The 69949-nt window shown below is 34.9% G+C and overlaps 10 protein-coding genes and 1 long non-coding RNA gene across 18 annotated transcripts in view; 5 read left to right on the top strand and 6 right to left on the bottom strand.

Moving 5' to 3' along the window:
- The first annotated feature begins 12017 nt into the window (after positions 1 to 12017).
- On the top strand, positions 12018 to 15413 carry LOC148935095 (uncharacterized). Its single transcript, XM_089082834.1, has 2 exons — positions 12018 to 12172; positions 13328 to 15413. Exons 1-2 carry the CDS (start codon positions 12155 to 12157, stop codon positions 13868 to 13870), a joined length of 561 nt encoding a protein of 186 aa, XP_088938960.1. The 5' UTR covers positions 12018 to 12154; the 3' UTR covers positions 13871 to 15413.
- A 51-nt stretch (positions 15414 to 15464) lies between these two features.
- Positions 15465 to 21959, top strand: LOC148935094 (uncharacterized). Its single transcript, XR_016140746.1, has 2 exons — positions 15465 to 16228; positions 16570 to 21959. It is a non-coding gene; the product is annotated as an uncharacterized LOC148935094 (long non-coding RNA).
- A 2131-nt stretch (positions 21960 to 24090) lies between these two features.
- LOC105427941 (immediate early response 3-interacting protein 1) lies at positions 24091 to 25119 on the bottom strand. The gene is made up of 4 exons (XM_089082835.1): positions 24990 to 25119; positions 24643 to 24747; positions 24326 to 24427; positions 24091 to 24249 (listed from the first exon to the last, which is right to left on the bottom strand). The coding sequence occupies exons 2-4, from the start codon at positions 24731 to 24733 to the stop codon at positions 24194 to 24196; spliced, it is 249 nt and encodes an 82-aa protein (XP_088938961.1). The 5' UTR covers positions 24734 to 24747; positions 24990 to 25119; the 3' UTR covers positions 24091 to 24193.
- Positions 25107 to 28780, bottom strand: LOC105427940 (small ribosomal subunit protein eS7). Of its 2 annotated transcripts, XM_089082833.1 has the most exons (6): positions 28618 to 28780; positions 28223 to 28390; positions 27165 to 27346; positions 26853 to 27003; positions 26681 to 26763; positions 25107 to 25245 (listed from the first exon to the last, which is right to left on the bottom strand). In XM_089082833.1, the coding sequence occupies exons 1-5, from the start codon at positions 28630 to 28632 to the stop codon at positions 26686 to 26688; spliced, it is 594 nt and encodes a 197-aa protein (XP_088938959.1). In that variant the 5' UTR covers positions 28633 to 28780; the 3' UTR covers positions 25107 to 25245; positions 26681 to 26685. The 2 variants fall into 2 exon arrangements, with proteins under 2 accessions (XP_088938959.1, XP_011638237.1); XM_011639935.3 differs by lacking the exon at positions 25107 to 25245 and having other exon boundaries at positions 26652 to 26763.
- Positions 28781 to 29246: 466 nt separating this feature from the next.
- On the top strand, positions 29247 to 31789 carry Naxd (NAD(P)HX dehydratase). 5 transcript variants are annotated; one of them, XM_011639934.3, is made up of 3 exons: positions 29247 to 29380; positions 30388 to 31371; positions 31517 to 31789. In XM_011639934.3, the coding sequence occupies exons 2-3, from the start codon at positions 30419 to 30421 to the stop codon at positions 31563 to 31565; spliced, it is 1002 nt and encodes a 333-aa protein (XP_011638236.1). In that variant the 5' UTR covers positions 29247 to 29380; positions 30388 to 30418; the 3' UTR covers positions 31566 to 31789. The 5 variants fall into 5 exon arrangements, with proteins under 5 accessions (XP_011638236.1, XP_011638235.1, XP_011638234.1 ...); XM_011639933.2 differs by lacking the exon at positions 29247 to 29380 and adding an exon at positions 29387 to 29752; XM_011639932.2 differs by lacking the exon at positions 29247 to 29380 and adding an exon at positions 29387 to 30202.
- Positions 31790 to 32017: 228 nt separating this feature from the next.
- Positions 32018 to 34453, bottom strand: Syx7 (syntaxin 7). The gene is made up of 6 exons (XM_011639931.3): positions 33974 to 34453; positions 33688 to 33823; positions 33530 to 33599; positions 33293 to 33467; positions 32996 to 33217; positions 32018 to 32912 (listed from the first exon to the last, which is right to left on the bottom strand). The coding sequence occupies exons 2-6, from the start codon at positions 33794 to 33796 to the stop codon at positions 32664 to 32666; spliced, it is 825 nt and encodes a 274-aa protein (XP_011638233.2). The 5' UTR covers positions 33797 to 33823; positions 33974 to 34453; the 3' UTR covers positions 32018 to 32663.
- A 930-nt stretch (positions 34454 to 35383) lies between these two features.
- Positions 35384 to 37055, top strand: LOC105427936 (ribosome biogenesis regulatory protein homolog). Its single transcript, XM_011639930.3, has 5 exons — positions 35384 to 35738; positions 35843 to 36095; positions 36223 to 36524; positions 36594 to 36773; positions 36852 to 37055. The coding sequence occupies exons 1-5, from the start codon at positions 35590 to 35592 to the stop codon at positions 36997 to 36999; spliced, it is 1032 nt and encodes a 343-aa protein (XP_011638232.3). The 5' UTR covers positions 35384 to 35589; the 3' UTR covers positions 37000 to 37055.
- A 444-nt stretch (positions 37056 to 37499) lies between these two features.
- Positions 37500 to 41879, top strand: LOC105427935 (coiled-coil domain-containing protein 102B). Of its 2 annotated transcripts, XM_011639929.3 has the most exons (7): positions 37500 to 37875; positions 39312 to 40045; positions 40173 to 40401; positions 40574 to 40783; positions 40865 to 41139; positions 41218 to 41309; positions 41378 to 41879. In XM_011639929.3, exons 1-7 carry the CDS (start codon positions 37771 to 37773, stop codon positions 41398 to 41400), a joined length of 1668 nt encoding a protein of 555 aa, XP_011638231.2. In that variant the 5' UTR covers positions 37500 to 37770; the 3' UTR covers positions 41401 to 41879. The 2 variants fall into 2 exon arrangements, with proteins under 2 accessions (XP_011638231.2, XP_088938954.1); XM_089082828.1 differs by having other exon boundaries at positions 37501 to 37875; positions 41218 to 41879.
- On the bottom strand, positions 41300 to 49703 carry LOC105427932 (uncharacterized). 2 transcript variants are annotated; one of them, XM_011639926.2, is made up of 6 exons: positions 49428 to 49703; positions 47684 to 47776; positions 47384 to 47509; positions 46613 to 47000; positions 45020 to 46282; positions 41300 to 44956 (listed from the first exon to the last, which is right to left on the bottom strand). In XM_011639926.2, exons 1-6 carry the CDS (start codon positions 49485 to 49487, stop codon positions 42900 to 42902), a joined length of 3987 nt encoding a protein of 1328 aa, XP_011638228.2. In that variant the 5' UTR covers positions 49488 to 49703; the 3' UTR covers positions 41300 to 42899. The 2 variants fall into 2 exon arrangements, with proteins under 2 accessions (XP_011638228.2, XP_011638227.2); XM_011639925.2 differs by having other exon boundaries at positions 41300 to 46282.
- A 1203-nt stretch (positions 49704 to 50906) lies between these two features.
- On the bottom strand, positions 50907 to 57777 carry LOC105427933 (uncharacterized). The gene is made up of 3 exons (XM_011639928.3): positions 57449 to 57777; positions 54962 to 55759; positions 50907 to 53923 (listed from the first exon to the last, which is right to left on the bottom strand). Exons 1-3 carry the CDS (start codon positions 57519 to 57521, stop codon positions 53232 to 53234), a joined length of 1563 nt encoding a protein of 520 aa, XP_011638230.2. The 5' UTR covers positions 57522 to 57777; the 3' UTR covers positions 50907 to 53231.
- Positions 57778 to 65640: 7863 nt separating this feature from the next.
- The window catches only part of LOC105427934 (uncharacterized), an 8591-nt gene continuing 4282 nt past the window's right edge, over positions 65641 to 69949 (bottom strand). The window contains exons 2-5 of the mRNA XM_089082854.1: positions 68991 to 69949; positions 68446 to 68600; positions 67713 to 67810; positions 65641 to 66874 (exon numbers count right to left, since the gene is read on the bottom strand). The exon at positions 68991 to 69949 is cut by the window's right edge and continues 1232 nt beyond it. Of these exons, the coding sequence (XP_088938980.1) occupies positions 66821 to 66874; positions 67713 to 67810; positions 68446 to 68600; positions 68991 to 69067 (384 nt within the window). The 5' untranslated portion in view covers positions 69068 to 69949 and the 3' untranslated portion in view covers positions 65641 to 66820. The remainder of the gene's footprint in view (positions 66875 to 67712; positions 67811 to 68445; positions 68601 to 68990) is intronic.

The raw sequence follows: 69949 nt of genomic DNA, 5'->3' as shown, positions 1-69949 counted from the left end.
TGCAAAACAACAGGTTTTATCATAAATTATATGTTTGCGGTATTTCATAAATTAAAATACTAATATGTATAAAATATGACCGGCATATACATAATTTGCGGAAAAAAAGAGCAAAGTCCGCGCTTATATTATTGCGACGACGGTGACGGGCTGACAATACGGGAAAAAAAAAAAAGAAAAGAACCGGGAACGTTTCACTGCTTTTCACACACCACACAGTGGTAATTACTCACATAGGAAAATATTCACAATGTTCTTTTAGGACTAGTCTGACTTAGTACCACCTGATCATGCCTGCGAATGCTGTGCAATCGTTCACACGTCGTGTCTGGCTTGCAACCGGGCGTATTCGCCGCACAATGCGATTTATCGTACTGCATAAGTAAAGTGTACTACATTAGATAGCTACTTCAGATACAGACTTTGTATATTACAATATATGAGATAATCTCATATATTATTTCTCATTACTAGAGCTGCTTGATTGTATGCTTCCTTCAGGTGTTAAAAAGAAGAAGAAGGAAGAAGAATAAAAATTGTTTAGTTTGTATTGCGATTTTTAATTTATTAGCGTCATTATAACGATACTTGTGTGTCGAAGATTTAAAAATTCTTTTCTTCTCTCTTATTTTTTATAAAGACATTGAGTAATATAATTTTTCTCAATCGGTTTCAGAGTTGTCAAAAATCTCAATCTCTTAAATGTGAAAATATCTAAGCGCTATAATTTCAAATTTAACTTTAACATCAATCTTAAAAAGTCTGTTTTAAAAAGTCTACTTTAATATATATTTCTATGGTATTTATGGAATGAGCGATGGACATAAATTTCACGACACGAATTTAGGAAACCACTTTGAAATTGAATAACAAATGGGATACGCGTCGGCGAGTTAGTCCACTGGAATCTGAGAAATTTCACTGAATATTTATTAATTCTCGGCATGCGGTACTAAAGCATACTTGTAATTATGTTATGTTGCCATTTCTCTTATTCACGCTGATTAACACCTACTCATCTGTCACACAAGCACAAAGAATTTTTACAAATTTGCTACATATACATATAAATTTTTTTGACAAAACTCACATATTTCTCGAGATAAAAAAGACTTCCTGACATGGATATATCCAGGAAAGGAAAAAAGACAGGTTCAAAAAATGTTAAATTTATGATTTACAAAATCTAACATTTTGCTCATTCAAATCAAGAACAACATGGAAAGAACACTTTTGCTGGCAAATCTAAAAATTTGATCAAATACAGATCTGAAAATAATTTTGTTGGCTCATTAAAATTATTTTGTAGAACACTTAAATATGATGATTAATACTGCAAAAATATTTGATCTTCTAATAATTTGAACATCGTATATAATAATTTTGAAGGCCCAACAAAATTATTTTCAGATCTGTATGTAGCCAAATTTTTAGATTTGCCAGCAAAAGTGTTCTTTCCGTAAAGGAGATATTATAGATTCTAAAATATCCAAAAAAAGCAATTTATTAAGGCAAAAAATGTTTGTTGTTGTTTGTTTAACAGAATTAATAAAACTCCTTAAAAAATTCTAAGTATACCCATACTTTCTGAATTATAACAGTATTGTGTCTTAATACGTGCTGTATAAAAAGGATATATATCGTAAAAACGGATTAAAATAAAAGATTATTTATTGCAGACCCATTTCAAGCTTAATTTTCATCGTAAAATCGTGCTAGTGTGATGTAACTTATCAGAATCATAACAGCCTCGTTGTTTTTCCGCGCACATTTTCAAAAAAAAAATCATCGACAGGAACGTCGTAAATTATCGAAGAAGTCTCGCGTCTTTTGTAACGTGCACATTATAATTCCTGTAATCTGGATTACCGTTGCGCAGAGGGAAGAACATCCTCGCTTGTGCAAGAGAGTCCAGTTAAACGCGTGCAAACCTGCTTCGCTTCCCGTGAGCAATTTTGCGTAATCGTGGCGAGTACCTGCCGTAGAACCGTCTCGAACCGTCGCTAACGACTGCTCTATTCTAATAAACGAGTCTTGCCACAGAGCGATCGCCTTCCACGTAATTACCACAGCGAGAGAGCATTATTCTCCTCGAAAACTCCTCGTCGGGAATAAGTTTTGCCATGAAAATCGCGTAGTTAAATAACGACGCAACGATGTAACAAAATGCAAGAAAAGCATTAATAATCGAAGTATTATTGTATTTAAATCGCCGCTTAAATAAAGAAAATGATTGGATAACAAGGTTGTAGTAATACGTCAGTCGCGTGTGCGATTGATTTAAATACAATTAATGTCGAGGATCTCACGCGAGTTACGTGCCGCGGCTATTAAACGACGTGCTTACATAAAATGTGTGTTCTTTTTTCCTCGTATCTACATCTTCCGTAGTATTTTCCGTGGTATTTTCATTTAATATTTTTTACGGAGGCAAATTTCGCAGGACAAATCTCGAGAACGCAGCGGGTTGAGGCAGGGATTGAGGCAATAAGAGCCGAGATTGCAGCGTTGCCTCGGAAGCGAACAGTCGATTACGTAAAGCTGGACGGTGGAATTATGTCGGGATAATCCGAAGCGGAAGAGCACCGATTTTACTGACGACGCTAATTGTCGGAAGGAAAAGCGTCCGAAGGAAAAGCCCGTCGCGTCGCGATTCGCGCCGCGAGAAAGGGAGGATTATCCAACGATTTCACGGTACAAATATTTGCCCGGTGCAAACGCATTCGCGCCGATACGCTAATATGACAAGCGCCGTGTTACACGGTACAGTTTACATACGAGTTTCGTATCGCCACGACTGTGTAAACCAGGTGAGGACGGGAGCGGCCGCCGGCTTCGAACCAGATTTCAAACAGGCCGTCGACGCGCGAGATCGCATTGCGGCCGGAAATGCCGGTTGCCGGTCCGCGGATGATTCACGCTAATATCGCGAGGAGCAATTATTTACCCGAGCTCGGAGTGTGCAAGCACCACGGTGTGCTCCGGTGATTTATTTTTCCTCTCGCCTTTCACTGCCGGACTCAACCTTTCACCTTACGGGAACACGCGGGATTTCGACGCTTCTTTTCGGTCCCGCGGCGCGCACATATCTCACGCGTTAGAAATTAGAATATTCAAATAAGGAGATTACATTCGCAAGCACGGCAGATTATATAAAATCGCGTATCGTGACTCTCCAGGCGCTGCCCATTAATCTTGTAAACATCGCGTCCCCGCGTAGACGATTACGCTTTCTAAATCGCGTTACGACGTAGTACTTTTATTCAAGTAACCATCCTTCGACGGACAATTACAACCTCGAAATTCAACCGACGTTCAATTCTCATTTATTTTCAATTTTCATTAATTTTCCTAAATTATACAGCGACTCAAACCGCGTATTATCTGTCACAATGCAAGACGTGTAATCCGCATTCTCGATCTGTCTCCAAATTTCCATAATTTCTGACACAACGCGTCTGTACAAACTTTTTCTTTTAAACTTTTTTTAGACAATTGCTATTTCTGTGCTTTTTTTTACTTTTTTTCTTTTTTTAACTTAAAGTTAAACCTATATTTGCGCACTGTTTACAGCGCTAATTCTCATTGGCCTTATTACTGCACTTTTTTTTTCTTTTCTCTAAAGCGTTGCGCGCGTAAGTGTCGGTCCACAATAAGTGATTTAAGCTTTAAGACGTAAGAAATTGACCAATTATAATCGAATATGAAAAGAATAATCGACTATGATTGGTCAATTTTTTACGGCTTAAAGATTAAATACTTATTGTGGACCGACACTAATAAGACATACAGTTATGACTTTCGTTTTTTGGTGCGCGCGTGAATTTTACACAAAAGGCACCGGCGAAATTCTCCCCGATGTAAAAAGTTGTGAAAGTTTGAACTGTAACCTACGCGGCAGTCGTGGTCAGTCAGGGTGATAGTCACATAGCAGTTGTATAGTAATTGCGATAACAAGCGGCTAATCAAGCTCTCACGGTGCAGTTAATTACCTGATCGTTTAATGTGTATTCGAGGGAGGGGAATCGCGCGCGGCAAAAGTGTGTAATCCGGTAACGATTATGGGAGACGTGATATAATATTTTTAATGGAGGGCTAATCCAAGCCTCGCGAAGAAAAGACTGGGAGATTCTCCTCGCGACTTTCTTTCTTACGAGATCAAAATCTATTAAAAGGAAAAATTACGAATTAAATTAAAATATTAAAAGAAAGATAAAAAAATTCTCAATTGAGCATATTAAAAAGCATTGTATTAGAAATCGTTTTTGTTCTCTTTATCAGACTTTATATTAAATCGAGTCAAAATTAGTTTTTAATTCTTTAAAATTCTTTAAAAAAAAAACTAAAAAAAAAATATTTTCAAACGAGAAAAGGATCTGTCGTAACTTCCTAATTTTGTTTTAATTTTGTTAATTTTGTTAATTTTTTTTAGAATTTTAACTGACATTTACGACAAATTTTTCGCACTAGCTATTGCACTATCGATAATTACGGTAATATAACAAAGGCAATCTCGAAGTGCAATCGAATTACACGTTCCAAATTCTTTTCACTAATATCGCCCATTGTTTCATCATCATTCCTATCGATTGCAAATAGCGCCTATTTCTCTCTGATGTATATCGATCAAAGATCGACATCCGATATTCGGGCGAGTAAATCGGAGCAAGTTTAGATTTCGAAACCGGCAGGCAGCCATGAAATGGAAACGTAGGACTGCCTCGGGCGATCGTATTTCCGTATCCCCGATCGTCGTGAATTTGGAAAAGAATAAAAATAGTAAGTGCCCGAAATTAAAACGGGTTTTTAATTCCCGTTGCAAGGCACGATCGATAATGCAGATATGCAGAGCGGCTCGAGAGGCTCCTTCCGCTTGCAACGCGATAAGCGAAACCGGAGATAAGAAACGTGCCGGTGCAAATAATGGGCAAAGCCGATTCAACTGTTCGTCGCGACTGTTCGGGAGGAAGTTCCTCGGCGGCGCGAACGAGAGGGAAAACGGCGACGTCGCCTCGAGAGGAGAAGCGGCGCGTGAGAGGAGGAGGAGGAGGAGGAGGAGGAGGCACGAGAAGCGACTTCGTCGAGCGAAAGCGTCAAGCCCGGGCTCGGCACGACGCGCGAGCCCCCTTCGTTCCGCGCGACCCTGCAACATTAATATCCGAGAAACCGCGGATACGACGTACGTCGGGACGTGACTCAGGGGGGACCTCGGGAATGTTACCCGAGCCATCGAGATCAAGGAAGTCGAAATCGTGGACGCGACGGACCGGTGAGAGGCCTCGCGGTATCGAAATCGTCGATAGTGACGACACGAGGAAGATCGATGGATGGATCATACATTCGCCGATCCATCATTTGTATATTGTATTATCCTCTTTGAGAGACAACGTAAAAATGATTCAATGATTCGTCAATCAAAAATAAACGTCGGAATAGATATATTGATATTAATAATAAATGTAGAAGATAAATATTCCTTTTATCAATAGAAAATATTCAAATGAAAAGACATCAACTTACAATTAAACATATATAATTTTGTTTATGGAGTAATTTCTTTCTTTATATAGCTCTGTCTGAGAATCTCACGTATCTATATTTTTAAAAATCTAAAATTAATAAAATTTTTCTATATCAAATGCATCGATTTTCCTTTAGACGTTTTTCAAATTTATTTATTTATCAGAGATGCATTTATAATGTATTTCAACAAAATTATACAATAAATGTTGTATAATTAACGTCTTCGAATGCATATAATATAAATTAATATTATATAAATTTTGCATTTTGTTTGTCGAATGTCGGAACTGTGAGAGCTCATCAGATATATTTGGATCAGATAGACAAATACAAGAGTGAGAAACGAGGATCATCCCAAGATTTTATGGATGTATCGAAATTAGCTACAACTTCCGTAAATCTATAAATCATTCTTAGTCATCACGATTTGCCATTAAATTGCCGTAAAAATTTCGAAAAGGAATTAATCACTTTGGAAACAATGGTACGGTCGAATATGTACAACGAAAGTAGTAAATTAGGCAATACATCTTTGTTTTCTTTGTGCTGTGCTTTTTTATTTTCCGTAAAATATTATCTTGAAAAGGAGAGCGATAGAAACGCAAAGTTTTTAAGGAGCGAAAATTAGAATGTCGAAATATGAAATAAACATTTTAGAAATATAAATTCTTTTCTACACATATTCTTTAATTTTTTTTTTTAATTCTTCTTTCATTTTGATATTCCAATTTACGTTTCCTAAAAATTTTGTTCATGCTTCTATCATTATACTCTACACTTATTTTATAATCTTTATTTTTCCATCTTTTGACGATAAAATTTCATGTATGTATTTTTTTATATGTATATATTTATTATTAATTTTTCACATTTAATATCCGAGATGAGCCACACGTATATATTTGCTTTCTCTCGATCCATGACGAAATTCGTAAGAATAAATTACGTCAAATAAATACAAGTCTTCCGTATATTTTACCATGATAACATGGACCATACATTACGCAGATTTTACAGTTGTCATTGACACCGATGATTTAAGATCATTCTCTCCAACATTAAAGCATTCTCGTTAGCATCCGAAAAGGAAACGTGCTTCTGAGCGACAGCGTTGATAGAAGCAATTCAATATTAATCTGTATAATTATGTATTAAAATCTACTAATATTCAGTCAGTAAACAGCAGAAAATGGAAATATTATTTACCAAAATTATTCTGAAAACATATATATTTAATAAAATATTTAAGAATTAAAATAATTTAACTTTTTCCGTCTATTTCATTAATTTTTTTAAAACTTTTGTATCTAATTTCTGTGACTATATAGAAAATTTGAATATATTTTCGTTCTTACATTACTACTTAATGATGTTCTACATAAATATGTTTTCTAATATGTATTCTAAATTCGGAATATAAAGTAGCGAATTATTTAATTGAGATATGTTTAATATATAGATTGATTGATTAAATAATCAGATTGTAAGTTATTTGAATAAAATTTTTAGTGTATTACAATAAATAATTTACATAGTTTAACTATCTTTAATCTCTTTTTCCTTCTCTTTCTCTTTGTATAATAAAATATTTATAATAATTATACAAAACTGAACTTTTTTTATTTTATTCCATAAACTTATGTGCACACGTACATAAATCCTTATAAAAATCGTTTTTCAAATAATCTTTAATACTTTTACATCTGATTCATATGCAGATTAGATCATTTTTGACTGAAGAATCTGAAATAAAAAGTCTGAATAGTTCATATCAAAAATGACTTTTTATTTGAAGAATAAAAAAATATACAAGTTTATCTCTAAAGTGTAAATAAAAAAATAAAAACATAATTAAGGTATTTGTATCACAGTTTTAAATAAATGGCATCTACATCTCATTAAAAATCTCTCCTCAGCATTAATATACGAGGATCGAATGTGGTCCCCGGCGATCGGGTCAGCGATTGCAGCTGCCTCGCGATTTTTGCGTAATCAAGTATAATGTTGCTTAACGCAACGGAGGCACGGTCGTCCATTAAAAAAATTCCCGACTAACTCGTACGTGCGCCGAAATTAGTCCTTCGGCTGTACAACCGTACTACTGGCGAGCGAACAACAAGGACACGTGAAAGTAATCGTCAATCTTTGCCACGGAGACGAGCCGAGTGGCAAGTTTGGCGAGCGAATTGCAAGGGGAAGAGAAGAGAAAACAAAAAGGAAAGAAGAAAATCAAAGAAGAATCGGACGAATCAGATCGAAGAACGAGAAGATCGAAGAGGAGAGCAATGGAGACAGGTGGTGGAACGACGGACCAAATATACGGGGTCGTATACGCGTGAAGAAGTGGGTCGAGAGTTCACAGGCCGGATAATTAAATTCCTCGACGAAGAAAGCGTTTTCCCTCTTGTTTAGCGGGTACCATCACCCTGCCCCCGTACCTTCTCCCTTTCCTCCCCGGAGGCGAGGAATGGGGAGCCGGACGCATTGGCCGACACGCTACGTTGCTAAATCGACTTCCTCCTCCATTGGATGCCTACGAATCTCCCACAGTAGTGAATATTCAGCAGGCCGAGTTCCCCTATTAATTAATATTTTGAATGTCGATCATTAATTCGGACCACGGTCACTGGTTTGAGATCGGTAGGATGATTTCCACGCTATTTGGACGATCGTACTTTGTAACATCGCTCTGAATCAAGTCCGGATTGCTAATGCGGAAGATAGACGAGTCAATTAATCCTGCTAGCTGAAGCTGTGTATTTCCTCTGTGTGTTAATTTCAAGACGTAATTCGTCAGCGAATATACGATTAGAAGACATCTAAGGCAATTATCGCGGGGGGAAAATATCGCCGGCGCAACGTTTCTTTCCTTTGACCGAACGAGTGCAGTGCAGTTAATGCACCGAGAATACTTTAACTTTATTACAACGCGCTGCCCGCGTGTTGGTGCACGCAAGACGCGCTCACCACGAAGAGGATCGATGATTACGTCGATCTAAACGCACGGAAGTTTCACCGCGCGGATGATACAATGATGGCGAATCGCGTACTTTTCTTCCTGATGCCTGAGACTCACTTTCTGCGACCAAGAGTTGATGGCTCTGCACCGGATGCAATCCTTAGTTCGGTCTCATCCTTACAAACAGCCGTAAATCATTTCTTCCCGTCGATATCTCAACAATTTTACCTTACTATGTATTGCGTATTATTAAAATATTATAATTAAACTATCTTAATTTTTTATTTTTTATGTGCTAATTGCTTATTTGTTAAAATAAGTAATAGTATGTATTATAACAGATACGAATAAAATATCGTGAAGTGTAGAGCGAATAATTCTAACATCAGAAACAACTATTTTTTATATCCAATTCACGTGCGTACTAAAATTAATTAATTTCTATTTTTTATTATTGATCATTTATTAAAATAACTAATAAGTTATGTTATAACAGAGATATGAGTAAAATATTGAAATATAAAGCGAAACATCTTAGTGTCAGAGAAACAATTAATTTCCATATCAAATTCATCTATATTTCAAAATTAACTAATTTTTATTTTCTATTACTGTGCTAATTGTCCATTCATTAGAGTAACTAGTATATGTTATGATAGTTATAAATAAAATATCGTGAGATATAAAACGAATCATCCAAATGTTAGAGAACAAATTTCTATATCAAATTCACATGTGTGCAAAATTTAACTAATTTCTCTTTTTTATTGCTATGCTAATTGTCATCAATCGCCATTCATTAAAACAGTTAATAGATGTTATGACAGATATAAATAAAATATTATGAGATATACAACGAATTATTCTAGCGTCAAAAACTAACTAATTTCCATATCAAATACACAAGCCAAAATTGACTATATATTTCTATTTTTTATTACTATGCTAATTTACTATGCTCTTTCTTGAAATAATTGAATATATGTTATGATAGATGTAACTAAAAATATTATAAAATATAAAACAAATAACCTTAGCGTGAAAAAACAATTAATTTTTATATCAAATTCACGTGTATGCCTAAATTAATGTTTCCTGACAAGCAAATCGCAGTTCGGTCATTTACTAATAAATCCTACATGGACTAGTTATCCTCGCCTAAAACATTCGTTGAAACGTTCTAACGTTCTCTGATGCAATGTCAATAAAGTATGTTGACTAGCAAACCGGTCACGGCAGTTAAAACGATTTGTAAAGAAGAGCAAGCAGATCAAAGTCGAAACGCGACGATATGAGAAACATGATTTCAGTTGACCCTATTTTTATTTTACGTGAAATGTAGATTTTCACGAAACTTGCGCAATGTTCCGTGAGATCTTTGCTGAAAATTACACGAGGAGGTCAATAGATCTTCCTTTCCTTTGCAAATGCGTTTCTCGTGAATCGAGAATGAAGATTGTTCATCGCGTGATCTCAAGAACTCTTGAAATTACTGCTAACTTTCTTCCAAGTGTCCTATTCAATACAAAAAACTCATTGAATCGTTATTATTCTCTGTAATTGTTTAAACAATCGTTCTCTAAACAATTCAGTTTATTAATTTATAGTTGACAGTCTAAAGATTGTCAACTATATACAATTGTTTTAGTTTTTTTTTTATTTAAACAAAAATGTTTATCTTATATATTTAATGAATACATATAATATTTTACATTTAATATAATATAATATTTAATATAATATTTAATTCGAATATTTTTACTTTAACTTTATTTTTTTATTTGTGCTTCTTACTCTTCCAATTGCATTTACATAATATTTACATAATATTTTTTATTAAATTTTGGAATAGAAGTATCTAAATTTACAATTTTTTTTAGCGCTTTAATATTTTAATAACTTGTAATAATTTTAATATTTATTTCTTATTATAATAATTTAGATATTTATCTGTAAAAAAATAGTTTAGTAGTTTAATAGTTTAGTAAATACACTGATATCACTTATTACAAACAAAATGAAATAATATTGTGTTCAATTATATTAAAAAATTAAATATTTTTTGATGATAGCAAGCGATGTAAGTAAGATTAATAGCAAAAAAGAATAATAAATCATTCATCTTTCTACGCATTGCATAAGAATAAAATAGTAATAACGTAAAAGAAGAAATACTTCGCGGCATAAAACAATTAGCAAAAATGTTCAATGAGGAAATGGTTCGATGTACATCCGGTGCTACATCTTACTACGCGAACAAAGAAAACTTGTTATGTAATATTTTCTTTTAGTGTTTAGCTCTTGTTACGTAATGTAGTGTCGTATCTTCGTCGAATAAATAATGCGTCCGCATTTATGAACTGAAAGGTTGTTAACATATGCCGTCGTAAAATCGCACTAACTAATTAACGCACAAATAACTTTATTAATGTCTAGAAGTGTCTTTCATATTACTATTACAGCATCTATATTTGAATTTTTATTCACGTGCGAAAAGTTTATTTTAAATTAGGAAAAGATATTTGGGAGAGAAGAGAATTTTATTTTGAAACACAATGGAACGAATAAATTCTTAATTATTTTGCTCCTCTTAATTAACTTTTTTATGATTCACGGGAAATATTTGGTATTCGGCAGTATATCATTTCAAATGCTATAAATGAATACAGCAATGATATTAATGCGAAATGAAGATAATGAAGAACGTGGCGTCGCGCCAAGAACTCAATTGCAATAATTGAATATCGACCCCTATCTGGCTTTCGAATATATAATGACATTAATCTAGTTGTATTATCTAATGAAGAAAAATACATATTCAATATTGAAATTTGTCAAGGTAAAATGTTAAAGAGAACATCACTTATAATGAACATTTTATATTCCTGCCACGCAAAATTGATACATCACAAAATACGCACGTACGATATTTTATTATAGCGAGTTGCGATATGTTGTAACGCATTGCTGTAATAAGAAGAACGACGATTTTTACTCAATTATATTCAATTCTGTATTAAAAATAATTGAGATGCATCTTTATCTTTCTTTTAAATATGGATAATTAAATTTTTAAGAAAATAAAATTTAATAAATGAAAGACATCTTTTAAATATAACTATATAGAATGTAAAGAATTCTTAGCATAAAAATTGATTTCTCCGGTGCTATTTATAAACGCATCAAGATATAGCCACTTTTACTGTTCATTGTAACCGCCCATATATACCACGAATAGCAAAGAAAAAAAAAAAATAGAAAATACAAGAGATATCCGCAGACAAATCTCCAGCAGGTAGTTGAGGCAAAATCCTTTACTGGGACTATCATTACGACAAAGCACTCGACTAAAGGAGTCTAGGTCTAGGACGCAAGTAGGGACTATCGAGAGGCTACGTTTCGCAAGATTTCATCGTCTAAATCTCGAGTATGTTGGCGATCCTCCAGCGAAGAGGACATTCGGAGTCTTCGGAGAGCAAAAGAGAGAAGCACGAGGTGGCCGGGAAGAGAGGGAGAGAATCGTCTCACAACTAAATTACTCTCACTCGAGAGGCCCCCGTCTCTTCTTCGTGGGGGCCGCGTGTATATCCCCCTGCTTCTCCCGGGGGTATAAATGTCTCCGGTCTACCTTCCACGGAGTCACAGAACTGAGGCGGCATCGCAGAAGCCGACATGAATCCTCTGATCGCGGTAAGCACGCATTTTTTTTCCCCATACTTATATTAAGAATCGATACGTGCAGAGCGGAGAGGGGATGGGACTAAAAAGGAAAGGAAAGCGAATAAGGAAATGTGGTGCATGAGTACATGTGTGCGAACGGGAGAAATCGCGAGAAGAAGAGTGTAAAGAGAGGGTCAAGTGATGGAGAGAACCCGATCGATAGAAAAAGCGAGTGCTGCTTTTTCTGGACATTGTTATTCATACGTCTCTATCACTGTTCATTGTCGCCTTTGATCTCGCGTAACGCGAATTGCCGCAATAATCTATTAACATGATACTACTTCTCTTCTCATTTATGTAAAATGTTTGTGATACAATAATGGCAGATAATATACAGAATTAAAAACTGATTATTAACGAAAATATTATTTAATATTAGTTTTAAATTGAATTTCTTTTACAATTGCTAAAAAAAAAACTTTAATCATTGATTTCTTGCAATTATATTTGCTCAAAAAATTTATAATTTAGGATTAATAAATTTATAATTTAGGATTAATATAATTAGAAATTTAGAGTTTAAAGTTTATCGAATAAATAATCTCTAATTTATAAATTAAATATCATCATGTTTAAATCTATTTTTTTTACGTAAGGAAATATTTTTTTTAAATAATTTTGTTAAAATATTAATCCCTCGTTCTTAAACATGTATATTCTTAAAATTTCCTATAATTTTTTATTTATTTTTTTTAAATCATACATGTAATAACTATCTATTACGTGAAATGAAAAATAAACGTGCTTTTAGATAAAATTAATTATCTGAAAACTTTAAAACTTTAAAATATAATGTAAACTGCAGGCACTACATAAGTGAGATATGACTGTCGTAAAAATATATTAATCTTTCTATCTTTAAGAGTTTTTTCAGCAATTAATTCTTTAATTGCTGAATACTTTAACAAGTGTGACTAACACATTTTATCTTGCATCATTTAAGATGATTACGAATATAATAATTCTTAACATGCGATCTATTGTATAACAAATATAATTTTTTTGTAGCTACACAGTCATAGTTGCGCCTGTAATTACAATTAAAACAAATCTGTCCTCTCCGCTGTCTTAATTGATATAAAAGTAATACAAAAGTAATACAAGTAACTTCTTTCTGTGTTACAGTGTATGATTGTCGGTCTGGCAGGGTTCGCCCTGGCTGAGCCGCCTGTGTCCGGCGGCTACAGTTACAGCAGACCAAGCGGTGGCGGAGGCATCGGTGGTGGTTACTCCTTCGGCGGCGGTGGCGGCGGCGGCGGCGGCGGTGGCGGTTACACCCAAGTATCCACCGGCTATCAGACCAGCGAAGGCGCTTCCGTGGACAGCGCGCTGCTCGAGCAGATCCGTCAGATCCTCCTGAAGGAGGAACTTCAATCTCAACAATCCGGCGGATTCGGCGGATCGGGATACGCGCCTAGCTCCAGCTACGGAGCGCCGTCGTCGCAATACGGCGTCCCATCGCCGCAATACGGCGTGCCAAGTTATCAGACCCGTGTCGTAGGCATCGATCTCGAAGGTATCAGACAAGCCATCCAGGTGGCCCAATTCAACCAGGTCAGCCAAGGCCCCGGAGGCTACCCCAGCGGACCCAGTACCAGCTACGGAGCACCTAGCACTGGCTACGGAGCGCCCAGCAGGCCGTCCAGCAGCTATGGCGCACCGTTCTAAGGATTCATCTAAATTTGAATGATGATGAGAGAGAGAGAGAGAGAGAGAGAGAGAGAGAGAGAATGAGAGAGAACCAGAGAGAAAATGAGCGAGAGTAAGAGAGAGAGAGAAAGAGAGAGAAAATGAGAAAAAAAGAGATAGAAAGAGAATAATGGCACCGGCCGACGACAACGACTACTTTCCGAGACGCAGCCGAAACACGTATAGAAAAACTTATGGGGAAGATCGAGCAATTTGTGGAAGAAGATCATGGCTATCCACGAAGCGCTGGACCAGTCTCTTTCAAAGTGATAAATTTCTCGACGCTCGTAGCTCGGAAAGTCGTCGATGCCAGGGTCAGATTGTCACAGGGATCATTTCACGCAGATCAGCACTCGAAGATCGTCCGAACGAAGCTGGATCGTGTTGCCCGCGCTATCTGGCTTATCTCGCGTTATCCAGAACGTTTTCGCATCCTTCGATCAATCGGTGTCAATGGACCGGGCCAATCGGGAGCTAAGACGAAGACGCGCGCGAGAAGCGAAAACGGGGACCGACGGGACGGGACGCCTGGTCCGTTGGAGATCAAATAGTCGTCGCTTCAACGGCTCAGGGTCTCCCCGGACATCCGCCGGAAGGGTAGCGCACGCGGACCAGCATCCTCCCCCCGACTTCCTGACTTGTCGAAAAATCCAACGGTCGTCGCTTCGACAAGTCCGGGGGTCCGTGGGAGTGAACGTGGCCAGTTTTCCCTTTCTCTCGAGCCCTCTCGCCTTCCGACTCGCGGAAGGACGAGGTCGAGAGGATGATCTTGGGCGGTCGGCGCGGTGCCGAAGTCTATCGTACCAAAATCGCATCAAATCGTCGTCGCGGTCGTGTCCGCGCGCGAGAAGATCGAGGTCATCAGTGATAAGTCAAGGGAGGTGGGCGCAGTCGCTGACGCAAGACACACTTCACACATCATCCCCGGCGAAGCTTGCCCTCGCACTCGTCGGGACACTCATAGAACAATAGGAAGGAGCGGGAGGAGTAGGAGGAGGAGGAGGCCGACAAGCCGAAGACGTGATCGGCGCGATATCAGCGCCTTGTAAATAAAATTCCACCGTCGCTGTAACGCGGCGTCCGCTCTTGTAACGCGGACCGCTTTTTCGGGCGAGGCTCGACTCACCGAGACCTTGGTCCAGGATCTGGGCACGAGATCCACGATCTGAGCCAATTCGTGAGAGAGGACGATGTCAAGTCCGAGCTGAGAAGACATCGCAAGGATCGAGTTATTACGCGCTATTAAAACAGATTTCACCACAGGGATATCAACCTCCAACCTACGTCTACGAGAAGAAGGAGGAAGAAGGGGAGGAGGAGGATGTTCGTCTAGTGGAAGAAGCGATCCGGATTACAAAGCGGACGCCGCCGTGTTGAGTAACACGTACATACGACGCCACGAAATACACACTATTTTTTCATACATAACGCTCTACTCCTTAACCACGCATCTTTTTGTACTTGTATAAAGGCTTTTTTTGTAGAAAAAAGAATAAAAAAAAGAACGTCGCCACCGTTGAAACCCCGTGTGCTTCTCCTCTTCGGAGTCGCTTTCCGGCGAATTCGCTCTGCCTTTTCTTCTCTCTGCCGTTCCTAATTTCACCTTTCCTCCCATCAACCGTCGCCGACGATCGTGATTATCGCAATCCCATATTACGTCCCCCTCAATCGTCGCCCGGAGGCACGCTTGTCTTTTTTTCCATATCGTCATCGTGTATCTCCCAAAGATATCCGATCGTTTCTCTTTCTCTTCGTCGATGTTCCGGGAGATCGGCGCCTTTCTCCTTTCACTCGTGAACCAGCGATATCGCATTATCTTCACAGAAGTGGGGAGACCAAGCTTCTCCATCTGGACATGTAAATTCTCGCCAGGCACGCGAAGACCATCCAGTTGCAAAAGGGCATCGTGTTACGAAAGAAGAAAAGAAGAAGAAAAAGGAAAAAGAGGGAGGAGTAAGAGAAAAAGAGAAAGAGCGAGAGAAGAATCTCTCACCATCGTGGTAAAAATTCGAAAGTGGCGTTGCGTTCGCACATTGAGACATTCTCGAATTATATGAGCAAAGGATGTCCGGAATAATGAGGAAGGGAGAGGAAGAATCTCGCTTTTTCTTTCCTTTTGTACTTTCGAGGAGTTTCCTACGACACTGCTGTCACAATTACAAGATGTTCGCGTTTCCTCTTCCCCATTCGAATCATGCTCGAGATTAGCATCTGAATTCCATGTTTCTTGATTACAGCGAGATGACGTAAGTCGCCTGAGTACATGAACTTATCTTGTATGTTCCGATGAGATTTCGCTGGGAAATAATCTCTCCGCGAGAAGAGATATATCTACAGGTGACTTGGCGTGCCACTTGCTATTTTCTCTGAAATTTTAAGCTCGAACGTTTACTTATTGTTTTCAATATACTAAAATCGAAATCTTCCAATCGGAATTTCCAAGTGAGCGCCTCGTTGCCTTAATATTTTTCATTAATCTTGTCAAATTAAATTTTTAAATCGAAGACTGACTTTCCTTTAGCAGGTGACGAGTTGTCTCTCAGATTACAGTCAAGAGACGAGAAGCTGAGAAGATGATTGACTTATGTTTTTTTTTTAGTAAATTAGCTAATCATTCTAGTTGAGGAGAGTCATTTATGGTCGCTATCTCGAAAACGCTTAATTAACATGTTTTGCAGGTAGCAGCTGCTAGACGTTTATGACGACATTCATCAGAGATGGTTCCATGCAATGCGATATAATCCGCACTTACGACGACAAGTCGCTACGATGATTATGCGGATTTTCATTGTGAATAACGAATGAGCCAGTTTTAAGTCCGAGAAAACAACAGGAGCGTCACGTTGCAAATTTACGATCGTACGTTTACCGCAGAGTAATTCTCTTGCTTAGTAATAGAGGAAATACTTCATATGAAAGTCAGTAAAATATCTGGCGTGATATCGCGCATACTACAAGTAATTGAGGCACCAAAGTTAAAAGTTTTAATTGAGGTGCGGTTAATCTTAGATTGAGTCACTGCACGAAATCTTCACGTGCCTTTGTAATTTAATCGTATTCGCACACATTGCGTTCGCAAGAATGCATATTATTATCAAAATTACGAGATAAAAAAAGATTTAATTTAAAAAAAAATAACATGAAAAAATAATATAAAAAAAGATAAGCGAATATTCCTTTTGCACAGACGCAAAATATTCAAAAATATATCATTAAATATATCATTAATTTCTGAAAATAAAAAATTAAAAAATAAAAAATTAAAAAATTTAAACAGACAATAAATAGATACAGATTTTCAAAATATTGCATCAAATATTTCTACGTTAGTAAAATAAAAGTTTTTTTATTAATAATATATAGTATAATCGAGTAAGTTATTCTTATTAAGAATTAAGAATTTAATTTACAATAATTCATGATGGATGGGTTTTTGCTGGATTCCCCGCTGTGCTTTCGAGATATTGCGGGCCGACGTTACGCGCGCGTGTAAGAAAAACTTCATAAATTACAGATCCGCCACGTTGCGTAACGGGAAAAACGTTGATATTACATTTAAACGGTAAAGACTTGGAACAGTTAGGTAAGAAAGTGAGTGCCAATAAAATAAAACATTTATTATCGATAATGCCGAGAGCACTTGAATGACTTTATCGAATCCATGTAACGTCGATGAATAAGAAGTTACGGTCAATCTCCTCCATTAGATTGCATAAACTTCTTTGTCAAGCGTCTTTGTAAAGCGATTGTTGACAATTGCTGTTCCCCGCCAGCTATTCGATGCTATTCTGCGTGATCGACACGATGTATTATTTCCGCGTTGTCGAGCATCTTCGAAGAAATCAATGAGAAGTGGTTGATAAAAGCCAAGCGTGTCCGAAGTGAAACCGAACAATAAGGGGAATAAATGCAAGACGAGAAATGTCATGCGTTCAGAATAATTTTCATATCAATAGAAATTTACTTCAAGCGTGAGAAATGTCTTCATAAAGTTTCTTGCCACGCAAATTAGAAGTTTTCAAAAACTTTATTGCGTTTTAGATGATAAAAGAATATTTTACGGAACAATATGTATTTCATTTGTCTCTTTTCAAGAAGATTACGTAAAAGCTGAATACACAACTCAAATAACATAGAAATCAAATATAAAATAGGTATTAATAATATATAATATATAAAATAAAATAATAATATATAAAATAGGGATTAAAATAATATATAATTCAAGACTCTTCAACTGTTCATTCATATAATTCAGTGAACACTTTGAAGAACACACATAAGTTAATATTTGTGGGACTGTTGTAAGACATTGAGACAGCATTAAAGTACGTGTAAATGTACTTTGTAATTCCGAAGGCGATCTCCCCCCTTGTGTGCTTGCCGAAAGTAATAATATGACAACAGCGTTAAGCGAAACGTTGTACGTAGCGCGAAGTTGGCATGCGGAGTCAACTTTCGTGATCCCGACTGGCGAGGCGCGCGGAGACACGGGTGATGACTCCACTACAAAGTACCTATTAAAAATATATGGTTCCGTGGGAGACGGAGGAAAGCGTGGTATCAGCCGAGCTATCTGTCCCGAAAGAAGGTACACCTTACGTGTGTACCTGCGTCGTCTACGGCAGGGAAAGTGCCGCGCGCGATTTCGCGTCTCATGGGGGTACGGTGAGATCGGCAGGAGAGGCAGATGGAGAGGTGTATGCAGGCGGTGTGAGAGTCTCGTCGTGGAATTTTGCAAGAAACGTTCATCCGCCTACGTGCGAAAGGAGAAAAATATATGGCGCGATGATCTACGCTCCAGTTTGCAGGAGCGCGATTCACTTCAATCGCGCGTACAACAATTACGATATCTTTGATATCGTATCTCTACCCCTCTTCTCCTTTCCACCAGTTGTCTTTATCAGTTATAGAGAGTAAGTCAAAGCGAAATGAATTTCCATGAAACCAATCAGAGAGGGCATTACTAGGGACCAAAGCTTAGAAATCTAATCCCTTTATTATTCAACTTATATCTATAAATTCGAAACAATTTATATCGAAGATCGAAGTGAATTTCATTGCCGTAATAATGGAAATTATACTGAGATATATTGTAGAAAAAAAGCACAGATTAGTTTCTATTTTATTTAGAGAAATGCATGTTGTGATGCACAAAATGAATGTCTTTAATCTTTTAATCAATTAAAGCAATTGAAAGATTGGTAGAATAAGAAAAAGAATTGAAAAAGTCACATATTGATAGTTTATATTAAATAATATACAAAATATTTTTTTCGAAATTTAGTTTAGATATATAAAACAGTATTTTTAACATCAATTAATAATTAACTTTTTAGATAAAGTGGACCTTTTATTTTGTAAGTACCATTTATTTGGAACATAAAAGAAGATAAGATCTGTTTCTTCCGGACATACAGTGATAAGATATCTCTTTAGTATCTACGTCACTGGTAAAGACTGTGAAATATTTGTAATTATGCATTTATTTGACATCATCTCTATGATAAAAATATTATCATTATTATCAAATATTTTTTTCGTTATATACAATAATACATATTTATAAACATACATTTGATTTAGCATCTGAAGTCATTGAAAATAAAAAAAAGAAGTCTTTCGAATTTTGTCAAAGGTTTATTTGGAAAGGACTGAAAGTTCGATTGATGGAAGAAAAAAATAGTGAAAACCTCAATCAAAATGAATCGTGTAATGTCGCAAAATATCAGCTTTGATCGACAAGCTTGATCTCTATGGAGGAAAGATTTATGCGAGAAGGAGAGGATCTTCGAAGGAGCAAACGTGTGGTGTGCCAACAGTACCGTTGTTTCCAATTATGGGAAACAAATTTGTTGAGCAGCGTAAAATATAATGGACCGGATGTACAATGGTTGCCGGTCCTCCCCCACGTACTTTCCCCCCATTTCTGCACGAGACTTTTGACAGGAGCACGCACAGAGTACACGCGCGTATATTGCTCAACAATAGGTCACTTCACTGCGCGTTGATCTGAGGAAAGAATCGTGAAGGCAGCTCTTACGAGGTCTTGCTTCATCCCTTCTTGCCGTTCGCCTTCTTTTTTCTTTTTTTTTTTTCGTAACTGCGACACAGAATTGCGTCGGATTGCGTATCGTTAAGTTGCTCGAACCTTAATTAGGTTTCGTGATGCTTCGAGATAAATCAATCCAACGATGTGTCAAGTTTCTCATTGACAGAGTGATTTCATTTTGCACGCAGCACGTAGCGGGATGCGAGAGAGAGAAGGAATTCTTCTCTTGAAGGAGCAATACTAAAATTAACTCGCTTAACTATTTAAGCCTTTGCAAACTTTCTTAATCGTGCTTGATGACACTTCATAGTTCTAGTTTCTAACTTTACGACTACGGAACAAAGTTTAGAGCTGACGAACTGGATAAATTCGTCGCTGTTGTTTCTCTCTCTCTCTCTCTCTCTCTCTCTCTCTCTCTCTCTCTCTCTCTCTCTCTCTCTCTCTCTCTCGAAAGCAATTTCCAGCGACAAAAGTCGCTAATGGAAGCTAATCTTTAAAGTTGAGCGATCATTACAAACGTCGTCTTCCGAAATCGTGTTAATTACGCCTATGCTAATCTCATGATTTCATCTTCGTGTTTCCTTGCTTAATGAAGAATCGGCAGCGGGGAGTCCCCTGCTGAATATGAGCGAATTTCGCAAGTATTTTTCTGTCAGGTGAGCGGAGCTAAGTGAAGAGAACGATGAATCGGCGCGCGTGTCCTGAATCTAGCTGATCGGACCGTTTGAACCGTCAGCAACCGGCATTGCGATGTATGGTAAAATCGGGCAAATATGCTTGCATAACCGCGATCGAACGTTGCATCTCGGCCGTGCGCCGTTGGGACCGGTAATTCTCGGTAACAAAAAAAAAAAAAAAAAGGAAGAAACAACCGTGCCGTTATAACATTACCTCACGCAGGGAGGCCGGCACTCCTTGCGTCCGCAAATTCTTCGACTTCAATCTATAATCGATATTACGGTAACGCCGAGCGGACGTCGATTAACTTTGGCTTACTTAAAAATTCCATTGTATCTGATCGTGCGATAAGTAAGTTTAATTTTTACAGACAAACACAACAATTTTATTCAAGTGGTAGAATTAATGTATAATTTTCTAAATCAAATTAGAAGAGATGCTGGAAAGAAGAATGGTTATTCTTATAGCTCTCTAGAGGGAATCAAATATTATTTTAAATAAAATCAATCAATTATACTTTATAAACAATGAGATTATTAGCATTTAAAAACTACTATAACATTTAAAAACTACTATAATAACAAGAACAGTTGTCGTGCCATAAATTTTGTTGAGAAAGTTTTATGATATTAAATGAAAAGTTTTTCTCACTCATAAAGATGTTTAAAGATATTTTGATTCTACACTAGTAACAAAATTATCGAAATTGAAAAAGAATATGTTTTTAATATTTATACCGTTTTGAAATTTGAATATTAAATAAATAGATTTAAGTTATAAAAAAGTTAAAGAATAAATAAAATAATTTTGATCACTTTTATAAAAAATATTTGTAATTGACATTTTTCCTAATAAATGATAAACATCCTCAGTTGCGAATACATCTTTTAAATTAAAGATCTTGTAAATTAAGTGTAAGAAATAAAAAAACTATTAATTGAAGATTTTAAGTTACTATTAATATCAAATAATTTAAATTTATATTACATAATATAAAATATGTAAAAGTAATCAATCATGTAGTTAATAATTTTAAAGCAAAATATGTCCTAAATATATTATTTAATTTGAATATTAGTGTTGCGAATTCCTTTCTACAAATTCAACATAAACTTAAAAGTCAAATAATTTTTAAATCGTACAATAAATTGTACTCAATTCTTACAATAAAAAAATAACAAAACAATTTATTAAATTTTTATGTTTTTGTCATTATTTTAACATACATTTGATTTATTTTAACATACATTATTTTAACATACATACATATTTGATAAACATTTTTAAGTGATAACCGTAATTGACTCGATTCTGATGGTGACAAAAGAAAAAAAATAAGCTAACAATGGAATCGTGGAGGAAATGTAGTCAGGCGTTACAACGATCGCGCGAGTGTAGGTTCGTGCAAGTCACGTTTAATAATGTTAACAAATCTTTACGTGCTCGCGCACAACGAAATACACAAGTGAATCCGGTATAATAGTCATTGATTGTCCCTGCAAGGCACTTCTTTCATCCCGAGAAAGCCGAGGAAGGGGAGAAAGTTAGAGAAAAATCATGGAGCGTCTTCCGAGAGCGTCCTGTTACTTCGTTCCAGCGAGAAGGAAGGCGCCGAAGGCACCATTGGCTCGGTCGGTGCGGGCAATCTTCCGCGAACGACGACGATTTATTTACGCGCTGGCCGTTGACCAGACGATTTACGATGTTCAAATGATCCGGGAAGGAATAATTGAAAATGGAAATGAGCGGAAGCTACGACCTAGGCTACCGCTTCCAGCTGTTCCGCGGCGTATAAGCGGCTAACTCACAGAAGAATTACCCAAGGCACACATCCTTTTAAATCGATTGATTAATCCTTTCGCATCGCTAAAATAATATTTGATGGTCCAGTCATAAATGATGGCAAAAACGGCGAAAAAAATTGGTCGGACAATGTTTGAGCTGTGAGCGATTAAAGGAAAATTAAAGAGAAAGCTTTCTTCGCGAGTTTGTATTGAAAGCTGCTAATGTACATTATACACAGACATTTTACTTTTAAGTTATATTTTTTTATAGCAAGCGGCAATATTGTTAGATGGATTTTAAATCTTTTTGCTATTTATAAAATCATATAAGATTATAAAATGTATATGTAATATTTAATATAAGTATACATTTCAAACGTTAATAAAAAATAGTTAAATGAATATAAAATTCAATAATTTTATATTAAATTTATTGTATTTAATAAGTTAATAAATATAAATAATTAATAATATATTTTATTACCAATAGTAAATATTTAATGATTTAATATTTTATATGTGTATATACATATATGTATATATTTTGTTTTATACATGTAATTATAGATTTTTAGTAAAATATGAAAAAATATTAATACAAATTTTGTTAATATATCTAATTTTTCGCAACTATATTCAATAATTTTCATAAGAATTGTAAATATAATCGTTTTTATTTAAGAATAAAATAACGAGCCCTAAAATGTTGTTAAGATTTGAGATTTATCTATAATTTATAAAATTATAGCTTTCGGCGTATTTGTTGATACTAGAGGCCTCTTGTGAATCAATGCATAACCAATGTTCAAAACTGCATTAGCACAGTTGACTTTAATTTGTAGATAAAAAAATATAATTAAAAATATTAAAGCTTGTGAAAGCAAAATAATTTATAAAATTATGATCAATAATGTCAACAATTAAAAGCACATAAAAAAATCACGACACTTTCCCTAATATTCAAATATTAAAATACTTGAGTTATATATTAAAAAAAGGTTGTTTAAACTAATAATATTCCTTTTTCAAAAAATCAAGATTTTCTTCTCATCAAATACTTTTTAGAGTTGTTAAGACAAGAAAGAAAATATCTTACTTCTAAAATAAATCAATATTTTTAAATATTAATAGTCAGTTCTTTCCTTGTAGATTGCAAGGAACAATTGCATACATGTTAGGAATAGAATTCTAGGAATTTAAAATCTAAAATCAAAGACCACGACTTTCTTCTGTCTTATTAAATTTCTTATATACTGGCATTAATTGAAAATGTCTCAAAAAACTTTTTAAAACATATCAAAAGGATTTTTTTAATGTGTCGGAATAATTTTAATTTTAGAAAAAAGACAAACGTAATCGGTATCTAAATCGCTGATTCGCTTGCTGATCTAAATTATTAAAACTTATAATTGCAATTAAATTTTTAGAATTTGTAATTCAAAATATTTATATATATTCATAAAAAACTTATCCTCTCGGTAACTTGATAATCACAATAAAATTTGAATAATCTATACAATTATACTAAGATCATAAAATATTGTTATAATTAATCTAAATATAAAAAAATATATGAATTATTATTTTCATTATATACTCATCTCAAAATCAACTCAGGTAAATTATATAACGAATATATGAATGTATATAAATTATACAAAGTTATATAATAAAGTAAAAATTAGTTGTAAAAGTAAAAATATAATTTAATAATTTTCTTATCTACATATCATCTTCAAACCAAGTTGGATATAGCACATCCCATTCGTACAGTTGCATACTTATTTATCAGCCAAGCACTAACTTCAAAAGTATCGTCACAATGTTCAAGCCTATCAAAGGGACTGAAAAAAAACACATTATGTGAAAAAGATGCAATAATCAGAATATTAAATAGATAATTAATTGTTCATTATTTACTTCTCATCACAGTTCGTATTGACTTAATAAGGTTCAATAATTGTGATTTAACTGTCGGAGGTTCTCCAAATCCTTGTACATTTTGCCACGATGCCCAGCCAACTGTAATAAAAGAATTCAATATTAATTCCTCCATTCTTTTTTTGCTAATAATAAATTCTGCTAATCGTTACAAATCTCAAAAAAGAAAAATTTTGTATAAAATTGTAAACTTCATTAAATTATAACCTAAAATATTCGCTTCACACATGAGGTTAATATTGATTATAATTGATTCTTTAAAAAATAATGAATATGTGTACGTGTTTAATTATTACCTTTGGCAAGGAATCTTTCCTCGTTCAAAATACAAATTGCATTCAAGCATAACAGAGTTGCTTCATAAAGTGCCCATAACGTAAACGCCATATTGTCGGATTTACTAGCAAATGCAAATGGATAGTAATTGGCTGCGTTCAGCAGAAAGAGTATCTTTGCGATTGTTGTAAAATTCTTTATTATGATTGGTTCTTACGCTACTTAGATCACCATAGTTCTAAATGTATAAACCAATTATAATAAAGAATTGTACAACTGTTGCAAAGCTGCTTTTTCTGCTGAATGCAGCCGTTATAATTGTAATTGCAATTAGATTATCAACCAGACACTGAATGATGTACTAATCAATAATAATTGAACTACCGACAATACGTTTTTTATTTTTTATTCGAGAAAGAACATATTTGTAGCAGAGAGAAGCCTGAGAGCGGACATACCCGCGATGTAGCTGTAACTACACTTCATTTTGAAGCGCCTCTATGTCCATAAAAACTGGTGTGGATATTGAACTACGTAACAATGTCTATGATCCTGTAGGTAATGTCCACGATTGCATGGTTCTCATTCGTGCTATGTCCACGATTTTATGGTTTTGTTCCGTGCTATATACAGAAATGACAGTTAGATAAAGAGGGACGATCAATCATTATATATATTATATATAATTATTTAAAATGTTGGTAAATGTTTAATTTAGGTCCCCCACCTCCCCGATTTTGATAAAAATAGAGGTCCTTTATTCGACGCGTTTTTGCACAAAATAAAAGAATCTAGCAGAAGAAAGCATCGCTTTAGTCCACGAATTGAGATATAATAACCGTTAAAATTTGCATTATTCAGGATTAGGAAACCTGTCATATCTGACGAAATGTTTCGACATGAGCTATGTATGTGACCACATGCGTTTCGGGCTGCGTTCCGATATTCACTGCCAGTACTGAAAATATATAGTTCAGGTCACGTATACTGTAGATTTTCAGTACTTGCAGTGAATATTGGAACGCAGCCTCCGCGCAATATTAGAGCGATTTTTTAAATTTTTGTGAAATTGCATAATTATAAATTTTGTTTTAAAACAAGGTCACAGTGTAAGAAAGAACGATAGGCTCACTCTGTCAAAAAGCATACTAATAGTTGTCTCTCGCGCATGACTGTTTTGCACAGCCAACAATATGGTGGCTTTTAGCAGTCAGTCAGGAATTTTTATTTTTCCAGTGAATCATCAATCAAGAAGTTTTATATTTATTTAATTTTAACTAACAACATATCCAATTGAATCTCGCTCGTAAATAATATGAATCTTAGTCTATTGCTTATATTCTTTTAAATTTTCGATACTTAAAACAATAGATAGATATATTTGATAGATGACGAACAAAGAAAGAATGAGAAATTTAAATGCAAAAAGTAACAGTAAGCAGCAAGCAAGTAGCAAGCAACGCGAACAGACTTCTAAGCCGAATTAAAAGTTTTAATATATTTTTATTGCCACAAATGTATATTATGTATAATTTATGTAGCTATCAGCAATACAATCTTTCTTTCAAATATAATTTATATTAAAATTTCATCTAAATATTGAAAGATGTTTTTATAAATGTTTTTATACATGTTCATATCTTGCTATATTTCTTGTAAAAAATCAAATTTAATTTACTTTGAAAATAAATATTGCAATTTTTATTTATCCTTCCTAATTTTCAGTGAATTTCAAGTAGTCTGTGAGAGGCATTCATAGTCAATTCCTTAAGATTGAATACATTTCAACTAATGAGATAACTATGTAAGCTTATTACTTAAGACGATTTTAGATATAAGAACAGATTATGAACATCAGTCTGACTGCTTCGGTATTCATTATTACCATTATAAATATATTATATATAATATACATATATATTTTCAATACTAACAGTGAATGTCAGAATGCAACCTATATTAATTAAACCGACAGCTGATGAGCAAATACCAAAAAATAAAAATAAATAAAAAAATATGCATGAGAATATTGATTAAAATACTTTTATTTTTTCTTACATTTATCATACATAAGATTCGGGAAATTCGAATGTGACGTCCCGTCCAGTCAATTGCTTATAAACTGAAGCAAAAGTATCGACCTATTAAAAAATATATTGAAATTATAATAATTTATTATCAAATAATATAATAAAAAATTCCAAGAAGAATAAAGAAAAATCATATATACCTTGTGTTCAATATTCGTCTGTTCATTCTTATCAAGATGAACTTTAATAAGCTGCGACCCGTCGAGTTTGACTCTGATACGCTTACCAACAATTTCTATAGGATACACTAGATCTTCCAATATTGCATCATAGACAGAAGTCAATGTACGGCTGAAAGAAAACATAAAATATTATTTTATTTTATTAATTGCATATGTCTATTACATTCAAATCCCTGTAAAAATAATTTTATTGATGATACGCTAATATAATCATTTATTTAATTACACAAAAATATATTTTTATACTTTATTTTCTCTTTATCTTTTTACCTTCTAGGGCGTTTCTGCTTATTCTTGGTTCGTGTTTTTCTCGTTGGCTTGGGTAAAATTTTACGCTCACCAATAAACATGACATGTTTGCCAGAAAACTTTTTCTCCAATTCTCGTACTAACCGTGTCTGAATTTTCTGGAATGCTTTCAGTTTCGGCATAGGTACATATATAATAATTGACTGTAAAAAAAACAACTCTGATATTTCTTTTGAAGAATATTTTATGTTGGATCTATCTAAGAATTTAGTCTTAGGCTTAAAATTGATAAGTCTTGATATTCATATCTATTCTATTTTTCATTTTATAACTGTTTTTTCATAGTTTGCAAGGATCAGGGACAATATTAATTTGAAATTGTTAGAAATTTGTGATATAAAATAGAATATACATATAAAATATTTTATTTGTATATTTTAACTGTGATTGGGATTTGAGGAAACATAATATTTGAGTGTCAATGATGGAAAGAGAGCCACCTCTCAAATCTATTATTATGATAAATTTAACATATGTTATTTCTAATATATTATTAAGAATCTTATATATTATTAAGAATAATCATATATAAATGTGTACAGGCGTATGAGCATGCAGACGTGCATATGTGTATATTCATATATGATTATTCTTAATAATATATTACAAAGAACATGTGTTTGCTTAAAATATATATATTTTAAACAAAATTGACACACATCAACAATTTCTAATAATCACAGATTAATCTTCCTGAGATCAATCTATGAAGATAGTTAAAAATTGTTGCTTATCATGAAGATAGTTAAAAAGTAAAAAATAAAAAGACAATAAGCATGAATATTAACATTTATGAATGCGCAGCCAAAAATTATAAATCTTTCAACAGGTATATCACAAAAATGAAACAAATTTCTTCAATAAAGTTAATTAAATCTTTGCATACTTATCTTTGCATCTTTGCATTGGTATACAAAACCATAAAGAAAAAAAACTTTAATACGAGACTCAAAATATAAATAGAAACATATTGAAAAGCTATAAACAAAATGGATTAACTATAAGAGATGAAAATTTACCTTCTTGTTATTTGTTTCAATTTCCTTTGCTTTAGTGATGTAGAGCTCCCTTAATTGCGATTTGAGGTCGCTGTTCATTTCCAATTCCAGGAGGGCTTGGGAAACGCTAACCTCGAATTGATCGGGCTCAGCCCCGCTGTTTTTAATAATCTTTGCATTCGTCAACATCTAGAATAGTTTTCATCAAAATATTAATATTTATACAAAAAGAGTCATATGATTCTTAATAGAATCCATTATAATTAGGAACATGTATGATAAAAAAGTTAATTGACATCTTATTTAGTTTATAAAAAAAATATACTTAACAATTATCAAAAATATATATTTTTTTAATACATTTTTGAAATTTCATTACTACGTCTAATTAAAACAAGATTTCTAAAAATATGTACCTTTCCGACACTCATTTTTCGCAAGAAATAGTCTGTCAGGATCAGACAAACACGACGTGTCTCAGGGTGCGTTCCTTTATTCACTCCGAGTATTGTCAGTACTACGAATAGCGTTTCGATATCGAGAGTAGTGCACTCCGAAAGTACTGCCTTGAATTCTATGACGTCATTTGATTTTGACGTACTTCCTGTTGCGGCTACTTTAATCAGCGTAAAGCAGTTAGAGCACAAAGATGGCTGCTTCCATAGAGACTGAAATAAGCTTGATTGATGCTGAAGAAAATAAAGCAGTATAATATGAAATAATATAATATAATGAAATTATTATAATATTATATAATATTATGAAATTATTATTAATTATTTTTTATTATTGTTATTATTGATATTAATATTATTATTAATTTTTTTATTATTCATTATTTATTATTTATTTTTTATTATTATTAATTATTTTATATATATATATATATATTATATTTAATATATATAATAAAATTATATATTTTTTAATATTACATATGTCAGCCATTTTCAATTGGAGCTTGAAAACATACTGCAACTGCGTTCCGTTTTATAATCGTGAAGCAGTTAGAAAGCGCACGAAACTAAAACGGAACGATAGCCGTAGTATATTTCCATTACGTCATAGCATGAGCACTCGGAGTGAATAAAGGAACGTACCCTCGGTAGAAAGGCTGAAGCACAGATTAAAGAATAAAGACTTTGAATTTAAGGTTAAGTCAACGGCGTCACACGATTGGTAAATTTTAATCTCCAATTCAGGATTGATTCAGAAATCAGATTCAGAACTATGGTTGTATGATGATCAGATCTGAATATCATTTTAGCCTTGTTGCTCATCGAACATTAAATAAGAATAAAATAATGATACTTAGATGTTATTTCTGAACGCATTCCAGAATAAGTCTCAATATAAGTTCGAAGACATTTCTATTTTGACTTTAGAGAAATGAAACTTTAATAATTTCACATTCTCTGGATATCGCCGCTTCATCTTTTCTTTTTCACCGAGGAGCTGCGATTATGAAAGCAAATTGTTGAAAATGCGGCTGCAAGCGTTCTGTTCTTTATCTAATTTGTAATAAGATCAATTGTAACGAGGATCTCGCCGGTATTCGAGAGATTGTATTTTTTTATCTATCTGTTAATATTGCTATCTTATTTCCTATATTTAAGTTTAAAGAAAATGTGTTATATTGTAAAATAATATTGTACAATATAATATTATATTATTTAAATACATTTGAGGTTGTGTTTGACTTTTGTGTCTGACTCGTCAACTTTTCGATAATGCAAATCAGTGGGCCAATTGGTCAATAAATCAGACAAAGAGACATCGACTCCGATTGTTCTTTAGTTACATTTGTGTATTGTATTGTACAACGACTCCTTTTTTATAACATGTAAATTATAGTGCCGACATCTATTAAAATAGATTAATTCTAATACAAAATTCATTGTGTGAACATTAATATAAGACTAATAAGTATATTTTTATTTTGTAACATTTGTATATCTCTGTTTGACTTATTTTATTGTGCAAAGGAGCATCAGCGAATAGGTTTGTTAGTTATTATTACAGATAAAGACAAAACATAAAATAATAAAAATATTAATTGCTTCAATATAATTTTTTTCTTATAAAAGAAGTTTCTGGTTAACTTTTGGATAATATTTTTTTGTATACTGTTAAAGAATTTTTTTTGTGTCAGGAATGGCATTTGCTATTTGTAATTTTGTCTACAGGAAATATATTAGAATTGTATCAGTGCCTATAATGTCTACATCAATATCTGTATCATCATCTATGGACGAACGTATGTTGAAGGGAATAAGAAAGGTGATACCAAGTTTGATCAACACCAAATACAAGGGCCAAGATGGCAGAGTTGGTATTTTCGGTGGTAGCATTGAGTACACGGGAGCACCATATTTCGCAGCTATGAGTGCATTAAGAACTGGCGCTGATCTTGTTCACATATTTTGTGCAAAGGATGCTAGTATTCCTATTAAATCATTCAGTCCAGAACCAATAGTTCATCCAGTCTTAGACCAACAAGATGCAATCAAGCAAATAAAACCTTGGCTTGATCGTCTGCACATTATTCTAATCGGACCTGGACTTGGCAGAGATGAAAAGATTTTCAAAACTATTGTTGAATTGATATCAATCTGCCGAGAGGCAAGGAAGCCACTTATTATCGATGCAGATGGATTGTTTCTGGTCTGCCAGAAGCCGGAAATTGTGAAAGATTATCCTGGAGTCATTCTGACACCAAATGCGATGGAATTCAGTCGTTTGGTCAAAGCAGTATTGGACAAATCTGTACTGCCTGCTCCTATAGTAAAAGTTTCTGATGTGAAGCACACAGCGGAAGCTCTTGGAAAGAATGTGATAATTCTGCATAAAGGAGCTAAGGATGTGATTGTGGATGGTCACAAAGGTACTGAAATTGTCTCATGTGGATTAGCTGGTTCTGGAAGGCGATGTGGTGGACAGGGAGATCTCTTAGCTGGTTCATTGACGGTGTTCTGGTGGTGGGCTATCTCTGCTGGAACCAGTGAATGCGCTTTGTCACCTTCAATAGTAGCATGCTACGCCGCATCAAGATTAATCCGAGAATGCAACGCGTCAGCCTTTAAACTGAGACAAAGAGGAATGTTGACATCGGATATGCTAGAACAGATACAACCTGTTTTCAACCAGATTTTTGAAACTCATTGCAACAAGTAATACAACAATGCATCAATTTTCGTTTTTAATTATTTATACAATGCACTGTTTTTGTTTCATAAAACATCATATACTAAATTAAAAAGATATGATATATATGTATCAATAATTATGTTATTATTTAATTATCATGGATTTTAGAACTTCCTCATTTATCAGAAGAGGTCGAACTCGAAGTACTGATTCCTGAGGTGTATGTATTTTTACGCTATTATATATAAATTACAAAATTTACTTTTGATCGGCGTATTACATGAATTGAAAAAATACACATTTAAAGGTTGTCTCTAAGGAAATTTATTTTCAGAAGAATATATGCTAATATTAATATATTTTTCTATTTTACATATAATTTTTATATGACTCTGTTAATTAATTTCAAAGTTTATATAAATAAATACTTTTATAAAATTATACAGTTTGTATATTTATTAATATTATATTCTTATATAATATTTATTAATATTATGTTCTTAATGTAATCGTATATATATATTTTTATATATATATATATATATATATACGTAAGCTCCTTGATTTAAAAAGCGTTATTTTCAATGTTATTAATTATAAAATATATAAAATACTACTGTAAGATTGAATGGTAAGAATAATCAGAGCTAGAGTTTGCTCTTGCCAGTCTTGTTATATATACATATCGTTTATTATATCTTGTTTAAAACAAATCAACATCTCTAAACTAAATATAATACATTTAATTTATATGAATCTTGTGAGTTTGTTTTTTAAGTATAACATTCTCTCTCAAATTCTCAGCTTCTGTTAATTCTTAAGATATTTTACAGGCACATGCAATTGCATTATAGATAACAAGCATACTTCATTATTAATCATATACAAATATTTCACGTACATACACGCATGCATACATATCTAGCTTTGTTATATCCTAGTTGCGTTAAATTGTCATATACTTGAGTATATATATTATATGATCATTATATATTGATAGTTTATGAATATTGAAACGTACAAATGGACTACGGCAATCTGGAACATGCCATCAAAACTTCTCTCGCAAATTAGAATTTGCACCAATTATCACAATTAGATGGATTAAATTCGCAAGATGTGTGCTTCTCCACTTCTGTGTTTCTATGACAATGCTATTTCTTGCGTGATTTTAAAATAATTAAGATTGGACATGAATGTCATTAAGAATCTTGCTGATTTGTGATTCTGCATTTATATAGACAGCAGTCTTTTGTAGCACTACACATCTCTTTATGCTGTACACTGTTATAAATATGTGTATGTATACTTTTTTTTACTTGCTTTGCCAAACTATAATACCAATCAAGATTGCCAATACGATTGCCGCAATTATTATAAGAATACACTTTTTCTTTCGTAGCTTGGTTTGATACATACTGGCTTGCCTTACTTGAGAAGCACCTTCATTGACGGATACTTCGGTTCTTTCAACCGACGCTTCTATGGAATCAATCACCTCTCCCTGATCATAAACCAATGCTCCAAGATCTTTAAATATTTGGTTAATATCGCTAATGTTACTCTGCAAAAATGAAAAATAATGTAATTATTATACATATGTACAATGTATTCACATAAATCTTTGACAACTTTGAAAATATTTACTTCCAATTGTCTTATACTAGCTTCCTGTTCTTCCAACATTCGTAGATTCATTTGTTCCTGCAGCTGTTCCTGTTGCTGTTTTGAATCATTTCCATATGTTCTGCTGTCTTGCAACTCAATAAGCGTATCCTGTTTCTTCTCTCCAAACGGTGCAATACCTGCATTAGCCTTAGCCTTCCTAACCATTTCTTTTTCCTTAGAAGCAGCTAGCCTTTGTACAGCCTAATTTTTATGAATAATTAATGATATTATCAATAATCATATCACAAACATATTAAAATGCATATTGATATTTACTTGAAAAGAATTCAATGCACTGGTAAATTCATCTTGAAGTCGTTCTCTTTGCATTTTCCGTTGCCTCTGCTCTCCAGGACTTGTAGAACCAGAATTATTTGCTAGTATAGCCAAATCTCGAAGGTGAACGCTGGTATCCTTTGCCAGTTGCTGTGTGTAATGCTGTATTTGATGCCTGGAAAACAGTGTTAATTTTATGAAGTGACTTCTGTTTAATAGATAAAACTCATAACTTACAGCTGATTTCTAAGCTCTTGAGAATCGGTAGAACTGCCCAATTGAGTAACCATCTTCTGCATAGAAGATACTGCAAACGAACAGTCGAGATAAATATCTCGTATTTATATTTATATTTTATTTTCAATTGGAAGAAAAAGAAGAATTGGAGACCTTACCATTTTGCGATATCTTCAATATTGAAGTGCCAATCGATTGGGACAATCTACCAAAATCCTGTTCTCGCGCAGGACCACCGTTGTGGTACGACGAGAATCCGGCATCCATTTTTAAGCTGTCAACGGCGGTTCTTAGCTAAATTAGACAAATTCAATTATACAATTGACGCCGCAAATAAATCTCCAATCTATACATTTGTATTTGGTGCATGGAGGCGAATAATTGTACGTAAAAAATTCCAAATTCCCGAGTAATTTCTCACGAACGATGTTAAACGGAACTAACCAATTATTACAAACGCAGCGGTCGCTCCTCGGTGCTTCTCCTCTGGCGATGACAATGCCGACGATTCGCGCGCGAGATACGCCTCGCGCCGATATTTGCGAAGTGTCAAAGGCGACGGGAAATCGCTATCTTCCGATCCCACTCCCGAGCGCACTTGTCAACACAGTGACAAGTGGGTCGATCGTTCGCGCGATGAGTCACAAAGCTAGCGTAGCAACAGAGCCTGCTCCTTGGTATCCCATGACGTGCACGGCTGCGCGGTATCCTTGTAAAATCCTTCGTGGACGAGATGCACCGAAAACGAATCTCTTCCTTCTTGATCGATAACGGCCGCGAAATAAATCCCGAAGTCACTACGCCCGAGCGACCTTATCAGGATCGTATCGAATCCCGAATCCCGTTTGATTCAAGTGATACAAATGACAGAACGAGGCACGAAATCGACGGAAACGGGGCGAGTAGGGCAACTGTCGTGACACCGTTCTCGTCCAATACGAAGGGCTCATCTTTGATATTTCCCAAACGGATTTGCACGAATGTATGAGAGAGATATAACAGAATTGGCCAATTGCATGTCCAACATGAAGTAAGTAGCGATCCAACATCCCTGATGCCTAGAGACACTATAATCAGCAGTATAGCAGAAGGAGAAGACATAATTGGTAATAAAATGTGTATATTTATAAAAGTTTATTTTACATAATTATATTACCAATTTATTAATATATTTATCGTATTTATTAATATATTTTTTTAATTTTAACGATTTTAAATTTATTACTATTTATTTATCTTTTTTTTCGCTATTTATCTTTTTCAACACAAGAACAAAAATTAATATAATACTATTACACTATTGTTACACTATAATATTTTTAACTTTTTGATACACAATTGTCAAAACGATCCTCTGTGAAATTAATACAATGACAGCTATTCACAAAGTTAACGCAGTGAGAGAACTTATCGCAGAAAAGCGTCAACAATAAACTTCGAGGAAATTTCGAAAGATGCGAGTATCGATGTCATGCCTTTTTTTAGAAAGGATTATTATACATATTTATTATTATTATAAACAAACTTTATTACAATATAAAATAAAATTTAAGTAAAAAAATGAACATTCACCCATTTTTTATATTGATTTATCAATTAATTAATTTATGACTATATTTTGCACTTTTAATATCTTTATTATTTAATAATATATTATCACGCTTTCCACGTGTTTAATACACATGCACAATACATTTGAATCAATGCACATGCAAAGTAAAAAATATCGCTACCAAAACACGTTATTGGTTAGAGTGAGATGGTGTATATTTTTTCTCTCTCGTAGGATTTAGCCAAAACATGGCGGATCAGAGTCGTGGCCAGTCTGATTGGCGGATCAGATTGGCAAATACGCCTCATGGATAATGGTGTGAACTTATGCCCGAGCACGCTGGAGATTTTCCCCCTCCACTTACGCACACAGAGACGCTCCTATCCGTGATCCTACGCGCGCTTGCGCAGGCACATTTGATCTGAAATTATTACGCTCCTAACCTATATCGGTTCTCCGCTGAACGGCTGGATCGATTGAAAAAGGAAGGAACCTGTGCGATCTCGTAATGGATGTCGTCAAGTCCATCTTAGAAAATGATTCAAAAAAAAAGGATTCAAGTAAGTCTACGGAAGTACACAAGGATGTAGAGCTCGACATCGATCTGGGAACTCTACTTGCGTCCGATTATAACACTTTGGATGCAAAAGCTCTCAGGTAACCTTTGCTTCACATGTGTTTGATAAACTTATGAAAAAAAAATCCAGATTTATTCGAAAAAACATTTATAATTGTTATATTGTTATATTTGTTATATTCAGAGAATCAAAGGATTCATATTTGAAAAGTCTTACGAGAGATAACGTACAGTTGCTGATTAATAAAATCTGGGAACTGCCAGTAGAACGAGTTGACGAAGTTATAGTGGCAACGTTGCCCAAACCTACTTATGTATTGCCACGCTCACGTGCCATTCCGAAACCTAAACCTTTGACAAAATGGGAAAAATTTGCTAAAGAAAAAGGAATTCGAACTAAGAAAAAAAATAAACTTAAATGGGATGAAGAATTAAAGGTAAGAATTGTTTTTTGAAATTATTCTGTTGCATTTAACTAAATTATCTTTAACAGATGAAGAAACTTTAAATAAAAATAAATAAATGTTAATTTACCTAATTTCTTAAATCTTTTTTTTTTTATAGAAATGGATCCCAACGTATGGTTATAAACGAGCGAAAGCTGAGAAGGAGAAGACATGGTTGATAGAGGCTAAAGAAGGTGATGATGTGAATAAGAATTCGTTCACTGAAGCTAAGACAGAAAAGAAAGAGAGACAATCGAAAAATGAATTGAAAAGGCTTCATAATATAGCCAAATCAAACAATATAAAATTACCAAAACTTGGTGTGCTTACCACACAAAATTTTACAAGTTCTCAAAACCTATCTGAAGCACTTACTATAGCACGTGTATCAACTGCATCAGTTGGAAAATTCCAGTCTAAGTATGTTGTTTGGATATTACATCTTGTTCATGCTTTTAAACAAAATGGTGTGATAAAAAATTTCTGCAGATTACCAAAAGAGAAGGATGCAAAGGGGATCGCAAAGGAGGTTCCAGGAATGAAGAAAAAGAGAAAAGCACCTCCTTTAAATGTTGTCGAAGAGAAACGTGCGAATAAAGGTTTAGTGGATAAAATCTTGACGAGTAATACAAAAATTCTGCGCGATGATTACCCAACGATTACTGCAAAGTAAATTTTCATTTTAGATTTAATTTCGTTGCACTATATACAATAGAATAATATAATACGTATTTATGCATATTACAGACGGAAACAATCTGTAGCAGGTGACAATAAAAAGAAGAAAGCTAGCGGAAAACATAAGAAAGGTACACGCGGTAGAAAGTCAAAGACAATGAGAAAAGAGCGCAATAAAATGTTCCACAAAAAATTTGCTGGTAACAAACGAAAATAAATCGAGATATTTGTAATAATATTTATAATAATAAAGCGTCTCTTTTATGTCTATAATTTTTATATTTATCTAAATAAGAAATGTCAAAAATTAGAAAAAAGTTATACTCGTGTAATTGCGATATAACAATAGAATGAAAACAATATAAAAAATATTTGTGTGTGTGTGTTGTGTGTGTGTGTGTGGGGGGGGAGGGGGGGGTGTATGTATATGTTATATAAGATTATAAAACTTCAACTACATTTTTTCAAAACTCTAAAGTATATCACCTATAAAGATATTGCTTTCAAATCCTTCAGAAATATTATTTTTGACATAATTTTCTCCAAAAGATTCTTTCATTTTCTTAAGGCGGTAATATACAAAAATTTTTTTTATATCTTATAAAAATTTTAGAATAAAAAAAAAGAAGAAAGAGATACAATTTATGACAGTTCGAATGTACGCGCGAGACAGTCCAGGCAACTATCGGATTTTTTTTTTCCGAAAGGGTGGGGACGTCAGTGCCATGTATGTTGTACATACATACATACATATATTGCGTATATGCATAATGGCACATTGTCGTTGGCATGTACAAGATTTTGTATTGTTTGATCGAGTCTGACGGTATTTAAACGGCACGATTGGAAGACAAGAAGGAATGATGCTCTAACGATATTAAATGAATGCGAGAGATGTGAGGTGAAGGCTAGCAGCAACGCTTGGGAAGAAAACTAGGAAGAGGAGACCGTTAGCAAAAACAAAATTGTAGGTTACGTTGATCGCATTATGGCACAATCGACAGCAAGTGGAACCTCTTCGCGACGATATTTGCGGGATCATGAGGTGCCATCCTCGTCACGTTATGTGGACAGCGAGTGGGAGTCCAAAGAGGTAGCTTTCTGTAAACCAAACTGTGTCCTACCGCGGTTACACCTTAGTAGTCATTTTAACAATTTTAATTGTATTCTTTTCTCATTTATAATATAATATCTTTATTTTTGTTTATTTTATTTGTTATGTCATAAGTGCATTATTTACATTTTAATTGTATCTTGTGTAATTCTATAAAAAGTAAATGTATCGTAATATGAATATTATAAGGTTTGAAATACGAGAATCATGGCACATAAAAAACATAAGCAGTAATGTTCACATGGATTAATTTTATTCCTAATTTACTTTTTACTTTTTCTTTTATAAGGGCTAGGAAAAGATAAAGAGTAAATAATAATGAGATTAACTCTCTTGTCAATACTTAGATTTTCCCCTTTTGTTCAATACTCAGGTGGGTACCTGGGTACCCACTATGCAAAATAGTTACGACGGTATAGGGCTACTTACTTCCTTCCCCTGGGTACTGTTATAAATTAGTGAGTGAACAGGGATTTCTCTCTCTAACATTTCCTGGAGCGTCCCCTTGAGTATCCCTATGAACAAATTCTATAGCGTGGTTTCATTCTTGAATGAGATCTGAATGAATATAGATATGTGAAATTTAGTATTCGGTGTATATTTTTTTGAAAATTCTTGCTATTTTCCATCAATTATTTATCAATGATTGAGAAAATAGTACTTGGAAAAAGTGAAGGAGTCGGCAAGTGAATTTGCAAGGTAAACTGTTTTGATGACTCGACTAGCAAAAGCATAAAGAAAATTCAGTCGTGGAATGCCCGTGATATAAGCCTGGAGTACCCGAGTATTCCGGGTATTAAATAAGCGTGTTGTCAACTTTGATCCCTAATAATAAGAATAATTTAAAAAAAAATTATGGCTCAGAGTATAAATCGATGTAAAATGATTCAAATAATGGATCTGGCTATTATCTGGCAAGCTAATATTTTGTTGGAAATTGAAATTGTGGAAATTGAAAAATTTTTGATGAGAACACGAAAATGGGTACTCAGGTATTGACAAGAGGGTTAAAGTTAATCTATATAGTGATAGAAATATACTTAAGACTTTAATAATAAGTAAATGAGTCAATCAAGTTGAGAATTATAAAAAATGTAAGATTATTATTTTTCTTGACTATGATTCACTAATATAAAAATTATTTTTTACTGCTTAAGATTTAATGCTTAAAAGATAGTGACAGATAAAAAACATAAGTAAGTGAATCAATCAAATTGGGAATTATTGAAACCATAAGATTAGCATTTTAAAATTCTTGACTATAATTGATCAACTTAGAATTGATCACTATATATATATATATATATATAGTTAGAAATTCAAATTTTTAATCTGTATTTATAATAATTTTTTGAGAGATTTGATTGGCTCTAGTATTTTGTTATTTAATTATTACAAGTTTTTTAATTAAACAGGCCTTACGACAACGGGAACTTGAAGAGGCAAGAGCACGAGCAGCACAAATGGAAAAGACAATGCGATGGTGGTCCGATTGTACTGCCAATTGGCGTGAGAAATGGAGCAAAGTTAGGAATGAAAGGAATGCAGCTAGAGACGAGGCAAAGGCTTTAAGAGCAAAACTGGAAATTGCTGTTAAAGATGCTAATACTTTTAAGCATGAATTTCAAGAGTTAGAATTGCAAAACGAGCAATTGAAAAAAGAGATGGAGAAAATACACATGATACTGTTGAAACACGCTGGACAGTTTGATCAACAGATCTTTACTATTTTAGAATCAGATCCGCAATTGAAAGCTACTTTTGGATTGGATGAACAACTGGAATTTTATAATAATGTTGAAGCCAGCAATATATTAGGTACACAAAGAGATATGCTATGCTGTAAAAATTCACACGAAGCAGCAAATGTTGTTTCGGCTGGTCACAATACTTTAGCAGAAAGAGACATTGAAGAATATGTCTTGCAAGGTGCTGTGCCAAAACATGCAGTAGAATTATATAAAGAAAGTCCTAGTAACTCTTTAGACAAAAATATCACGAAACTAGTCGCGGATAATGCCAAAAAAGATGGACTAGAGAAACAACAATCGCCATTAGATATGTATAACGAAGAATGTTTAACCCATCAAATGTCAGCACTGCAATTAAAATTGGAAGAAGCGACGAAAACTATTTCTGTAGAAAGAGAGTAAGTCTGCAAAAAATTCATAATATGCAAAACTAATTTACATTACATTTAAATTTATTTTATTTATATTTTATAAATATAAATAAAATAAATTTATAAATATTTTATAAATATTATATTTTATAAGGGAAAACAATTCTCTACACCGGACTGTGGAAAAATTAAAAGCTGAAGTTAAACAATTAAGGGAGCAATGCGAGGAATTGTCTGAGAGTAGAACCGACGCGATGAGAGAATTATCAGAATTAAAAGAACGTTTCCAACTTGAACTTAGTGATGAACATATAGCAGATTTAATAGAACATACAAATAATGAAGAAAATATGGACCACCGTTTGACAGAATTAAGAACAGAAGTAAGCTGTTTAAATTATAAGGACTTTATATATATATATATTTTTTTTTTTTCAAGTATTCGAGAGTTGCTTTTTTATATCTTTTATGTATACTATATATATTATTATATATTATTATAAGATACTATATATTATTATAAGATTATGAAGATTTATTCATATAAAATTTTAGTTGGAGAAACTTCAAGCTGAAAATGCAATAGAATGGAGTAAAAGGGAGAGATTAGAAACTGAGAAAATTTCTTTAGAACGAGAGAACAAGTTGCTTCGCTTAAAATTATCCGAATTGCAAGAGAGAGTAGAATCACGGCGACCACGACCAATGTCTACAGTTGACACAGACACGAGGCAATTGCAACATGAAATTCTAGTTCGCAATATGGTCTGATTTTAATAATTGTATGGAATTAATAATGGTTTTCAATATAGTTGTTATTTTGCTTTTTTCATGTGATATTTGCAGATCTTGTTGGAAGTAAAGCAGTATCAAGCAGCATTAAAACAATCTTTGGCAGAGAAAACAACAGAATTGTCGCACGCGATGAGACGATCCGAGCAATATGAGGCAGAGGTGAAACGAGTGAGAGCAAGAGTCGAGGAACTAAAGAAAGATCTGACCGCTGCTCAGGACGAGGTCGACGCTGCTACAAACAGCGTACGAAAATTGCAACGGGTCAATGAGGATCTTATGGAGCAATTAGAATCTGCAAACGTACAACTGGAACATTTTAGAAATAGGTAAATATCATAATCATCTGTGACTTGTCGATTTTCTATAAAATGGAATAATAAAAAATATATTTTTTTTTAACGTAGCAATAACGAAACATGCGAAAGTTCAACGAATGCTGAAATAGACATAGGAGAGCAAAAGATTCAAGCCAATAATTCGAACGAATATAGTGAAGGTATGTTATTAATGTAATTATTCGCTATTGAATTGATAACAATATATAATAATTGAATGAACTTACAGTCTACGATCAGCAACAAGCTTAGTATTCACTCGTATTGGTAGCGATGACGTGTTTAAGTCAGGTAACGAAAATAGATAAATGATCTCTTAGTGGGCCTAAAGTACAGGATTCGACAGATTCTTCTCCTTTTTTTAATTTTTTTTTTAAATTTTTTACTTTGAACAAATTAACGAACAAATTGTATGTCTTCAATTGACCATTCTGAACTGTGCCTAGAGTGTTTAATGATGAATATAAACCGTCAATACTTCTAAAATGATATATATGTAAATATATGTGGCTGCATTTATATTATTAATTATTAATTATGTAGCATAATTGACATATATTTCCGTAACATTTTATAATTTTAATTACTTGTAAATCGATATGATTGATAAACTATTATATTTATAGAATATTTGCAATTCAACAGTTTATTTAATTAAGACAGAGATAATGCTTGTTTTTATTATTGTTCTCTGTAAATAATTATTTTTTAATAATCATTGTTTATATCAATTTTTCTACTTTTGTAAATAATTATGAACATATACCTTTTCTTTTTTCATTTGTACCATTTGTTATAAATGTACATTTTATATATTGTTCACATTCCGCATTATCTTATTTTGTATGTTCCTTTTCTTAAAAATTTTGGTGTAAAGATATTGTATATATACATACATAGATATATATAGATGTATATTCATGAAATATATATGCAATGAAACATTATGTTTCGTCATGTATTCTCGGAAAAGACTGGCGAAATCGAGAGTAATAAGATACAACATGTACAAGATACGATACCTGATATTTATAATTGAACATTTTATGTCAATACCGAAAATCTATGTAGCATAAGTTAAAGCAATATTCTGTCTACGTGCACATTCGCGAGCGCATCACATCGCAGATATACTGAGACGTAGATAATAGCTAAACAAACTTTCATACAATACAATCATCCACATCAAATTGAGAAAATTATTAATTATATTTCTTCACTGACGAGAAGAAAACGATAAAAAGTTTTCTTCTAATTAAAATGTATTTTATTGACAAAACTTAATAAATAGCAACGATTGATGTAACAACATGTTCACCATGCTATATAGTCAATAATTTGGAAGTACTTCAATAAAAAAGTTATAATGATGAAAAATACGTGACATTTATGGCACAACTTTATAAATCCTACATAATTTTCCAAAGAAATTTTAGTCATCATTTGTTAACTTGCAGGATTGAGAGCATCTTGTCGTATTTGTTTTATTTCTATATTTATTTTACTACTGAGAGAGAGAGAGAGAGAGAGAGAGAGAGAGAGAGAGAGAGAGAGCCACTGAAGAGGACTACTCGAATTCATAATAAAATGAATTGTAATGAGAACGTGCGTGAAAGCAATTAGTCAAAAAAATATGATTTAATCTATAATCTAGATAAGTCAATTCCATTGTATTACACAATGAAGAAAAAAAAATGAAGGATGCTTTGCGGAAATAGTTGTCCATGCATTCCATAATATTTTCAGATAATTCAACATTTCATAGGCGTGCCATCGGGATACGTCGGCACTTTCGGCCTGCAGATCTTTGTCCTGCCGTTGGAACCGTACACGACGTTACAGGAGAACGTGAAATATCCGCAAGTGGAACTCTTGGTATAATACCGATGCTCGTACTTTTTCGGTTCGTTGTTACCGTTTATCTTGCCGGCAAAACTATTGGTTACAGTGTAATAACTCGGTTTCGCAGCTACTGCCGGAGTAGGTCTCGTGCGCTTATTGGAAGACGTGTTTTGATTAACGGATCCTTGATTTTGTGTATGTCGGCCAACGTAATAACGTTCGTGATTGATCTGAAGCGATCTAGTCCCTGTGAGCGATTTAGTATTATTGGCGTCCTTTGGAATCAAAGATACGGTTTGCGATTGAGACTTGCCGTCGCCCTGGGCAATGGTTTCGGTACCGGAAGTGGATATTACGCGGCCACGGAATCCGGGCGGGATGGTGTATCCTGATACGGATTTTCCCGGTTGTAAAGTGTCGCCCGTTCGCGGTACATTTGAGTCTTGGCTAACATGGATATTGTATTGATTTCCCTTAGCGACCTGTATCGTCTGTGATTGACTGCGGCTTTGCTGCTGGATAGTTTTACCGGATTTCTGATGATTTGGATTCGGACTCAAAAAAGTTCCCGAAAACTTCTCTTGGATCGTCAATTTTGGATCTGCTGCCGTGGGATAATCGTCGTCGTCAGCATATTCGTCGTCGTATTCGTCATATGCCGTATCATCCGTTTGCGGTTTCTCCGTAGCTAGGATCTTCTTTTCTGTAGTATCTTTCGGATTATCCTTGGAAGTCAGGATAACAGTTTGTTTTGAAGTCGAGCTACTCTGCAAGCCTTGCTCGCGATTTTGCTTGCTTTCGTCTTGCCTATTCTCATAATTTGAGGAATTTGACGAGGGACTCGATTGCATGCTGTCAACATTTGCTGGTTGTCTCAACGATGAATCTGGTTTAAAGGGTTTGAAGAGATCGGTGTCGGTGAAGTTAAAAGGTTTTCGCGAGGATGCAGCACCAGATCCAGAACCGGCCTGCGCCGCACCAGTATACGTGATTCCGTATTGAAAAGAACCTTGCAGTTGCGATTGTGACTGACCTCGATGAGTGCCACTTTGAGCCGATGCTGTTCCGCTACCGCGGAATGGCGTCGCATTCTTCTCTACCTTTTCACTATCGTTCTTTAGGTATGGATGGAAGCCGATCTGCGCTTGACTGGAAGTACTGCCCTCGCCGTTAGCCTGAGCGTCTGCCATACCACCTTTGGAACTCGCTTGCACCTGCGAATTAGTGCCATGATTCCATCCGCTGCTTTGAGCGCCTGTCGAGGTAGCTCCAGAATCGGAATCCAGTTGAACTTGCGTCTGACTCTTTCCGTAACCGGCGATACCCTGTGCGTTGCTAGTAGCTCCTTCTTTACCACCACTGATCTCAGCCTGAGCGCTTTTGTTGGCATCGCTAGTACCAGCCTGGGCCGAAAATGTACCAGAACCACTGTAAGTGCCTGTTACCTGCGATTGAGCTATGCCCGAACCATATTTACCCTGAGCCGAGGCGCTTGCTTGAGTACCCGAGTCCACCTGTTGTACAGAACTCAACGCCTGCGATTCGGTACCGTCGTCTACCATACCTGGTGGACCCACTGGTCCTACTGATCCTCCAGTTTGCGTATAATATTGTGAAGCATCTCCAGTACCTGGAGTTTCAACTATTCCTGGATAAGGCTTCACTGGATACTGACCAGGATATTGTCCAGGAACACCTGTCCCTCCAGTATCTATTCCAGTACCTACTCCAACTGCACCTGGATATTGACCAGGATATTGTCCAGGGATACCTGTTCCACCAGTCGTTATTTGACCTGCTGGATACTGAATGCCTCCTGGAACATCTGTTCTTCCTGGAACTCTGATACCCGTACCTGGATATTGTCCGCTTGGATAACTTGGCACTTGACCACCAGGATAAGTTATTTGACCTGGATATAAAGTACCTCCGGGAGTAATTTGTGGCGCACCGCCAGGGTATATACCTGGAATAATACCACTTCCGGGATATGCACTTGGATACGTGATCTGAGTAATTGGTACACTACCTGTTCCGTCAGGAATCTTACTAGGTTGAACAGTACCAGTAGGACCTGGATAAACGACTTGACTAATTGTTGGTCGACCACCTGGATAAGTTGTTATTTGTGTACCAGTACCAGTTGTTGTAGTTGTAATCATGCCAGGAACTTGACCTGTACTTGGTAGAGATGGAATATCTTCAGGACGGAATACGACAATCTGCTGTCCACCACCAGGATAAACTCCTTGAGTTACTCCTGAAATAGTGCTGCCTGGATATGTTCTTGAAGTTGTATCAGGTCGAACTTCAGGATAAATTCCAGTACCAGGAATTCTTGGATATGATCCACCTGGTAAGCCTGTTCCGGATGCGGTACTAACTGGGTAAGTTCCAACACCAGTAACAGCAGTGGCACCTGTAGTTACTGAAGTAGTTACGATGCCACCAGGAGGATAAGTGCCTTGACCTCCTGGTTGAATACCTGGATACGTTCCAGCACCTGTTCCAACCCCTATTGTCACACCAGGTGAAACTACTCCAGGTTGGATTCCAGGATATGATACTTGACCTGAGATTAAAGTTCCAGGTGGATATATTCTATCTCCTTCTGGACTTACAACTCCAGGACGAACACCACCAGGATATATTTCATCAACTCCTGGTGTTACAGTTCCAGGACGAATACCACCAGGATACGTTCTATCAACTCCTGGTGTCACAATTCCAGGACGAACACCATCAGGATATGTTTCATCAACTCCTGGAATCACAGTTCCAGGACGAACACCACCAGGATAGATTCCGTCAACTCCCGGTGTTACAGTTCCAGGACGAACACCACCAGGATACGTTCCGTCAACTCCCGGTGTTACAGTTCCAGGACGAACACCACCAGGATACATTCCGTCAACTCCCGGTGTTACAGTTCCAGGACGCATACCACCAGGATAGGTTCCGTCAATTCCTGGTGTCACGGTTCCAGGACGAACATCACCAGGATAGATTCCATCAACTCCTGGTGTCACAGTTCCAGGACGAACGCCACCGGGATAAATTCCAGGGAAAATACTAGGATAAGTTCCTCCTGGAACCACTCTTGGATAAGTTATCTGTGCATCTTCTGTTTTAGGCTGTGTAATACCAGGTATTTCAGTATCTGGACGTCTACCCGGAGATGGAACCCGTATTTTATCAGGTGCTCCTTCGATACCGCGATATCCAGGACAATCTTCGCAACCAGTACCACTTGATGACATACTTTGCGCTTGACCCATACCACGACTACCACCTAAAAAGAAGTGTCAAGGTAATTACATTCATATAAATAACTGAAAAGAATATATAACAATTATAGAGTTTCTCTAATAAAATTTTTATTTATATATATTCAATTACAATCACCATAATTCCAATCTTGAATCATAAAAATTTAAAATTGTAATAATTCTATTTTTTAATTAATTTTAATTTAGAAATAGAATTTAATTTAGAATTTTTTATTTTTTATTTTTAATCAGATTTAATACAATTTTTAATTTTAAAAAGAATTAATATAATTATTATATAGTAATATAAAATGATTAAAATGATTAAAAGACAAGTATTTAAAAATACTTACTAACTATTGCCCGTGAAGATTGCTGTGTAGCTTCAGCTTCAGCTTTACCCTCTTTTTGTTCACCGTTAGCAAAATTCAAATATTGAGATTGCGTCTGTCCACGAAACTTCCCTCGAAACTGATTCGTCTGTCGACGTTGTCGAATTTGATTAATATTTTTATTCAACTTCTCTCGTTGTTCGAGTTGAATTTGTCGCTTTGTTCTAGCCTTCAGAGGTGTTAGAATTAGAGCAGCTACACGTCTTGGCAAAATATCATTTTCGTCTATAGGAATTTCATTAAAGAAAGGATCAAGAGCTCGTGCAGATACAGGTTTTGTTGTTTGTAATAGAAGAATGTTGCGTCCGTTACAGAAATTAACAATTCTACCTCCAGCAAGTTGCCATGCCTATTTAAAATATTAAATCTAAATATTAATATTTTTCTAAAACAATATATTGTTTCTTTATTGCTATATTATTTTATGCTTTATTGCTATTGTTATTTTGTGTAATTATTAAAATGTAATTATTTAAACAACGATATTTTTATTTGATAATTCATAAATAATACAATCTCCATTATGCAAAAAATATAAATATAAACTAAATTTAAATATTATACTTGAATAATACTGCATTATTTTAATAATTTAGTTAACAATAAATTTTTAACTATAGAAAACAAAATTTTACAATTCTTAAATACGTACAGATAAATTTCTTAAAGAGAACTAGGAAATTGCAATTTAAATAATAAATAAATTTAACATATTATGTAACTTATTATTACCTCTAATTTCGTAAGGGTTATTGATGCATAGAGTATTTTGGATCTTTTATGTGATGCATTTTCCTTTTGTCTTATATCTTCAAGATAACAATCATTCCCTTTTCTGCTCTTGTATGCAACAAATTGCTGTTTTGAAAAGGTCAATTATAAATTATGTTTCATAATATTTATTTATATATCCATTTGTCTATCTACTTATCTATATTTTATATATATGCATACACACACACACACACACACACACACACACACACACACACACACACACACACACACACAGATAATGTGAAAATCCTTTACCGTTACATCGTCAGTAAAAGATTCATCTTTATTATTGTTTTTTGTGTCTTCTACCTTGTATTCATGAATAGATCGATCAAAACGAGTTTTTTCCTACAAATAATAATGTTAATTGTTATAGATATTATATATTAATTGTTTACATTTACACAAATTATAAATAATTTATATATAATATAAATATTAATATAACAATAATTTTTAATTGATGTTAAGGCTGCTATAAATTGTACAGTCATAGGAATGACGCCAGCGATGTTTCTCATTGCTGACAAAAAGGGGGTAAAAAAAGCATTATGATCGAGAACAAGCTAGGCAATCCCTATCGTTCATTCTTATCTCGTGAACTTTAACCGCCAAATCTTTCTTTCTGAATAATCGTCTTTCTAGTCTCGCGCGTCGTGTGACCCGCGCCAGTAACCTGTCGTAGAGAAATAATTGGAATGGCAGGGTTGACATTACATCTGACTTCATGACAAAAGTGCGAGCTAAAACGAACCAAAACAAGCGCTTTCACCAGCTCAATAAAAATGAAATTTATGACGTCTGCGTTTAACATGCATTTTTTAATATAAACTTTTATCAAATTTTTCAAAGGATTAATTTCATTGATAATTAACTTTTTGATCCAGACATACATGGAACATTCTAGTTGAATAAATATTGCAATTACTGCATTGCTAGAATATTCGGTATGTAAATAAAACTGTGTCTTATTTAATATTCATAGAAAGGATATTTTTGTTAAAATATTTGAAAATTTAAAATTAATCAAATATAAATCTGAAAATAATTTTGTTGAGTCATCAAAATAACTATGTAGAACGTTTCAAATTAGTTGCTAATATATCAGAAATTTTTGCAATATTTTTATCATTTGTGCAATATTATTATCATGATCTTACATAATAATTTTGATGATCCAACAAAATTATTTTCAGATTTATATCTGATCAAATTTTTAGACACTTCAGCAAAATTATTCTTGCCTTTTCTCAGACGAAACGCGGTTGTAATTATTTTGTAACCATAGCTTATACGATTCGGTTTACTTTTGGACTTATCACGCGAAGTTTCAGAATGATGAATGAAGTAACAAAAGAGGTATCGCGAGATCGTATTTCTACGTTTATCGCTACAGATAGATGAGACACGCCTGCAATTTGTTGAATTTCACAACGCTGCGCGAAACACGGCAATGCGAAATGCTCTAAATCACGAGAAAAAGAGCGATAAACGGCTATCTATTATTACAATAAAAATAAATGAGTGAACAATGAACGCATACGCGGACGTTATTAATGTCACCATCACCATCAAATCCGCGATAACCCGATCAGTTTTATAAACAAGCAGAAATTTGAGCATTTTCTCTGGAAGTGCCTAATTAATCGTCTTCAAAATAAACGACACGCCAATAAAATGCGAATTAACAAAAAACTAATTGATAAAAATAATTACAGGTCATGTAGATACAATACAATCGACTAAACAAAAATAAGAAGAATATCGCCCGTTGATTATTTTCGATGCTAAAAACTTTTTTCTTTGAGATAGATCACAATTTTTGTGTCCACCCTTTTGTTATTTTTCAGATGTCTACGCAGAGATATATTGACTCACTGAACCGGTTCAATTTGTCGTTCGAACACATTCCGGATATCTCGATCGTTAAATGCAGATACGAAAGGAGGGTCGATGTTTCCTCAAGGAAATGGGAAGCCGGAGTACGGGGAAAACTTACGTGGTACCTCGCGAGTGCCGTGCTCGCGAGAAAAATCAGGACGATGAGGTACGACCGCATGGTTCGAACCTTCTGCGAGATCCTCACGACTGACGCGAGCTAAAATCTGGACGACGATTCAACCCCGCTGGAAACAGATTCCCACCGACTCTACTCGTTTCTTCCTCCGCGTCTCTTCTTCGGTCCCGCTCGTGGTTGGTCTTACAAGGCGCCGCGCTTGGAATCGTAAGGGCCCGTGTAATCGCGAGGCGGGAGTAGAGGAATAGCTGGAGGAAGTTCCGGGAATATGCGTCGTGATGTAAGTGCGTACAGACATACTCGTGTGTATCAAGTTATCTCATTTGGTCTCGTCTTGTCGCTGCGGATCTCGTTACCGAAAGATATGCGCCCCGTCATTGACTTAAAGGATACCGTTTATGTTGCAGTTAAAAAGAAACGAGAAACTTAGATTCTTCGTGTTGTTATCACCCTCATTGCTTATTTAATTTTTGACGATGTCCCGAATTTGTAAACAACAAAATTTTTTTCGACCGGAAAGCGGATGATTTAGGTCCGATGCTCTGGCTAAGATAATATTTTTCGCAATGAAAATTTCTCACGGGGATTATTGTTACTAATGTATTAGTGAGAGTAAAGACTTAGCTTTCGATTGCTACAGCTTCAATGTCCGTAAGTAAATGGCACGTAAACAGTAATAATGAAGATCAAGAGATTTTTTGGATTTATTAAAAATGATTGACACTTAAAATCCCATGAATTTACTTTTTAAACGTCAATCACTTTTCATCATTTTTGAATATATTAAATAAATCCAAGAAATCTCTTGATCTTTATTATTACTGGTATAAACTTTTACATATATAAACTTTTTTAATATATATATATATATATATATATATATATATATACATATATATAAATGTTTATAGCGTAAGTTAAAATTAATAATTATTACATTGCAATATTATATATCTATGAATGTATAACATGTATTTATTTTCATTTTCAATTCTTTATTCTATTGTAGACTACAGTAATAGTTAAAAATATGGATATACTCTATTCGATATTAAACGTTATATATAAAGTTTTATTTTTTTTTTAAATTTGAAATCGCATAAATATGTACACGAGCGACATTGAGTTAATTTGATTTATCGTGGGCTAGTCATTTCGCTTTCGTTGGCCTAATTACTGAGACTAATCTATTTGTTAAACACAGCTAGTCGCTGTTTATCCTACCAAGCGTAGCTAATGATCGCATGGTTCATCGGCGCGATAATAAGTTCAATTAATAAATAAAAAGGCGAAGCGAGAGAGTATTGAACGGAAAGCTTTATGCGCGCGTATCGCAATCCGATATGCATACAGAATTAAATTATTTCATGCAACTTTTAAACTTCGTTACGTAACGGAGATGAGAAAGGATTAAAGGAAACAAGAAGGCCGCAAAAGCCAATTCAAAACGTATCTGAAACGTACACATATATCACTTCGTGTTTTTATTCTTTCGTTACATAATAGACAAGACTTTTACAATTCGTAAAAAAGATGCGGGTAAATGTTTCGCGTATAGGCACTCCGGTGTGTGTACAAATAGCACGTATAATACATACAACGGTCGTAATAAATCGCTATCTAAAAACGAGTGTACCAAAACGCCTCTGTCTCTTTCTTTCTCGCACGCGCGAGACACTAAAGTGTCTAATATGTAAAAGTGGGAATGCTATTTACAATGTGTGATCAACGCGTGCTTAACGCTAGATCGGGATCCCTATTCTCGTCCACGGGCGATCTATCGTATGACTAGGACGCGCGTGTGTGTCCGAGCCGCTCGTAAATTAATTACAATTACATCGACTCGAGCAGATTCCTCGGCTAACGCGACGGTCGATCTTGTTGCGTGGCGCGACACATTATTACACCTATACGAAATCTTTATCATAACCGTCGCCACTCGCGTAATCCGCATAATCTTACCGCCCGAATCCTTCGAAGAGGGACAAAAAAATTTAATATCGTCATTCGAGATAATGTCTGATCGCGACGATAAATCGCGACGAGGAAAATTGGAAGCTTTCTTCATGACGGCAGATTGCGTTCACGATGGCGAAACGGATTCGACTAGTTCAGACACTCTGATCGGACACCAATCTCTGGCACCGCAAACGAACGAAAGGAGAAGGCTTATTTATCGCCGCTATAATTACTTCGCTGCTGGAGAACGCTGCTATGGCACTAATGCTCTCGACTATATGCTCTCGACGATAACGTTCGTTGACGACGTTACACACACGATATACTAAATTGCATAGAATTAATACAGCAAAATTCATCACATAACAGGTGGGTACACTAATGAACGACCACACTGGGTCTAGACTTAATTCTATGATATGAAATGTGTAATATTACATATGTATATATATTTTATTTCTATATTTTTGGCAAATGATCGCATTGTGTCTGGAGCCGGCTTTTTGCGGCAACCGGATTGCGCAATTCCGAATCACAGATACACGCTTTCTCGCTTTTCGAGAACCGACGCGTTTTCTTTCTTTCTTTTTTTTTTTTTTTTTTTTTTTTCCGAAGAAAATTCTTTCTTCTCTAGGCAAAGACAAACCGCGCCCAAACGGTTGCGTCGCTTTCTATCGTTGGTCGCAAAAAGTCGTAGAAACTCATCTCTCGGTTATGTATAGAACGAAGATATCTTCCTTTCTCTTTCTTAGGATTCGCCACACCTGTTGTTCATATTCGTATTCTACATCTTACAAAGTTCGGTAGCTGCCTCGAAGAGCCTTGGGGGGAATCTCGCGTTCATGTCATTTAATCCTAAAATAATAATAAGACGACGGCGCTGCAATTCAGTCCGTGTCGATGATCAATCTCAATCGCTTAACGCCGCGCGATAGCGACGCCACGCCTTTAAATAGATAAGGTCACGAGTTTGGCGTTTAAGCAGACGCTCTCGAAAATTTCTTTCCCCACACATTTCATCCGCGTACACGCTAATTCTGTCGGAGCTGTCTGTCGCTGCGTCGTGCTGCTAGGACACGATCCGATATACTTATGTAAGGCACGACTTTACATCGATACATTCGCGCTAAATTAAACGGGCTTACAAATTTAACATTATTACGACTAACTCGCTAGATGGTCCCTAATTCGGAAGGTGCTTGGAATAATATTATCTGTCATACGCAAAAAAACACTGTCGATGATTCTTTGTTAATTCGCAATGTCGTTTAACGTTAGAAATGATCTGAGTTCGATAAAAGAAAATCGATAGTTATAGAATATCGATAGTTATAGAAACTTATAACATCTGAGAAAGCGCCATCAAAATTATATAGAACGTCCGTCAACTCTCAAACTGTTTCCAGTAATTGTATATACTGTTAAAAAAATTGACTCAATTTGAAGCAGATTTTTAATGAAAAAAAATTGATAACTAAAAGAAATGTCGATTATTTTAACTGTACAATCGTCCCAACAATCCATATCTTCTTCTTCAATTTTTCAATTTCAATTAAGTTATTTAATACCACAGTCTCGTAAATCAATTTTAATTGTTGTTTTAATTGATTAAAAGAATTTCTAAATTTTTTTTTTCATTTTTTTATAAAAACTCAGAATATTTCAAGTAGAATATCTTGGAATCTTCGTCTAATTAAAATCTCCGATTGAATTCTGTATCTCGAGAAAATTCCTTATTATAAAATTGTTTCGTGCAAACGTAAGCACAAAGTAAAATCTGAATTCTCTTTGATTTATTGGTCTAATTTGGGTTAAGTTAATCAAAATTTACGCGATGGCTAGATTCAAAGTCATTGTGGTAGGTCTCGAAAAGGCCGAGGATCTTGTCGGATCGGAATAATCGAACGTAGTCGAGGAACTTTTAACGTCATTTTCGAAACGGAGATGCAGGTGCTCCGGATTGGGTGATATCACCGACGTTCTGATGACCATTCTTGACACGTAATCCGGATCTTTAGTCACCGACTCGGGGGGGTCACTCTGCCTCTCCAAATCGTTCGGACAGGGTGTCTTCTCTCTGCAGGGTCGTTTCGATGGCGTCGCTGCGGGTGCGTCCGATGTTCTGGTGTGTCTTATGATCGCGGAAAACGCAGACGACGAGCCTTTCTGATCACGCTCGAGTCCCAATCGAGGAACTATGACGCTAGTGGGCGATGCCGTGACGCACGACGTCGATTGTAACGATTTGTTCAAGGACGACGATAATGGAGCACTCGGTTTCACCGATGGCGATGTCGTTTGTTGCTCAATCTGATCGGTTTTATCCGTAGACGATCGATGATGGGCACGCATGCAAGACGATTCTTCGTGCTTGTAGAGATACGATTTCAGAGCGAAAGCCTTGCCACAACGACCGCACACGTGGGGTTTGGTATTCGAGTGCGTTTGTATATGAGCTCGTAGGTTCGATTTGTCGGCAAAGGCTTTGTTGCAAATGGTGCACTTGAAAGGTTTTTCACCTGGAAGATCATAAATAATAATTAAATATATTTTTCTAATATATAATATGTAATGTGTATAATGTGTAATCTAGTTTTACCAAAATCATGCTTATTTAAGTAATGAATAATACTAGAAGTTAATACTAGAATGCAACTTGAATGGTAATCGAAGAATTTATTTTAAGATCGAATATTAATATTGTAAATTAAATAATTAAACTTTATACAAAAATGGAATACCGGCAATATTCAATAAGGCAAAATCTTTGACTTTTTTATCCTATATAACTTTTTATTTTTAAATTTATAAATTCAATTATTAATCATCGCCAACTACTTATTTTTAATAAACTTAAAGCGGCTTAAAGTCAAAATTAAATTTTTCCTTTTTTAATAAATCGGTTTAATTAAATTAATGATTAACCAACTTCTCTGCAAAAATTATATAATCTTTTTTGAAAAAATGTAGAATAATGTATAAAAAAATACAAAAGCGTTCTTTTTGAAAATAAAAAAAATTAAAGATAGAAAATGGAAAAGAATCATATTTTACGTTTTTCAATTATTCAGTTGAACAACTAAATTAATCACTTTCAATATACTAGCACGTTGAAAAACATAAATATATTATTACGTGTCAACCGATTTCACAGTTGTATATCTGTAACGTGCAGTTAAAAATAGTGTCGCATCTTAGAACGTGCCAAAATCATAGTGAATGATTAAATCGAATTCATCTTCATTGAAAGCTTGTTAAACCTACTGTACTCTCTTCAAAAATAGTTTGTCTTAGTTTATTTATGTAACATCTATTATTGCAAGAAAATGCAATGCATTTGATCAGGGACAGCAACAAACAACAAAAGCGAGACAGCCAAACGATTTTATCTCAAATTAAATGTAGAAATAAATAATTCTTCTTCATTTTTTCAGTTACAGATTATATAATTATTATACGATATCTTGTTAAATTATACGATATCTTGTTTACAATCAAAGTTATCGCAATGAATAAAATGTTTCTGATAACACATTTCTATAGCTCAAGATTATTACCTGTATGTGTACGTATGTGTCCCTGCAGCAACCACGGTCTGGAGAAGCACTTGCCACAATAGTGGCACTTGCAGCCCTGATTGTGGGTCCTCACGTGCATGCTGAATGCCGGCATGCTGACGTAAACCTTGTCACAGTGCGGGCACCTCCTGGCCTTTTTATCTCCCAATGACCTGTGCGTCTGTCGGTGTCTGGCCAGATTCGAGGAGGTCGAGTACTTCTTGCCGCAGTCGGGACATTCGTGATCCTCGTTGTCCTCCGATTTGAGCTCGGCTGCGGTCGTCCTGCGACCTTGGATCGACGTCGTCGAAGGAACCGATGCCGGATCGACGCCGACATCGGGAACGACCGTCACTTTCGAACGACATGATTCCTCCTGCGAGGAGGTATGCCGTGGCGAAAGACGAATTCCCGAGGTAGTGTTCTCCTCGGGACGAGTCTTCAGAATCTCCCTCTCGGTTTCGATTCGTTCGAAGAAGAGTCTCGTTCGTTCGTCCAGGACTTGGGACTCCCCCTGATTTTCCGTCACCTGGATGGTGGATCGAGAGCCAAACGTCCTACTTGCCTCCGCAGGATACTGCGCGAACTTTGGCGACGCTGGTCGCTGATAAATGACATTGCCGTGATGGATTAAAGTGCCCGCTGCTGCTGCCAGACTCACTTCCGCCAGCTTCGTCAGATTGTACAACTCCTCGGGACATTCGGACGACGTCTCGCTGCCGCACTCGCTGGCGCCATCAGAAGTTGGTTGACCGCCGCTGTAGTCGGCCAGTCTAACACTTCTCTCAGGACTGAAATCTGCGCGAAAAGGATAATATTCGAATTAGGAATATTATATATATAAAGCTAAATTTATTTTGATTAATGTTTTATATAATTGATCATTTTTTAGCATTTGTGTATTACATATATATATATATATATATCTAATTTGAATCAAATGCAAAAATTTTTACAAAAGTAGATGTAAAATATATATTATATATATTACATTTTACATCTATTTTTGTAAAAATTTTTGTTTTGCACCCTTCAGGAGATATTGCACAGCACCTGAATTCAAGTACGACACTTTCGATAAATCCCAATTGGGAATGGTAGGCAGGGAAATCCAGCGGCTTGTAAAACACCTTCGGGAGCAGGGCTCCGCTCGCTGCTCCGTTTTCGAAGAGAACGGAAATAGAGTAGCTACGCCATCAACCCCCGCTCGCCTCTCGCGTTTCCTAGCGTGCGTTTATTCTATGTATTTTGTAGTACCATGTACGTGCGCACACGCGCGTTGCGTTCGCGTAAAGGAAGCTTGCTTCACAGTAGGGTTGACGGCATCGCGGCGGTATGCGTGGCTTGGTGGACCCTGGCGTGTGACGCATCTAAGCGTCTCCTATTCTTATATTCGACACTTCAAATGACACACTACCTTGATCATTAGAAGCTTCGATCAACAGATCTTCCCGATTTAAATTCAATCGGGAAGAAAGAGAGTTTGATCGACATGTCGCGTAAAAAGTTGAGATATCATCGCATTTTTAGTCTTTTATCAAATATCGCATATAATTCTTGTGCTTTTAAAACACAGATAATTCAAATATTGGGATAACTTGCTTTATTATTAAGATAGAAAACTCATCCTAAAATTATCATTGTCATTAATCCATTAAAACTACAGATTTAAGATAAAGTCACGATAAATTTATACATATCGCGATGCATTAGATATTTTTACATATTATTATTTTTATATTAAGTTATTATATTAATCTTACATGATGTTAAGCATAAGTTTTTTTATATTACATTCTTTCATTCTGCATGAAAATTATTTAGAAATATAAAAGATTAATTAATGATAATATAAGTGCAAGAAATTACGTATTATTTATAAAATGTGATAAAACGTAAAATAATTACGTATTATTTATAAATGATAAACTTAATTTAAAAACCTAAATCTTAAATGTTATCTTTGAATTAGTTAACATATTTATAAATTTTTATAAAAAAGATATTATTAAAAAATATATTTTTAAAAAATATCTTTTATCAAAATATCTATCGATAAAATATTAATTTTGAACTTAGAATATTAACTTAAAAATAAATAAGTTGAACATTTTTTAAATTGTATATTATTTTCAGACTTACAAAAATTCCTTTTTTGTTCATAGTTTTAGAATAAATCATAAAAAATCAAATTAATTTATACACGTTAATTAAAAATTAAAATTAATTATTCAACTACAATAAAATTAAAATTTGGTTATTAGTTAAATATTTTCTTTTTTAGTTTCTAATATCTTTTGATTTTTGAACTTCAGTTTTATTATAAATAATAGTTAAATTAACTGTTTACAAATTAGTTTAGTTTTTTTTGTATAATTTTCGCACTTTTGAGCTATTATACATAATTAAATTAATTAATAACAAGTAAAAATATAATAAATATCTATAAATTTTTGAAAACTGCATTGTACCGAGTTAACAACTTACCTCTTTCAGATCCTGCGATTTCTTCTTCAGCACCGTTGTATCTGCGATGCGTGATCAGGAATGCTCGTGGCATCTTCCTTGTCTCCTCGATTTTTCTCCTCAGAGCACACAAGTCATACTTATCATCTCAAGACTCACAAACTAACACACTTCGTCGCACCGATTACTATCTATATAATAAAGGTATGACAATGCAAAGACGGGGGTGGAACCGGTGTATCGCGATATTGAAAGAAAGGATTACGGATCCGTTTTGGAAGCGTGTGTACGTCGAATGGTTGGCACAGGGGTTGCGTTCGCTTCGGCAATTTCGGGCGCAATAGTTGCCCCGGCTAAGATTCGGGGCTACATATAGCAGCGCAACTTCCCTCGTCCTCCACCTCCACCGCTGCCATCACTGTCGCCGTTGCCGCCGCGGCGCTCTTCGTCGTCGTCGTTCTCTTCTTCTTCTTCTTCTTCTTCTTCTTCTTCTTCTTTTCTTCATCTTCTTTTTCTTCTTCAGCTGCACGCGCCTCAGAAGCGTGCCTGCCCGGTTCCCTTTCGCGCGTGTGGTGGTCCCGTTGGTGTGTCGGCAATGTGCGACACGCGTGGCGAATGCGTACGACGGGCGGGGAGGGGGCGGATAAAAGACCACGCGGGAGGAAACCTGGCTGGCTCCCGCAGACTTGCGCAGGGGACTTGCGCTTGGTTGCTAACTACCCCTATCATCTCCCGACAACTTGTACTGTCTCATTATCGCCCATTATTAAAATCCCGCCAAGTGGAGGAATCGTTGAATCAAATGTAAATTGGCGAAATTAATTGCACAAGTGTGGCATGCTATAATTTTGTGACTATTTTTTTAATAATTTATCACGAAAAACTGAGTAAAAAGAACAAGTACACACAATTAACTAATATTAGAAATGCTTCGACTATACTATTTCAAAATATATGCACGTATATAGCTTAATTGTATTTATTTGTCTAACATAAAAGATCTTTAAATTAAAACATAAAAATGTATTATATGCAAATAGATATATCCATCATTATCAATTTTTAATAACATAAAAATTGCAAATATTTTTATTAAATTTAATTATAACTTATTAAAGAATTTACTATGCAAAATCTTTAGCAACTTTTTCTAGGTACATTTTAGAAAATTTAATTTCTAAATTTGATCGAGATGTACATATGAATTTGTTTAGTAAAAGAAGAAGCAGTGTATCCGTAATTTCATCATTATTTGATCATTAGTTTCATCCATAATTTCTGACATTTGAAATTTCTCCATTCTACGTTAATATCAAATCTTTGCAGAAAGGACAGAGACAAGAATAAAAGAACAGCGTGAATCTTTTGCCGCTTATCCAGCGACTTAAGTGAAACTAGCATTGCTTGATGTTATTTTAATGAAGGACGACGGCCAGAAGATATGATAACGGCGCCATTTCGTCGGTAGTTACAGGGTAGAAACACAGGTTGGTGCGCTGGGTGGTTCTTCTGGCGCGACGCCAGGCGTCCGCCGAATTTAGCATCGCGGCGCTGACTAACTCGCGTGGCATTCATTCAATCGTCGACCAAAAAACCTCACTGCCTGCATAGTATCTTGCTCTTTGCGCGAAATGCGTGTCCTAAGATGATTAAAAAAAAGATCAAGTTTCAAAGCTGAGACTGAAGTTATCCAAGCATAGGTGCGAAATATTCAGCAAGCTGGAGAACATATAGAATTCTTCGGATATTGCATGTTTTCTGTCATTTTTTTTTGCAACGCTGATTCCTTTTTGTTTTAAAAAATTATTATTTTTATTTGTAGCTATTAAATGTTTTTACATATTATGTGAATATTTTGCATAATAGAGACATTAGAAATTTTTGTAAGTAATTAATAAATAAAGAGAAAATTTAATAGAAATAAGAGATAAATAATTATTTCCTATAATTATACTTTTATTATTTCATTTCTTTTATAAATATGAAACAATTATTTAATTGGGAGAAATAAACTTTCTCTTATATATTTAATCCAACTTGCGAGACCGGAAAAATGGATAAAAAATTTCCGTTTAGAATATTAATCTATTTATACATCACGGCAACAGTGAAGCTTACACGCTTACACGTTTTTCAAGAATATCTGCGATTTCTACGACTTAGTGGGAATTTACGCAGTCAACTATTCGCCGTTCTTTGATACATTTCTCCTATCCCACGTCATTTCCGCGCTGCATTAAAAAAAAATGCTTGAAATTCTTCAAGGCAGAAAAGAATAGAAGTCAAATCAATTTCGTGTCATCATCGTATGAAGTATTTGCGAAATATTCGATGGGATACAAATACAATAATACAAATCGCAAGAGAAACCTCTAGATAAGAGCTGCGGAACAGGTGTCTCGGCAGCGATATCGTAAATCGTCGACGGTATCGTCGTCGAACGGCCAAAAATAAAGTCACGAGTTCTGAGCACAGTTCGAGCGAGCGAGCGAGCGAGCGAGCGAGCAAGAGCATCCTCAACCACTGACGCAATTCAACCACGGACCATCCATTAACGTAACCGGCCACCAATCGAGCGAACACCTCGTGGCTTTCTACGCAATCTACTTTGATCCGTCGGCGCATCCTACAGGTGCCCAAAGGGTGTTTTGTCCGCCCACTAGCGCGATTCGCGTATTTTCGACATTCTTGGAGCGCTCCCAGGCGCGGAGGAGGAGGAACGACGTCAACGACGACGAGGAGCTCTTGACGGATAAATCGCGACTGCAACCACGTGCGGTCGCGACCGAAAGAATACGAAAGAACACACATGGCGATGCGAAGAAGCGAGATTTGCTTAATGCTCGAATGAAATCTGAAGTTTCAACGACAGTTCTCAGAATGATCGCTTGTATGATAATAAATTACACATCGAATGATTTATACTCGTTTACTAAATCGGGACAAACTTGTAAAAGGGGAATTTCCCATTTTGGGTAATTTCTCGCTTCGGGAAGATGGATAAGTACGGGGGCGGATATAGTTTTTGCCGAGATGACAGGGATGCCGAGTCATTAGGGGTGGTTCCCGGGGGGCGGCGGGATCGTTTACGACGAGAAAGCGTGACTGTATCGCCTGTCGTCTCGTAAAGTATCCGGATACGCGTAGTTCCTCCTATAAATCAGCGGTCTCTCGCGCGTGTGCCTTCCTCTTTTCTTCACGTCGGCGGCGGCAGCAAGTACTTTCCGCGTGCCGGAAAAAAGGGAAAAGCACGCGATTGCTATTTAAAAAGCTCGTAGGTGGGCGGCTTTCTAGCGGTCGGAGCATGTATGAAGACGGCGAGCGTGAGAGAGAGAGAGAGAGAGAGAGAGAGAGAGAGAGAGAGAGAGAGAGAGAGAGAGACAGAGAGAGAGAGGATTTCGACTTCGCCGTTCCTCCGGCGGCCTCGGCATGGGGTTGTCGTGCTATTTTCAGGCCCCGCTGGCTCGATGCAGCTGTCGTGGTCTTCGGGTAAACCACCTCTCTTCTATTCCACGGCCATCCGCGAGGCGCGACAAGATAAGTCGAGGAGATCGGAATCTAGAATCTTGCAACGAGACTCTCGTCCCTTGGCGAATTTTTCTCGAACTCAGACGTTCGCCAATTCTGCCTCTCGATGACAACGGACGAGCTCGAGTAAACTCTCTTCAACTTTGAAAGAACTTTTTATCATAATATTATACTTTATAATATTAATGTCTTTTAATTACAATAATATTTATAGCGATAAATGGATAAATAAAAACTATTATGTTATTTGCAATAATTCCAATTCTTTGTTACTATATACGTCATTGTAAAGTCAAGTAAAGATTCTTTGGAATAATACAATTTTTGTAAAATATTATAATCTCGATAAAATTTGTGATAAGCCATTTCGAAATTTTGTTGAAGTTATTATAATTAAATATCGATCTGCTTACTAATTTAAAATATTAGTTTTTTTGTAATAATATAGATTTTTGAAACTTTATTTATGATTTAATAGAATTAATGAAATTTCATTAAATAGAATTGCAGCGAGATTAATAAAGATTTAATGTTAGTACCAGGTGGCTGCTGGAAAATTCTGCGCCGTGCATGATCATAAACATTTACGGGAACGCAGACATCGTGAAATATAAATAATCAAAATTGAAAGAATCTTCGGAACTAAACATTCATGCCTAGGATTTGTGATCGAACGAACCTATAAAATTGTCCGGATTCCGAGAATAACAGTACGCTGTTGAGGACGCGAAACTTCCGCGAAACGATGCACAAGCGTCGCGTCGCGTCGGCGGGAAAGTGGAATAAAAATCCGTCTTCCGCGGAAGAGCGCCCACCGGAGGATGAGGGATGAAGACGAGGTCGAAGATAAGCCGCAAAGATCTTGGCCAGGCGCCAAGACGTCAAATTTTCAGCCGTTTACGTGTACTTCCAACTTTCTCGTCTGCGCTTTCCTTCGGCTCTCCTATGCGTCTTCTAGGATCTAGGGTGCAATGACACCAAGTAGCGCAGCTTAATGACTATTCTCTATTCACGGTCCGTGAATCATTATGCAAGAATAGGCCTCGCGCACCTCGATTATATTCCACCGCATTGTTGCTGTTTTTAGATGCATTACACGAGCAAAAGAGAAACAATGCACTATGGTAGGTGGATAGGCGACAAATGAGTCAAGTTTCATGATGATTTAGAAAGAATTACACACAAGAAAAGCATTTTTGCTAAAGTATCTAAAAATTTGGCCAGATACAGATATAGATCTGAAAATAATTTTATCATCGGATCACTAAAATATTTATATAAAACGTTTAAATCGGTTGCTAGAATATTAAAAATTTTTATAATAATATCATCATGCTCCTATATAATAATTTTGATACCCTAACAAAATTATTTTCAGATCTGATCAAATTTTTAGATACTTCAGCAAAATTGTTCTTTTTATCCATTCAAGGAGATACATCTAATCATAAATGATAAATGATAAATGTTGATAAATGATAAAATACAATATAATCAGATAATTGAATATAAATGCAAAAATAAGAACAGAAAAATATAAAAATCAATTAACTGTATGATAAGGTGATGATTCCAATTATGGATCGTTTAAGGTTAAAATGACTTTTATTTATTTATGCAAATTTATTAATAAAATATTGAAAAGGATACGACTAATGTAAAAATATTATAATTTTAAGGAAAAATAATTACACTTTTAATAATTTGATTATAAATTGCAGAAAAATATATAAAAATATTTATACATATATTCCAATTACATTTGGCACATATTTTTTATTTTTATTTTGTTTAATATCAAATTACTTTTATGTGTATGTTTATTAATAATGGTCAAACTTATATTGTTCTATTTAATATGATAATGGTAATAAAAAGGTAATTCTAAATAAATATAATATATATATATATATTATATATATATATATATATACATATATATATATATATTATTATTATTATATATTACTTAAAGGTAATTTTATATAATTTCAAAGAAGTTAGAAAGTTCCCAAACAATACAGTCAAAATCAGGATATAAGACGTCTTAAAAGTCTTTTATATGATTTTGGACTTTGGATTATCCTATTCTTTTCTTCTCTTAAATATTAATGTTAAAAAAAACAATTTTATGATATAATAATTATCTAAAAGAATTATTAAAAGAATATAAAATAATAATCTATAATTTTATTAATATATATTTTTGTAACTGTTAACTTTTGATAAATTTGATCTGGAATTAGTACATAATCCTTCATTGGAATAATCACCTTAGTGCCACAATTTTAATTTTAACATACTCATCGTCGAAGAAGAGCAAGAATTAGTTAACTAAAGGTTAGAATTAAAGAATCGAAGATAACTTGTATGATGAATAGCAGAAATTATGACAGATAGATATCTCGGAAATATAAGGTCCGATAATGAGATATTTAGACATGGCGAAGAAATATAACGGGTTGATACTTTTCGATGGATCAGGGTTTCGAAAAAAAAAAAAAAAGAAGGTTCGAGTAGTGCCAGTGGCAAAAAACGTCAACCGGAACGACTCTTAATTTAGTTCTGGGTGCAAGAGGTTAACGCTGGGTGGAGACGTCCGTAGAAACGCCTTCCTTTAGGGGAGAGCGCCGTAAGACACGTTGGCTCGTGTTCGGAGGAATGTCCTCGAGGATAAAGGGAGACAGTTCCTTCCGGAGACAGCGATCAGCCGCCTGTTTCATCCCCCCTCGATCGCGTTGCTATTCTTACACCGCCATCGGTACGAATTCAGCTACTTGCCCTTTGCTTCGATGTTGCTGGAGTGCTCTCCCCTACGAAGGGAAGTTGGTCCAAATGGTCATTTGATATTATTCAGTAGTATTTCAACTGAAATAGTTAAAACGCGATTACATATAATATTTGATGACGCATCGGAATTCTTTTACCACTTACGAATACATAATTTTTATTATCTCACTTCTTTCATATTAAATTATACTCGCAATTTATATTCGTTTATTTAACAACAAATCTCAATAATAAGTCAATTATTTTGAATTTATATATACTATTATATTTTTTAACGTAATATCTTTATATCTTGTGTGTGTTTCGGAGATAGATTACAATACTTTGACATAATCCATACGCGAGATCTTCTTTCGAGACAGGATCGCACCCTCTCCTTTCATTCGTGTCTGTTTATCTGTCCATCTCTAAACTCGCTTCCTGACGCTTCGATCGAGATCGCAGACGCCTAGTTCTTCCTTCAGCCAGTGTAGAGTTTCGTCGTGAAATTCGTAAATGAGCCCCCGTGACTCGCGCTTTTGAATGGAAACCGACAGGGCCGACGGTTTTTACGAAAGCTGCCACAGGATGCGGGTGCGCGCAACGGAGAAGGGGTGGCAACGCTCATTTTCGTTCTTTTCGGCGTTTTTTTTTCTGACTCGCTTCTCCTTCGGTCTTGCGAAGATCGGAGAGAAAAGGGAGAAATACCGCCAGCTGATCGTCGCCGTCACCGCCGCCGCCGTCGCGCCGTTTCTGAAAAGGGAGCCTCTCGCAAAATGCGAGCACGTGCTCGTGTGCGTGGGTCCCTTCTTTTTCGGTTTTGCATGCCTACTTGCCACCTGCGAAGACGGACTCGTCTCGTAATGCTCCGCAGTCTGACCCGGTCGCAATTAATCCCGGGTACTCCACTGTCTGCAGTTTCTTTTTGTCCTGGAAAATCACGTGGATCAATAGACGATCAAAAATATACAAGAGAACTTAATTCATACAAAATTCTTAAACTCAAACTTGACTCTTTAGACAAATTCTTTTAATTCAAAGAAAGCGCAAAGGCATATCGAAATATTTAACTAAGAAAACTTAACAAATAACATGCAAATTAAATCTTTATATTAAAAATAAAATTGTAACAAATAAATATTTTTATGATAAAGAGACAATTTTTTTGACACGATATTATTACTCGAACATTAGTACGGTCCAAAAATGGTCAAGAAATACATAGAATATCCAGTGACTGTAGAGATAATTGCTCATCCGAGATGTCGGAAATGTTGATGACTTCCGTTTTCGTTTGCAACATCAGAAATTCATGATTTTTATGAAGCTAATAAGAAACTTGGTTAAGACGGAAGTCATAAAGGAAGCACTTTCTGTCCTGCTAAATACCATTTTCCGGAGTTAGAAGAACAAGATGAATCAAGCTGCCTCTGCTTGGTCAAGGCTGTGCATTCGCGTGCCAGCGTCTTTATTCCCTTTCTTTCATCGCTGTTGCTCAGACACTCTCTATGGAGCGTGGTGACAGGAAAAGGAAATGAACTAGACGGTGAACGACTAAGATCATGGTTTCGAACGATACAATGAGGAATTTAAATATCAGTTAATAAACATCAATAATACATAGAAAGAATGGTTTCGCTGAAGTATCTAAAAATTTGGTTAGATATAGATTTGAAAAATAATTTTGTCAATTAGAATATCCAAATTAATTGTTATAATATAAAAAATTTTTTTACAATATTATCATCATGCTTAAATGTCCTACGTAATAATTTTGATGGCTGAACAAAATTATTTTTAGATCTGTATCTGATCAAATTTTTAAACAGAAAAATTACTCTTTAACAAAGTTGCTTTTTTCGTGTATATCTATATATTAGGTGACATAAATTTTCATAGTTATTGAATTGAAAAGAGTCGATCAATCGAATTTATTTCTTCACATCTTCAATTTCTCCTGTATCTTACATCAAATATTTCATTTATCATGGTGATGAGAAAGACTCTCATCGATCTATTAAATCTCCCCATGATTTTGTTCGATACATGTGTCGACGGTTGATCTTCATCGTCGGCGGAAACGCCATTGTCTGAGAGGCCTCCTTGTCTCCACCGCTGGAAAAACGGCGAGAAGGGCGGTTAAAAGGCCGGAGAGGGTCGCAGATATACAACCGAGTCACCGGTGGCAATGGGCACGCGACCGACACGCGCCCATCCTCTACATCTCTCTCTCTCTCTCTCTCTCTCTCTCTCTCTCTCTCTCTCTCTCTCTCTCTCTCTCTCTTCGTCTCATCTCTGGGGGAGCTCGAATTCCCTTTTCCACCGCCTTCCCTTTAACACGCGCGCGTCTACAAGACGCATGCGACTCATGCACACGATCATCTTTACCTCCCCTATGAGATCTAGAAACATCGGTAGTAGCAATAATCGCTCGTTATCAAGGGGATTTAATCAAATTTTTCCCTAAAGCCTTAAGTGTAAAAAAATTCTTTTTTTACTTTTTGAAATTAGATTTAGATTAGAAAAGATTAGCATATTTTTTTATCAATCGCAATTTCATTTGAAACAATTTCTTAAATTACAAATAAAGAAATACGAATGTTTCCTAATAAATTATAGATATTAACGTTAGATATTAACTTATAAATAATATAATTAAAGGAGAAATGGGATGAAATGAGATAATAGAATACTAAGAGATTTGAAACGATTGCACAACTGGCAAGACTACTGTAAACTAATTGTACAAAGATTTACGAGGATCGACGTTATGAAAATAACAAAAGTTACAAATTGATTCTGTGCTACTTAATTATTTGTTTCGGATGTGATAATTATTTCGCGATGTGCCTTGACGCAAAGGAGTTTGAAATAATTCGTATAAACATCGCGTGCGTCACGATGCGCCTTATGTAGCAGTATAATATTAGACACCCAGTGAACGCACCCCCTCGCTCGTTGATATCTCGTCGCTATAAGATACACGGGAATATCGCACGGGTATATGCGTGCGCGTTTCGGATGCGTGTGCGTGCCCATTCAGAAACTCTTCTTTCTAGTGGCCCATTGAAGAATTCAGCCGCGAGTTGGTCTGTGTTATCTTACTTTGAAACCGAAAATACCGAATTTGTATTTTGCTGCCAGCGTTTCCTGGAATTCATGAAAAGTAGTCCATAAATTAGATAACATTATAAAATCAATGCAAAAATGTGATTTATTTTAAAAGCAGCATTAAATTCATTTCTTGTGTATATCATTAAAATTAATTTATTTTATACGCGGATCGAGATCGCTATTGAGATCGCTAAATTTGAATTTAATTTATATTATTTAGATCGTAAATCTTTTGAAATAAATTGTTTGAATAATTAATGATATGATATTTAAATAATATGAATGATATGATATTTATAAATAATTTGAATGATTTGAATAATTAATTATAAAGGTATATGTTAGGTATTACGTGGGACTTCGATCTACCGATCGAAGCTAATAAAACAATGATTAAGATCGATGAAGACGAAAATGCGATCTGTCGTAACGAGGAAAATCGGACATCTCTAAGTTTAGCTCGTATTTGCATACAGATCAGGGACGAATTCGAGTTGCCAAAGCACCATAACATATAAGGATCGACAGATTTTTTTTCAATGAGGAAATTCAAAAGTGACATATAAGAAATTTACAAAGCAATTAAAATTATTTTTGTCTTATATTAATTTAACATACAATTAACAATTTTCAATGTTCTCTAAAAAATATTGAATCAACATTTTCTAAATTTTTAACCAATCATTATCTAATTTTTTTAAATTATCAAGAATTTAATCATTTTGGTTAAAATACTATTTAATCGATTATAATTTTTATCGTCCAATTTGACGTTAATCTGTAATTTGACAAACTTTTATAAGAAATATCAATGTTGCACAAGGATATTTCTCTACTATGATTTAGAAATACTAATTTCGAAATCGCAGCTCACCAATTTATCTCTTGACGAAAGCACATCGTGACAGAAAGCGCTCGTGACGATTGTCGGTTTCCGGATGCATTTGCCTGACGATTGTCGTAGATCAGAGCCTATCTGCCAAAAAATAAAATAGTTAGATAAAATTACTCGAACGATAAGTACAGAATATGCGTAAAAGAGAGAACATATGTTTGACAAAGTTGAACAAGAAAAGAATCAAAATATATAAAAAAGATACATTTATTCTAAAAATAATTTAAAAGAAATTTATAGCTAGTTTAAAATTTCTATTAGTTTCCATATCATGTCACATTTGATCAAAAAAATAATAATTCAAATGGTTGATGACATATTTGTGTAAGTTATTTATGTGACTCTTACGTAAAATTGCATTCGCCTAATTTTATTTGCTTCTGACATTATAATTGAAGACATCTTGCACACGTGTGGCAAGCCCTTAATAGAAATAGCAAAGAGAGCGATCACACATCGTGGACGCGTCACTAAAAAAATCTAATTAACTGGAAGATATGCCAGCAGACTCGGGCGCTTCGGTCATAAAACGAAATATCGCGGCTTATTACACGGCTGCAACAATTTTAGAGGCGAGTCTTGGCTGATCATCAGCGATTAAACGATATCTACAGGCAACGACGATGATAGCAAGCGCTTGGCATGGGGTGACTCGCGCTTATATATCGCGACTCGATTTAACTATCGCCGTTTATATTATGTTCGTGTCTACCTGTCGTCGGCAGCGCGAGAATCCGTGGATCCGACCGATGCCAATGATCGAAAAATAGATACGAGCGCAACCTGTTCGAAATAGCCGAAGTGAAACCTATGACACGCCGAACGCGTGGCTCTTCTGAACCATATTCTTCTGTATCGCAACGAAACCTGTGGATCAATTAATTCACGATCAATATAAAGTAATATAAAAACAAAAAGTAATTTAAGAAAGTAATATAAAAGTAAAAATTTAAAAGTAATTAAAAAAAAAAGATATTACGTTGTACTATTAATTTTTTAGTTCAAAGAAATTGAAAGAAGTAGATTGGACTTAATTAATTGAAAGAATTAGATTGGAATTAGTTAAAATGCTTGTATAGAATCTATTTTATTGAAGAATCGCGTGCATTAATGTTTTTTTTTTAAAAAAAAGAACTGTGATATTTCTTCTGGTCTTTGTTTTAATTTTCTTCTTTGCAGGTCAAGAGATCACTCGCGACCGCGAAGGTGTCTAAGCCCAAAAGGAGGAAGGAAATCTAATTATAGAAGTCGTTGTACCGCGTGCTCAGCGAAGAACGATGGAGGGTGTGAGTGCGGGTGCACGAATAAGAATCGGTTGTGCATTGGGCGGCCATAAAATGCAGTCTGCATCCGCTCGACGCAGATGTACTGCGGAACGGGGTTCGTTCCTCCTCCGCAAAGGATCTCTCGTTTCGGTGTTAGGCGGCCTACCGAGATCCGCGAAGCGCGATTAATCGAAGGGAGATTCATAGTTCTCCTTGAACCCTCCGGATATTACCTGGACAATATTTAAATGACTCAAGTTAAAGCGAATTTTTTTGAGCATTTGTTGCAATTTCCACACATATACATTTGTTTTTCTTTTAAATTTATTTCTTTTGTAAATATATATGATATATTGTAAATATTGAAAAGAAAAAAGAGCAAATAGTAGAGGATGAATAAATTTAAAGATTTAAATAAAATTATATAGTTTTACTAAAATAGTTTATAAATAAATTTTACATAAATTATACGCTCTATATAGTTTATATCCTTTCACATATCGTATCATTAAAATATTTCTGGAAGTTTATTTATTCTGTTCCTCTTAATTTAATCGAAAGATATAATGTATATATTGTATTCAGACTTTTGGCTTTTCAGCAGTATATAGTAAAAAGTGAATAATTATTTATCTACTAGATATATTAATATGGCAATGTAAGATAATGAAAAGATTAAAACTGTTTTAAAACAAATATAATTATTTGATTATTTGAAGTAGATCTCAAGAATTTCTGATTTCAATCTCAAGAATTTCTTTAATCAAAGTAGTAATGAAAGCGAAGTGAGATTAGGTATGTTATCTCACTTTACTTGATAGTAATCAATACTTCATTGAGAATTCTTTTCCAACACATTAACAGGCGTTATCGTCTATATGGCACGACTTTGGTCATTATGCCATTCATTTATTCCGGGAGCCATGTGGTTCGTTACTAACTCGTGCGGCA

This window comes from Pogonomyrmex barbatus, unplaced genomic scaffold (assembly GCF_055798465.1).
Source record: "Pogonomyrmex barbatus isolate J1 unplaced genomic scaffold, ASM5579846v1 scaffold6, whole genome shotgun sequence".
In the NCBI taxonomy this organism is placed as follows: Eukaryota; Metazoa; Arthropoda; class Insecta; order Hymenoptera; family Formicidae; genus Pogonomyrmex; species Pogonomyrmex barbatus.
This window is presented reverse-complemented; position numbering and strand designations above follow the sequence as displayed.

Excerpts from the sequence above, each read along its gene's own strand:
- LOC105427941 (XM_089082835.1), bottom strand. The coding sequence starts at position 24,733 with ATGGCGTTTACGTTATGGGCACTTTATGAAGCAACTCTGTTATGCTTG. Across the intron at positions 24,428-24,642 it reads GGAAAGATTCCTTGCCAAAG|TTGGCTGGGCATCGTGGCAA; the intron begins GTAATAATTAAA and ends CTTTTATTACAG. Across the intron at positions 24,250-24,325 it reads AATACGAACTGTGATGAGAA|TCCCTTTGATAGGCTTGAAC; the intron begins GTAAATAATGAA and ends GTTTTTTTTCAG.
- LOC105427940 (XM_089082833.1), bottom strand. Across the intron at positions 27,347-28,222 it reads TTGAAACAAATAACAAGAAG|TCAATTATTATATATGTACC; the intron begins GTAAATTTTCAT and ends TTTTTTTTACAG. Across the intron at positions 27,004-27,164 it reads AAGCAGAAACGCCCTAGAAG|CCGTACATTGACTTCTGTCT; the intron begins GTAAAAAGATAA and ends GTTTTCTTTCAG.
- Naxd (XM_089082830.1), top strand. The coding sequence starts at position 30,356 with ATGGCATTTGCTATTTGTAATTTTGTCTACAGGAAATATATTAGAATT. Across the intron at positions 31,372-31,516 it reads TTTGAAACTCATTGCAACAA|AACTTCCTCATTTATCAGAA; the intron begins GTAATACAACAA and ends CATGGATTTTAG.
- Syx7 (XM_011639931.3), bottom strand. The coding sequence starts at position 33,796 with ATGGATGCCGGATTCTCGTCGTACCACAACGGTGGTCCTGCGCGAGAA. Across the intron at positions 33,468-33,529 it reads CAAGAGCTTAGAAATCAGCT|GCATCAAATACAGCATTACA; the intron begins GTAAGTTATGAG and ends ACTGTTTTCCAG. Across the intron at positions 32,913-32,995 it reads CTAGTATAAGACAATTGGAA|AGTAACATTAGCGATATTAA; the intron begins GTAAATATTTTC and ends TCATTTTTGCAG.
- LOC105427936 (XM_011639930.3), top strand. The coding sequence starts at position 35,590 with ATGGATGTCGTCAAGTCCATCTTAGAAAATGATTCAAAAAAAAAGGAT. Across the intron at positions 35,739-35,842 it reads TTGGATGCAAAAGCTCTCAG|AGAATCAAAGGATTCATATT; the intron begins GTAACCTTTGCT and ends TGTTATATTCAG. Across the intron at positions 36,774-36,851 it reads TACCCAACGATTACTGCAAA|ACGGAAACAATCTGTAGCAG; the intron begins GTAAATTTTCAT and ends TGCATATTACAG.
- LOC105427935 (XM_011639929.3), top strand. The coding sequence starts at position 37,771 with ATGGCACAATCGACAGCAAGTGGAACCTCTTCGCGACGATATTTGCGG. Across the intron at positions 40,046-40,172 it reads ACTATTTCTGTAGAAAGAGA|GGAAAACAATTCTCTACACC; the intron begins GTAAGTCTGCAA and ends ATATTTTATAAG. Across the intron at positions 40,784-40,864 it reads AAATTCTAGTTCGCAATATG|ATCTTGTTGGAAGTAAAGCA; the intron begins GTCTGATTTTAA and ends TGATATTTGCAG.
- LOC105427932 (XM_011639925.2), bottom strand. The coding sequence starts at position 49,487 with ATGCGGTCGTACCTCATCGTCCTGATTTTTCTCGCGAGCACGGCACTC. Across the intron at positions 47,001-47,383 it reads TAACCCTTACGAAATTAGAG|GCATGGCAACTTGCTGGAGG; the intron begins GTAATAATAAGT and ends TATTTTAAATAG. Across the intron at positions 46,283-46,612 it reads ATCTTCACGGGCAATAGTTA|GTGGTAGTCGTGGTATGGGT; the intron begins GTAAGTATTTTT and ends ACTTCTTTTTAG.
- LOC105427933 (XM_011639928.3), bottom strand. The coding sequence starts at position 57,521 with ATGCCACGAGCATTCCTGATCACGCATCGCAGATACAACGGTGCTGAA. Across the intron at positions 55,760-57,448 it reads AATCGCAGGATCTGAAAGAG|ATTTCAGTCCTGAGAGAAGT; the intron begins GTAAGTTGTTAA and ends CTTTTCGCGCAG. Across the intron at positions 53,924-54,961 it reads ACACATACGTACACATACAG|GTGAAAAACCTTTCAAGTGC; the intron begins GTAATAATCTTG and ends ATGATCTTCCAG.